We start from the raw sequence: 70200 nt of genomic DNA on the forward strand, positions 1-70200 counted from the left end.
AAAGACCCTAAATAGCCACAGAAAGCTTGAGAAAGAAGAACAAAGTTGGAGAGATCACAATACTGGTAATCAAGCTATACTACAAAGTCACTGTACTCAAAACAGCCTGGTACTGGCATAAGAACAGACATATAGACCAATGGAACAGAACAGAGAACCCAGAAATCAACCCAAGCCATTATGCTCAATTAATATTTGACAAAGGAGGCAAGAGCATATGATGGAGTAAAGATAGTCTCTTCAATAAATAGTGCTGGGAAAATTGGACAGGTACATGCAAAAAAATGAAACTAGACCATCAACTTATACCATACACAAGAATAAACTCAAAATGGGTAAAAGACCTAAATATAAGTAGGGAAATCATAAAAATCCTAGGAGAAACCATAGGCAGCAAAATCTTAGACACCTCTCATAGCAATATGTTTATGGATACATCTCCTAGGGCAAAGGAAACTAAGGAGAAAATAAACAAATGGGACTACATCAAAATAAAAGCTTCTGCACAGCAAAAGAAACCATCAACAAAATGAAAAGGGAGACCTCTGTATGGGAAACATATTTGCCAATGATACATCTGATAAAGGGTTAATTTCCAAAATATATAAAGTACTCATACAACTCAACAAAACGAAGACAAACAATCCAATTAAAAAATGGGTAGAAGACCTGAATAGACACTTCTCCAAAGAGGATATACAGATGGCCAAGAGACATATAAAAAATGCTCAAAGTCACTAATTATCAGAGAGATGCAAATTAAAATGACAATGAGGTACCACCTCACACCTGTCAGAATGGCTACCATCAACAAATGACAAATGCTGGCGAGGATCTGTAGAAAAGAGAACCCTAGTACACTGCTGGTGGGAATGCAGACTGGTGCAGCCACTGTGGAGAACAGTATGGAGTTTCCTCAAACAATTAAATAAGGAGCTGCCATTCGACCCAGTAATCCCACTTCTAGGAATATATACTAAGAAGCCAGAAACACCAATCAGAAAGAATGTATGTACCACTATGTTCATAGCAGCACAATTTACATAGCTAAGCTCTGGAAACAGCTCAACTGCCCATCAGTAGATGAGTGGATAGAAAAGCTGTGGTATATTACACCATGGAATACTATGCAGCTGTAAAAAAGCAGAATCTCTTATCCTTTGAGACAGCATGGAGGGACCTGGAGAGTATCATGCTAAGAGAAATAAGTCAGTCAGAGTAAGACAAGTATCACATGATCGCACTCATATGTGGAATCTAATGAACAAAATAAACTGGGGAACAAAAAAGATCCAGAGACATGAAAGCATGGAACAGACTGATGAATTTCAGAGGAAAGGAGGGGAGGGAAGAGATTACCCAAAAACTTACATGCATATGTACATAGTCCATGGATAGACAATAATGCAGGGAAGACCTGGGGATGCGGTGGGAGTGGGGTGGAGGTGGTAAATGTGGGAGGGGGAAGGGAGGCGGACATCTGTAATATGTTCAACAATAAAGATAAATTTTTTAAAAATGAAGGTTAGCATATCTATCTACCTGAAAAGGTTGGTTTAAGACCAATTAAGAAAATATGTCTAATGCTGTTGGTCTAATTAGCACATAATGTAGAGACATCTCTACCTACATGCTATTACATTAACACATACACGTCTACACTCAATAAAACACATTCTATGGGCAATCTGCAGGAATCAAAATGCCACAAGCCAAGCCCAAGGTCTTTTTTTTAGTCTTTTCCTATTCCTCCTTCTCTTTCTCCTTCTTCAATAAGATTTGTTATGCAACAAGATTCATTATTCAGATTATTGACTTAAGAACCCAAGAACTTTTTCAGTGTTCATTGACATAAAGGAAATGTCTGGCCTATTTATAAATTGGACTCCTCTAGTCTCTGTCAGCGATTTTCAACCTTTTTCATTTCATGGCACACATAAGCTAATTACTAAAATTCTGTGGCACACAAAAAATAGATTATATTGGTGGAGGGAATAATGGCGGCGGAATAGACAGACGTGTTCCGAGCCTTGTCCCGGAGCAGAGAGAAAGAACAGCTGAGGGTCGCACAAGGAGTGTTTGTTGGCTGGTTGGGAGACAGCTGAATTCCAGAAGGAGGTGGGGGACTGCTAAACGGGGTTCCCCTGACCTGGCAGCACCAACTGCGGCTGGGTCCCCTCCCGGAGCTGCGGGCTTGGACGCGGAGTCTGCGCCATCTTGAACCTGAAAGTGGAGCTTATCGGAAGCCTGAGAATCCACAACTGCGGCACCCAAGGAACGACTGTGAGCCCCAGAACAACGCTCCCCAATTGGCGCAAACACACGGGTTCAGAGGAGCTTTACACTCCACCACGGAAAGGTCAGATTTCGCCTGGGATAAGGTGAGGTCTCTGGTCCCGGCAGGAGAGAGGAACGCGCGTTTTGCGGGAGCTGGAGGACCAGGGAAGTCTGTGCCTAGAAAAATCCGTGGCTGTAGGGGCTGGCGTGATCTGTGATTGTGGAAAGGGGTCCTCAGAGCTGCTAAGAGAAGGGCACTCTAAAAAGCAACCCATTTTGATCTGACGTGCAGGGACACCCTAAGAATTTCAGGCAGTCCAGACTTACGTGCAGCCCCTGCGTTCCCTGGGTGCCTGGGCTTACGCGCAGTCCCGGAGTTCGCACAACTGGGCTTTTTCCTCTTGAAATTCTTGCTTCTGATTACTAAGCCCAATACATAGGATCACCCAGTTGGGGACACCCTGGGAGACTGCAGGGGAAAGTTGTTTTTCTGGAACCTGGGGATCGGAGCAGGGAGTGACCATCGGAGAGTCAGCTCTGAGGCAGCCCACTCCCACAAACCGGTAGTGAGTGCCACAGGGAAAGAAGGCTCTAACACTGCCTAGAGAGGCCATAGATAGACCCGGAAGTCAATCCAGAAACACTGCCACCCAGGGGCTGAATCACAAATTGACTCTTGTGTAATCAAAAATAAAGGAATACGAGAAATTAAGACACACCGCCTGCTTAAAATCAGGACTGGCTTACAACACTGAAGAGCAGTGGATCGCAGGGAACTGCAATACTGTCTGGACTGAGAAACAGGCGTGCCAAACAGAAAAACAGAGGAAGTGAATGACCTTCACTACTTCACATCTTATTTTTACCTTTTATTTTTTTATTTTTTTTATTTTTTTTATTTTCATTTTTTGCATCTTTTAATCAAGAAACTTTTTTTCTTTTTTCATCACTTGATTTTACCTTTTTAATTATTACATTTTTCTTTTCTTTTTTTTTTTCTTTAATATGGAACGCTTCACGAATTTGCGTGTCATCCTTGCGCAGGGGCCATGCTAATCTTCTCTGTATCGTTCTAATTTTAGTATATGTGCTGCCGAAGCGAGCACACATTTTTATTTTCAATCCGTATTATTACTACTGCTATTTTATCTTTTTTTTTTTAAGTGTCATTTTATTTTCTCTTCATTTTATTTTGGGATTAGGGTTCTACATTCTATTTTTATCTTTCCTTTAGCATCGTTTTACTCTATCTCAACTCTACCTTTAGGCCATCACTCTCTTCCTAACCTCCCCCTTTTCAGTGTCCTGTTTATTTTACCCTTTTACTGCTTTAGATTTTCCCTATTCTTTCTGTTAACCCCTTGTTAAAATTTCACCCTACTTACATATCTAATCTCCAATCTCCTGCTCCAAGTCCACATACACCTCTCCCTTCGCTGTCTGAGCTATCCATAAACTTGTCCTTCTCTCTGTCCTTTTGTTGTTGTTTGCTTGAATGTAGATTATATCGAATTTTTATGCTTTTTTGCGAGATTGTTCTGCTTATTCTTCTTTTGTTTATTTTTTTGTTTGTTTTGTGCTTCAGCTTTCCCTTGCCTCACTCCATATTAGTTGGTGTTGTAGGTTGTACTAATCCCCAGGCACTTGTTGCTGGCATTTTCTGGGATTAGTGATTGTTCTATTGGAGTTTTATCCCCAATATATATAGTCTGTTCCCCTTTCTCTCTTAGTCACTTTCTTGTCTCTCTTACTTTTTTTTTTCTTTACTTTCCCTTTTACCAATTTCATTTTCACACTCCTTTTTTCTTTCTTTCTTTCTTTCTTTTTTCCTCTTCTTCTTTCTCTCCTATCACCTAATTTGCCTTTCTCTGGTGGTCACCTATATTGGAGGTTATTAATATCGTGAATACATTCCTGTTCAGTGCCTTGTGAGTTGTACCTGGTAGTGCTGTAGTTTGTGCCTTTAAATCAACCCAGGAGAGAGAGAACTACATAACCAGACACCCAGAGAAGAGAGACCATGGGGGAGACAAAGAAGCAGCCCGCATATGAAAGAAAAGCAGGCATCACCAGAAAAGGAAGTAAACGAAATGGAGGCAAGCAACCTTCCAGAAAAAGAATTCAGAGAAATGGTCCTAAGGTGGCTGAAAAGAATGGAAGACAAATTCGACAATATGAGCAAGAACCAAGAGGAAATGAAGAAGAACCAAGAAGAAATGAAAAATGACATCGCTGCTGTAAAGAACTCAACAGAAAGCATCAAGAGTAGACTAGAAGAAGCAGAGGACCGCATCAGTGAGCTAGAAGACAAGATGGAAAAAAATACCCAAGCAGAGCAACTTCTAGAAAAAAAAATTAAAAGGCAGGAGGAGAGTCTAAGGGAACTTTGGGACAACACGAAACAAAACAACATCCGCATAATAGGGGTTCCAGAAGGAAAGGAAGCTGAGCAAGGAATAGAAAACCTCTTTGAAGAAATAATGACAGAAAATTTCCCTGATATAGGGAAGAAAAAACCCACACAAATCCAAGAAGCTCACAGAGTCCCAAGCAAAATGAACCCCAAAAGACTGACGCCAAGGCACATTATAATTAAATTGGCAAACACCAATGACAAAGTAAGAATCTTAAGAGCAGCAAGAGAGAGACAGAAAGTTACATACAAAGGAACCCCCATCAGACTAGCAACTGATTTCTCAAGAGAACAGAGAAGGGAATGGAATGAAATATACAAAGTCATGCAAAGGAAGGGTCTGAATCCAAGAATACTGTACCCAGCAAGGCTGTCAATCAAAACTGAAGGTGAAATCAGGAGCTTCACAGACAAAAAAGGACTAAGGGAATTTATTACCACCAAACCAGCAATGCAAGAAATGCTAAAGGGTCTGCTATAAAAAAAAAAAAGAAAGAAAGAAAGAAAGAAACAGGAAGCGAAGAAGTAACACAGGGGTAAAGAATAGGAATGGTGACAAATAAGTACCTATCAATAATAACTTTAAATGTAAATGGATTAAATGCCCCAATCAAAAGACATAGGGTAACAGATTGGATAAGAAAACACAACCCATATATCTGCTGTCTACAAGAAACCCACCTCAGAAAAAAAGATGCACACAGACTGAGGGTGAAGGGATGGAAAAAGGTTTTCCAGGCAAATGGAACTGAAAAAAAAGCTGGGGTAGCAATACTTATTTCTGACAAATTAGATCTCAAACTGAAGGACATAACAAGAGATAAGGAAGGCCATTTCATAATACTAAAGGGAGCAATCCAACAAGAAGAAATAACTCTGGTAAACATATATGCACCCAATACAGGAGCACCCAAATACATAAAAAAACTCCTGGAGGATATCAAGGGAGAGATTGACAGCAATACAATCATAGTAGGAGACTTTAATACCCCACTATCACCATTGGACAAATCCTCTAAACAAAACATCAGCAAAGAAACATCAATCCTAAATGACTCACTAGACCAGATGGAATTAATTGACATCTTCAGAACATTTCACCCTAAAGCCACAGAATATACATTCTTCTCAAGTGCACATGGGTCATTTTCAAAGATAGACCATATGTTGGATCATAGGCAAAGTCTCTTCAAATTCAAGAAGGTAGAAATCATATTGAGCATCTTCTCAGATCACAGTGGTATAAAACTGGAAATCAACTACAATAAAAACAACCCAAAGAAATCAAACACATGGAGACTAAACAGCATGCTATTAAACCATGACTGGGTTACCAGAGAGATCAAAGAAGAAATAAAAAACATCATGACAACAAATGACAATGAAAACACTACAATCCAAAATCTATGGGACACAGCGAAAGCAGTCTTGAGAGGGAAGTTCATAGCTCTACAAGCCTACTGCAAAAAACAAGAAACAGGGGTAATAAATTACCTAACCCAACAACTCAAAGAATTAGAAAAAGAGCAACAAGAAAAGCCCAGTGTAAGCAGAAGGAAGGAAATAATAAAGATCAGAGCACAGATAAACGACATAGAGACCAAAGAAACAATACAAAAGATCAACAAAACCAAGAGCTGGTTCTTTGAAAGGATAAACAAGATTGATGAACCTCTAGCCAGGCTCACCAAGAAGCAAAGAGAGAGGACCCAAATAAACAAGATCAGAAATGAAAGAGGTGAAATAACAACAGATCCCGCCGAAATACAAAGGATTGTTAAAAAATACTACGAACAACTCTATTCCAACAAACTGGACAACCTGGAGGAAATGGACATATTCCTAGAAAAATATAACCTTCCAAAACTCAATCAGGAAGAATCTAAACAGCTCAACATGCCAGTAACTATGGAAGAAATTGAAGCAGTCATCAAAGATCTTCCGGCAAACAAAAGCCCAGGGCCAGACGGCTTCACAGGAGAGTTTTACCAAACATTCAAGGAAGAACTAAAACCTATCCTCCTCAGACTATTCCAAAAAATTCAAGAGGAAGGAACACTTCCAAGCTCCTTCTATGAAGCCAGCATCACCCTAATACCAAAACCAGATAAAGACAACACAATGAAGGAGAATTACAGGCCAATATCCCTCATGAATGTAGATGCCAAAATCCTCAACAAAATTCTAGCAAATAGGATCCAGCAGTACATCAGAAAGATCATACACCATGACCAAGTAGGGTTTATCCCAGGAACGCAAGGATGGTTCAATATCCGCAAATCAATAAATGTGATACATCACATAAACAAATTGAGAGATAAAAATCCAGGCCACCGGCTGGAGGGCAATCGATGGGGGGGGGGGGATGTCTCTGTGATTACCCCAAAGAGGGAGGCCCAGCCCACCCTCTGTGGGGCAATCAATCAGAGGGCTCTGTGGAACTGGGGGTGTGTGGCAGTGGACGTGGGCAGCGCCAGACCAAGGTGCGTGCGGGTGGGGGACGGGGCTGCGAGACAGCTGGGGCTGTGAAGGCCTACCCTTCCACAGATTTCATGCATCGGGCCTCTAGTATAGTAATAACTATATATGGTGCCAGTTGGGTATTGCAAATAGGGGAACACTTTGTAAAGTATATGAATGTCTAACCACTATGTTGTACACCTGAAATTAATACCAAATAATATTGAATGTAAACTGTAATTGGGAAATAAGTAAAACAAACAAAGAATAAAAACGCAAATGACCAGGCCACACCCAGAAATTTTATTTTATTTATTATTATTTTTGTTGTTAATCCCTCACCAGAGGATATTTTTCCATTGATTTTTAGAGACAGTGGAAGGGAGTGGGAGAGAGAGAAAGAGAGAAACATTAATGTGAGAGATGCATTGATTGGATGCCTCCCGCATGCCTCCCAGCCAGGGCTGGGCATGGAGCCTGCAACCAAGGTATGTCAGACCCGGGACCCTTCAGTCTGTGGGGCGATGCTCTAACTATTGAGTAAACCGGCCAGGGCCACACCAGAAATTATGAACAATCTTCCCCAGAGCAGCCTGCCTCCCTGAGGAGTTGCCCACAGCTGCTGCGCGGTCTCTGGCTTCCTGGACCCGTGCAACATATGAGGCCTACCTTTCCCAGTGCGTCCTGTCCCGTGGGTCGTGATTCTGCCCCCACCTACAATGCATCCTCCCACAGTGCGTCACACACCACAGTGCCCCTCCACCGCACCCAGGACTCGCTTGGTGAGCATGAACTTGAACGAAGGTGAAAACACAGGCCCGATGGCTGATAGCACAACCCAGACTGCCCCCCGGGGCCGTGGCTGCCCAGACTCTGCTCATCACACGCTTCGGGTCTCTGAGCAATAAAGGGATTCCTTCCTTTTCTATACGGTTTTAACATGTAGGTTATTATCATTATTTGTTATTATTCAGGTATGACAAGGGCAAGAGATCAGGAGACAACTGTCATTGAAAAGATCGTTTCTTACACAAAGTTCCCAAGAGAAGGGGGCACTCCATGTCACTGGGGGTCACAGTGGGGAGCCCCAGGGTCAGTCAGGAGGGGAACGTGGGCAAGAGCACTTAGTGTCCCTTCCTGGGAATGAAGGGTTTACGATGGACGCGTTGGAATGACTTCCGCCGGCCTGGGTGTCTGGCAATGGGCTTGGGGTGGTTAGGGCAGGCCGCGGGGAACGCACAGAGGTGCCGGGCTGTGCACGCCTGGGGTTGGTTTGGCATGATAGGTGCAGAGCTGTTTGTATCCCTGGGAGTAGCCAGCTCTGGGCGGGGCAGTCCCTTCAGTGTCAGCAAGGCCCCCAAGATGCAGTGTCAAGGATACAGAACACAAAGGCCAGATGAACCCAGACGACCTCTGTTTATACAGCGAGCATGAGATGTGCATGGCCTGCAGCCTTAGAGGGCTGCTCTCGGCGCCCCCCGGCAGCTGCTGACAGTGTTGGCAGCCTTCTTGCTGAGGACACTGATGCAGGCAGCCTTTGGCCTGGGAGCAGGGAGGCCAGAGCCCGGAGGCCTGGTGAAGAGGCCCGATGAAGGGAGGGCAGTGGGGGGAGGCTGCACATAGGAGGCAGGGTGGCAGCATGAGGGGCGGTGAGCAGAGCTGGCCTGGCTTTCCCCTGGGGGCAGAGCGCTGTCCGGAGAGCTCAGTTGGTTAGAGCGTCGTCCTGATATGCCAAGGTTGTGGGTTTGATCCCGGGAAGTCACATACAAGAAGCAGCCAATGAGTGCATAAATAAGTGGAACAACACGTCCATGTTTCTCTCTCAAATCAATAAAGAAATGTTTGTTTTTTTAAAAAAGCGAGTAAGGATTAGTTTTCTACAAAGTAGAGAGTATTCAGGACAAGTTGGTAGCAGTGGCCAGCCAATAAAAATTCCAGCAAGATGACTGTGGCAGCTTGGGGAGATTGTTCTGGAAACTGGGGTACAGAGAAGGTAAAGAGGTTTCAGCAGGGAAATCGCATGGTCACCAGGAGGATCGCACAGACGTTGCCCATGTCCAGCCCTGGCCATGGTACGTACCGTGTTTCCCTGAAAATAAGACAGTGTCTTATATTAATTTTTGCCCCCAAAGACACGCTAGGTCTTATTTTCAGGGGATGTCTTATTTTTCCATGAAGAAGAATACGGTACACATTTATTGTTAAATGAAAATAAAGGAAATTTATTACCTGTATACGGTACGGTAGTACGGTAGTTGTCAACACAAACCAGACAAACTGTGAATCCTACAGTATCAAGAATTTACTCATTTATTCAATGACAATCATGCCATCATCTCTGGAACATCATCATAACAATCCAATTCCTGAATTTCCTGGTGAATTTCTTGTGACTCCATTTCTTTCAGAATCAGTGGACCAAATCTCTCATGTTTAGCAATAGCACTGTCTTTAAATGAGTACTTCTTGTCAAGGTAGCCTGCTCGCAGTGCATTTGCAATGCAACTGTCAGTGATTTTCTCCCATGAATTCTTCACCCAAGTCACAACTTCTTGCAGTTTAGGTTTCACAAAGTTTCCACGCTGATTTCTCTCCATTCTATTTTCAATGTAGTCATTAATTTCCATGCGCAAATTGTCTTTGAATGGCTTGTTTATTGCAATATCAAGAGTCTGGAGATAGGCCGTCATTCCTGCGAGAATCATTATCTGATCTATTTTTCTTTCATGAAGAAATGTCTTCATGTCTTTAGCGCGGTGAGTGCTGGCTGCATCCCAGACTAGCAGACCTCTTTGGCTCCCTCGCATAACAAGCGGCAGCATTAAATCGACCCACTTCCTTATAACTGCTTGTGTGGCTCAGGCTTTTTCAGTTTCAAGAATAAAAAACGCCCAAAACACGTTCAATCTTTTCCTTCTTGCCCTTAGAAATGATTAAAGGTGGGATTTTAGTGCCATCCAGACGAATTGCCAAAATACAGGAAACACGTGCACTTTCGTAAGCAGTGGAGGGAATGTACGCTAAGGAGGCACCCCACTGTTCAATTGTTGTTTGAGATGATTGGTCCATAAACACTGCAGTTTCATCCACAGCAATCATGTTGGAAAGATTGTATTTAGAGAAGTCAGCATCATCAATAAAGGACTTGAATGCAAGTGCTCGCTTAATAACTTGAGTATCTTCCAACCTAAACAATGTTGTAGATCTTCTTAAAGACAGTTCACTTCGCTGAAGGAAATTATCCAGCCAGTGTTGTGATGCTTTGAAGTCTTCGGGGGCTATGTCAAACTGTGGTGCCATTGCAAGGGCAAATGCTTGAATCTGAGCCCTATTCACAACCAAAGCCTTTGCTCTCCTGTCAACAACCCATTCACAGATCAGGTCTTCCAGCTCGGAAAATAATGGTTGCCGACCTGATCCACACTTGCGCTTTTTAGCATTTCCCTTGTCCACTTGTTCAATGAGGTTACCATACTCTGCTCGCCATTTTCGGACCAATCGGATACTCAACATCTTCTCTTTGCAGAAAGCAGTTAAGATTTTGGCCCCAAGAGCCTTCCACGATTCCTTTCTTGTACTCCACAGAGTAGCTTTTTCTTTTTGCGCTCATTTCTAGGGGTAACAAAAAAGGAATTGGGGTATCAAGGTGGGGGGAGGGGGATCACTCAAAATGACACGGGGGATCAGAGGGGGGAATCAAAATGGCACAGGAGAATCAGAGGGGGGATTACCATTTTAGTAACCCCTTTTGATCCTCCTGTGTCATTTTGATTGCCCCCTCTGATCCTCCTGTGTCATTTTAAGTGATCCCCCTCCCCCCACCCCTGTGCCACTGAACACCTTCACCAGACATCCCCCCTACCCCTTTATCAGACATTTATCCCCTGGGGCCTGCCTGGGGACTGTCACTGGGCTTGCTGGGGCCTGGATCTGGGCTGGAGCAGGGTCTGCCACTGACTGAGAACCTTCAGTCATCATGAAGGCGGCCGCGAGCATCAGGTAGTGTCACCAGAGACAGAGCAGCACTCACCACCTTCACCGCATCCCGTCCGCTCTAATCCTCCTGTTCTTCTACACACATCTGTGAAAGTCTCCTCCTCTCTCCCGCCCCGTGCTCACCGCTCACTCCGACCTCCGCTCCGCCTCCACACAGCAGTGACGTCAGGACTCCGCGTAATGTCACTGGTTGCTAGATGCCAGTCGGGGTGGCCCTAGTGACCAGTTTACGGTAAATTAATTTTCATTCTGAGACAGAGCCTGGGGGCCTTATTTTCGGGGGATGCCTTATATTTCACTCAGAAGGAAACCTGTAAGTAGGTCTTATTTTCGGAGGATGTCTTATTTTCGGGGAAACACGGCAGTAACTGGACGGGTTAACTGAGGCGACTTCCTGGCACAGGCCACTCCCGGGAGGACGGGCTGAACCAGAGAGTGCCACCACGCGGAACACAGGCCCAGCCACACGCCCTCTAGAAGGCCCTTTTGGGTTCAAAGGCTCGAGTCGCTGTTTTCTAACCTCACAGTGTTTTCTGGCGTTAAAACCCAGAAATCAGCAGGCCTGGGGGTGGGGGGTGAGGGGGCTCCAGATTGGTGAAGTGTAACCAAGTATAGGGAGCTAACAGTTAACAAGTAACCGAGTAAACAGAGGCCTGGCTCCAACCGTGCCTGGCAGAACGCGGCAGTCAGCTGCCCCCGCAGGGCCGTTCCAGTGCTGCGGCTGGCCGGTGGCATGAGGAGCTGCCAGGCATGGGTACCAGCTACCCAGCAGGCTCCCTCTTTTGGGTTGGAAGTCTCCTTAACTCCAAGGTGTGTAGGGGGCTTGCAATGACTCCCTGCTCGCCTTGTCCTCCCCATCCCCTCACCAGGACTTTGTAGCTTTGGGTCCTCCTCATGGTGAGTCCTTGCCCCTGCCAGGAGGCAGGAGACTCTCTCTGCCCTTGCTCAGGGCCAAGGCGCGGAGACGGAGGATGGAGTGCGTCTGTGATGGCCCCCGGAGGCCGCAGGAGGTGGGGGCTGGCCGCGTGGAGCTCCGGTCAACAGTCCGAGGCAGAGAGGCCGCTTTTTAGGCTGCGCCACGGATGCAGCTTCCGCGGGCGCCTGCAGTGGCTCCTCTCCGGACCAGGCCCGCTCGGAGGCCCGGGCTGCACAGAGGGTCCTGGGGGTAGACGCACGTCCCCACGTGGCAGTCTCGGAGGCACCACTGCCAGCCTCCGGCCCTCCCGCTGCCCTGCCGCGCGGGGGCAGCGGGTTTCACGTGATAGGGACCCCGAGGCTCAGGTCCCATGGTGATGGCTCAGTCACCCTTCAGATGAAGCCAAACAGCTGAGCGCCTGCCCAGGCCCTGGAGGGGGCGGGGCCTTGGGCCTGGCGCGCAGCTGTTCTCTGCCCCGCCCTTTTGTGTCATATACTAGCAATTACAGTGGCAATGCCGTCTTCTCATTCCTCTTGGTTGGTGGTAAATGCACTATTTAGTGCAAAGGCTGTAGAATATTCCACTAGGAGCTTGGCAGAGTGAGGGAGAATACATCACCCAGGTGCCCAGATGCCAAAACCAGGGAACATTTTGTAGAGGAGGCCCGTGAATGTGGGCGGGGCACGCTGGCGGCAGCCATGGGGAGGGAGTGATGAGCATCTCCTGTTTGTGTCCTGATTCCTCCCTCCATGCAGCTCCGCGGCTGGGCGCTCCGGGGACTGGAGCCTCGCCCCCCCAGGCCAGCTGTCCTGCCTGCAAGTCTTGCAGGCCCTCACTCATTCCTCCTTGGGTCAGCCCACACTTGAAAGCCCCATCCAGGCCCAAGCCCAGCGAGGGGCGGTTATGAGCTCCCCCAGTTTGGGCTGCCTGCTTGTCCTGGGGCGCACCAACCCTGCTTGGACAGGAAGAGACGGTAGACCAGGGGCCAGAAGGAACCTTGTAGGAGGCCCAGAGACAGCTTCACTGAGCAAAATAGGTGCGGAGAGCAGGGGGCTGGCTGCCCAGGCTGGGGCACCTGGCTCTCAGGGCTGCTGCCCAAAGGGGTGGGGGCAGAGGCAGGGCGAGGGGCCTCTGCCCAGGGATCCTCGCCCCAGTCCCCACCCCAGGCTCCCACCTGACCCTTCCCTCCTCAGGGCAGGGTTCTTGAGGCAGCCCACCTGGATGGAGCCTGGGCTCTGCCGCCTGGCTGTCTGTCTCCATTTCTTCATCTGTGAAATGGGAGCCAGCTGGGCACGATCACACCAACGTGTAAGACTCCCAGGGTCCCACCCCCACCAGGCCCAGCACACCCCTTCACTGCCCCAAGCTCCCCTCCGAGGTTTCGCTCCTGACCCTTGGGGAGAGCAGACACAAGGCACCCACAAGCATCAACCCAGGTGACTCCCAGGTGGCCAGGGCTCTGTACTGTCCTTTCTTGGGCCAGGGCCAGGGTCAGTGGGCTGCCCAGGAGGCGAGGCTTATCCCACAGTTGGTCTTCAAGGCAACACTCCACCCTCTTCTTACTCATTAGCCAGCCGCAAGGTGACTTGGCTGCCTGGTCGAGGCTGGGCGAGGGGGTGCTCAGGCGTGCGGGGTGCCCAGCCAGCAGCCAGGGCTCGGAATGGACAGCCTCCAGGACACAGTGCCCCGGGAGCGCGGAATCTGCTGCCCTGTCCCCTGCAAGCTGGTCCCCACCGGCTTTAGGGCTGAGGCATGGAGGCTCTTCGTCCTGTCTGGACCCCTGGTAAGGAGGTGGCAGTGTGGGGCCAGGGAGGCTGGGGCCAGCTGCTCCAGGCATGACCTGGGTGTGCCAGGGGCTACTCACAACCCTTCCCCAGAAACTCCCCAGGTTGGCCATGTTCAGACTGCACCTGGGGCTGCTGCCCAGAGCGGGTGATAGCAGAAGGCTGTCCCTGGACTGTGCCGGGGGTAGAGGTGGGGCCTGGCCACACTCAGCAGGGACCACCTGTCCTCCTTCAGAAACCCACAGGCAGGTGGGGGTGGAAGGTCTCACAGGGACAAGGGAGAGCCACTGATGCAGGAGCCCACAGGCCTCGCCTGAGCGGTGTGTGCAGGGGAAGAGGGAGCCCGCTGCCCTTTTTATGTATGTATGTATTTATTTATATATTTTATTGATTTCAGAGAGAAAGGGAGAGGTAGAGAGAGATAGAAATATCATGATGAGAGAGAATCACTGATTGTCTGCCTCCTGCACGCCCACTACCAGGGATCGAGCCCACAGCCCGGGCATGTGCCCTGACCGGGAATTGAACTGTGACCTCCTGGTTCATGGGTCAACACTCAACCACAGAGCCACACCAGCCGGGCACTGCCCTTTTTATTGACAAAGGAAAATGTCTTCAGATACATTTTTTTCTGATCACAAAAGCTAATTGATATGTGTTCCTTGTAAAAGTTTCAGACAAAACAAAAAGTTATAAAGAAGAAAGAAATTCATCTCCAATCCCACCACCTGGACATAGTCATTGCTAAGATTGTTTTTTTATCCTCACCCAAGGATAATTTTTCCATTGATTTTCAGTGAGAGTGGAAAGGAGGGGGTAAGGGGAGAGAAACATTGATGTGACAAAGACACATCGATTGCTTACCTCCCACACGCACCACGACCAGGATGGGGGTCGAACTTACAACCCAGGTACATGCCCTTGACTGGAATCGAACCCCCAACCCTTTGGTGAGCAAGCAGACTCTCTAAACACTGAGCACACTGGCCAGGGCCATTGCTAAGGTTTTGATGGATTTTATTCCTCCTCCTGTTTGTTTCTATGTAGCCTGGCCAATGGTTCCATGATATGCGTAGCAGCAGTGAATGCTTGCGTTAGTCCTGGGCTCCTGCCTGGTGTCTCATTCCTGCCCGTTTAGGCAATAAAACCGCAGCCGGGGTTCCACACAGCAATGGGAGCCCACTGTCTCTTGGCTTCTGGCCCGAGGTGTGGCGCTGTGCCAGGCTCAGGGACCTCTGTGGGTCCCTGGTGAATGGGGGGCTGTGACGGGCACCCCTGACCCAGGCTGCCTGTCCAGTTCCTGTTCCAGGTGCTGTCCTTCATGATCTATGTCGTGAGCTCGGTGTTCTGTGGGCACCTGGGCAAAGTGGAGCTGGCGTCCGTGACCCTCTCAGTGGCCGTAAGTACAGCCAGGACTGGAGGGAAGCCCCCTGCCCCCCACCCCTGCCCCGGCCCTCTTTCTGGAAAAGACCCAGCACAAGGGCTGACAGCTGCATCCCAGCTGGGACCAGGCCCCTCACCAGATGGCACACAGCCTGTGGGCCGGCCGCCGGGAGGGGGTCTCAGCTGCTGGGCAGGCCCCTCCTTGGGCAGCGCCTGACCAACCTGTTTCCTCCTGTTGGCATCAGTTCGTCAATGTGTGCGGAGTTTCCGTGGGCCTTGGCTTTTCCTCAGCATGTGACACCTTGATGTCCCAGGTAGGCAGGCCTCTTGGAGCCAGGCAGGGCAGAATGGTCCCTCCACTACTTCCCAAAGGGGGGTGGGGACCTCCAAAGGCTCCTTGGTGCTCCCTGGAGTGGGAGCCTGTCAAGCAGACCCGGTGGGGCAGCTGCCTCCCCCTCCCACCTGCTCCCTAAGGACTGAGTGCTGCCAGGCACACAGACTCTTCCGGAAGCTGGGGCAGGGGCCAGCGAGCCTGGAGGAAGGGATGGAGAGGTTTCCTGCCTGGTGTGTCACATTTTGAGGGTGCACAGATAGGACCCCTGCCCCAGGGACCCCCAGCCTCAGGGACCCGAGTTCTGGGCTTCCGGTGGACCTGGGGACCTGGGCTGGGCCCTGGCTGCCATTACTAGAGGTGACTTGGAGAATGTTCTCCAGCCTCCAGCCTAGGCTGTGAGGGGAAATAGCACCTCCCTCCCGGCACTCGGGTGCTAGGGTTCTTGTCCCAGCATTACAAAGGGTTCAGCAATCTGGAGAAGGGAGCTATGCGTAGGTGATTAAGAAGGAGTCCAAGGACAAAAGATAATTTTGAAAGGCATTGGGGGTCAGAGGAGCTTCAGCTAAAGAAACTGAAAGACTACCCCTTGCAATTTGTCCTAAGGCAAGGTGGAGATAATACACTTCAAAGGGTAGGGTTTACAGAAGCATTGTCAGTTTGGGGAATAGCCTACAGCTGTTCAGGTGTTTGGCAAACAGGAGGCAATAACATGCAGATTTAAGATGCCCTGAGCTGTGTGGCAGCAGACAATCCTATTCAGGTTTTGGGGAAGTGCCGTTTAGCCATTCCAACAGGTAATTACATATGTGGCTCAGCCCTTGTTGAGCCCCCCAAGCTTTACCAACCTTTTGATGAAACTCTTGTAATTATTACATGCTGGAATTGGTTCCCGGCACTCGGGAAGGACTGGGGCAAGGAGTGTGTGTGGGGGGGGGGGGGGGCGGGGGGAAGTAGGGGGTGGGGGGCGGGGGCGGTGCTCGGTGAACAGCTCTGAAGATGCTGGGCCGCGGCCCCTGCAGCGGGAGCCCCTGGGCCGGGCGTTGCTGCCTGTGCTGGGCCGCTGCACGAGGCTCTGGGGGTAAGCTCCGGCGGGTCCTCCAGGGCTGAGGCGCGCTGAGCTGGTGGCTGTGTTGCAGAGCTTCGGCAGCCCCAACAAGAAGCACGTGGGGGTCATCCTGCAGCGGGGCACCCTCATCCTGCTGCTCTGCTGCTTCCCCTGCTGGGCACTCTTCCTCAACACCCAGCACATCCTGCTGGTCCTCAGGCAGGACCCAGCCGTGTCCAGGTAAGGCGGGCGTGCAGGGGACCCCTAAAGGAGGCCCCTGGGCACCGCACTTCCTGGGTCAGAAACAGCCACAGGTGCAGCTTGGGGGAGGGGGTCCAGGTTAGGTTTGGGGATTCTTCAGCACAGCATGCTGCTCTGCCTGCGACCAGCAGGGGGCAGACAAAAGGCCAGTTTTAATTCAGGAGGAAATAAACCAATAAGGGATTTGCATGTTATTTGCATTTGTGTCCCAGCACCAGTTGGAACATGACAGATGCTTTTTGAAGAAACAAGTGTAGCCCTAGCCGGTTTGGCTCAGTGGATAGAGCGTTGGCCTGTGGATCCGGGTTCTATTCTACTCAAGGGCCCGTGAGGAGGCAACCAATCAATGTGTTTCTCTCACATCGATTTTTCCCCCTCTCTCTAAAAATCAATGGAGAAATATCCTCCAGGATTAAAAAGAAAAAGAAAGAAAGAAAGAAAAGAAAAGAAGTGAAGTGTGCACTAACCCATATTCCAAAAAGGAGAAAGAGGACTGAACCAATTTCTGATGAATTACACGGTTTATTATTAATTTTAGAAACATCCCCTCATAGGAATGCCTTGTTCACTTTATGTTATGTGCACTCATTTGCTAGTTCTTGATAGGAGAACTTTTTTACCCCCTTACAAGCTACATATTATTCCAAATGCCAGTGCCCTAGTCCTGAGGCCCCTGTGGTTGGTCCTTGGGCTCCTCCTCTGGCACGTGGTGGCAGCACCCCTGCTCATCTTGGCGGATATCTGCAGGGCCTGGGAGAGCCTCTCTGCAAACCCGGGGTTCCCAGGGTGTCCCCGGCTTAGGAGGGCACTGCCTGCCAGCTCTGGAGCCTCTGGTTCTCTTGCAGGCTAACCCACGAATACGTGCTGATTTTCATGCCCGCACTTCCGGTAAGGGCTGAGCCTGGAGGCGGGTGGGCTTCCCCTCTCCCAAATTCGGGCTTTTTGCCTTTCCACCTGATCTGCTGGGAGGCATCAGCCTGCAACGACTTCCCACTGCAGTGAGGATGGTGGCAGGGGTCCGAGAGAAGTTCCCTTTCTGGTCCATGCAGACTGAACTTTTAAAAATAACAGAACATGTTTTTCTGATTAGAAAACCATTTATTGTAGAAAGCCTGGGGAAGAAAAATTTCAAATCACCTATAACCCTTCCATCCAGAGAGAACATAGGTTCTCTTTCCAAGATTATTGCCACTCACGGGTGCGTGGTTTCAAATACACATACATATATGCAGTTTGAAATGAGGCCAATGTGTGTATATCCTATATAATAAAGAGGTTATATGCAAATTGACCATCACTCCAACACACAAGATGGCCACCACAAGATGGCCAGCAGGGGGGGACAGTTGGGGGGGACCCAGGCCTAGAGGGGAGGGCAGTTGGGGGGGGGGAACTAGGCCTGCAGGGGAGAGCAGTTGGGGGGGACCCAGGCCTAGAGGGAAAGGCAGTTGGGGGGGGACCCAGGCCTGCAGGGGAGGGCAGTTGGGGGTGACCATGCCAGCAGGGGAGGGCAGTTGGGGGTGACCAGGCCAACAGGGGAGGGCAGTTAGGGGTGACCAGGCTGGCAAGGGAGGGCAGTTAAGGACAATCGGCCAGCAGAGGTGCAGTTAGGCATCAATTAGGCTGGCAGGGGAGTGGTTAGGGGGTGATCAGGCTGGCAGGCAGAAGTGGTTAGGGGTAATCAGGCAGGCAGGCAGGCGAACAGTTGGGAGCCAGTAGTCCTGGATTGTGAGAGGGATCCCAGATTGGAGAGGGTGCAGGCTGGGCTGAGGGACACACACCCCCATGCACGAATTCTGTGCACCGGGTCTCTAGTTGTATTATAACCTACTCTTTCCCTTTCAAATATGTCTTTAGTCCCTTTATATGATTAAACAGCCTCCTACACACTGATTTCAAAGGCTACATAGTATCTCATTGTGCCACAATTTTTTAACCAATCCCTATATGTTAGGTATTTGGGTTGTTCCCTATATTCATTATTATAAACTAGTAGCCCTGTGCATGAATCCGTGCACCAATAGCTTGCCAGTAGCTCGCTACTGCCCTCCAGTAGCTCTCCGCCCACTGCCTCACCCTCCTGTAGCTCCCCCACCCTGCTCCCCCCTCCCACCTCATAGCTTGCTGCCCTGCCCCCTCCTGTAGCTCTCCGCCACCTGCTTGTAGCTCGCTGCCCCACCCTCCTGTTGATCCGTGATCCGGTCGTTAAGTGGTCGGTAGTTACACTTCACAGTGTAACGATCATTTGCATATTACATCTTTATTATATAGGATAAGATTTGATAAACATTCTTATAGAAAAACTTGGTGAACATTTGTAATGATTTCTTTAAGATGCATTATTAGAATTGGAGTTACTCCGCCAACAGCTTTTGATATCAATTTGTAGCATTTCTACTCCCACTCACAACACTCTCATCAGCAGAGTATTATTTTTTCCCAATTAGAAATAAATTGTTTTAACATGTATTTTACTGCCAATGAAATTAAACATTTTTCATGTACTTATCGATCATTTGTTTTTCTTTTTTAAAAAAAATATTTTTATTGATTTCAAGAAGGAAGGGAGAGGGGGAGAGAGAAACATCAATGATGAGAGAGAATCATTGATCCATTGCCTCCTGTAGGCCTGCACGCAACCCGGGCATGTGCCCTGACTGGGAATTGAACTGTGACCTCCTGGTTCATAGGTCGATGCTCAACCACTGAGGAATGCCAGCCGGGCTGATCCTTTGTTTTTCTTCTGTGAATTGCTTATTATAATGGGTTAATCTTTTTCTAATTATAATTTGTTAAATAAGAGCTTAACCCTTTGACACATATGTTGCACTTTTCAGTTTGTCACTTGCCTTTCAATTTTTTGATATATTTGATTTAAAGAATTTTTAAAAAAATATTTTTATTGATTTCAGAGAGGAAGGAAAATGGAGAGAGAGATAGTAACATCAATGATGAGAGAGAATCATCGATCAGCTGCCTCCTGCACTCTCTGCACTGGGGGATTGAGTCTGAAACCTGAGCATGTGCCCTTGACTGGAATCGAACCCAGGACCCTTCAGTCCGCAGACCACTTTAAGAATTTTTAATGTATACAGAACAGATCGATAAATCCTACTCCTTATAGTATCTGTATTTGATGAGCTTAAAAACACTTAACCTATATCAAGATTATATAAACATTTGTATACATTCTCTTTGAACCCCTTCATGGTTTTCATTTTTACATGTAAGACTTTTATCCATTTAACAAACTTTTCCTAAGACTCATTATTGACTATTCCCTTCTTTCCTCTCCGTGAACTTACTGAGAGCTAAATGAGCAGCGTGTCCACTTGGGCCAATTCCTGTGACTGCTCTGGACTCCACGGCCACGCTCGGGGGATTGAAGCTCAGTGACACATGTCACTCCCTGGCAGGCAGGGTTGGCCTTGCAGCTCCAGTTGCCTTCCTGTCTCTTAAACCCCTTTACCCTCCATGGCACCCGGGGGTGATGTTCTTGAGGAGAAAGCTGGGAAGGAAGGGGCTGCAGGACTTCAGAGTGCTTTACAGCCTCCCAGGTCTGGCAGGGTGGACCCGGCCACCCACGCTGAAAGGCCAGCGCCATGACTTGGTGGGGCCCGGCCAGCTCCGGATTTCTTTTGTATCATGGAAACCATGTGAAAGGGCTGGTTTCTCCTCCAAGTCTTCCCTAGAAACCAGGCTTTGCTCTTCAGACCAAGAGGGTGGTATTTTGTCCAACAGGGCCATGTGCCAGTGCAGGGGAAATAATCCTACAAAGTTATCCAGGGAAACTCCTGTATTAAGTAAAGCAAGTCCCTCCCACGAGATGCAGCTGCAAACTTTAATGGCAATAATAAGACTTACATAATGCTTACCTAACAATTGGAATGCTTAAAGATGCCAAATGCTGTTGTGTAATCACTTTGCTTATGTATGTGTATATATATTAGGTGAACATAATATCCCCAGGACAGATGGGGAAACAGGCAAAGACGTGCGATGCCTAGAACCACACAGCTCCTAAGTGGCAGAGCCAGTCTTTGAACGCAGGCAGTGCAGCTCTACCTCCGCGCTCCTGACACTGCTACATTCAACAAGGAGAGGTTAAAGGAAGGGATGGGGCACATGGCACAGGCCCAGGGCCAGGCATTGACAGAGGACAGAGAGAGCACAGAGAGTGCACAACACACACACACACACACACATACACACACACATGCGCGCGCACACACATACCCCCCAGACCCGTGTGCTCCACAGAGAAAGAAGGCCCTGCCCTTCATGGGGTCTTAAACCTGCTCAGAGAGGCTGCTGGCACAGCCAGCCTTGCTTAACTCCCACCACTCCTTCCTGTCTCCAGTGACCAGAGCCAGGAGCCAGGTGGTCACACCTGTGGATTCAGGATCTGGTGTGTCCTGAACCAGGCCGCTGGGCAGCCTTCCTAAGCGGGTGGGAGGCCTGGGGTGGCTGCCAGCACCCGCCAGCCCTCAGCCTTGGCAGGAGCCTGCTGCCTGCGCTCTCAGAACCACATTCCCTGCCGGCTTGTCACCCCGAGGCGGAGACCGAGCAGGAACAAGGCCTCTCCCATGGGCAGGGCCAGAGCACACGCCCAGGGGAAGCCTACCTGTGGGGTCCCCACGTACTTTGGTGAAGTAATTGCCCAAACTCAGATCCCTAAGAAATCCCTGTTAATGTTCATCTGCTCATGTTTTGGTGGTTGTTTACCTGTGGGTGTGTTTTATTTTATGCAGGTGATTTTTCTTTATAGCCTGCTGGCAAAATATTTGCAAAATCAGGTACCAGTCCCTGGCTGGAGGGTGGCTAGCACATTGCCCAGGCCCCAGGGCGGGAGGCTTTCTCCCTCTCAGTGTCCGAGTCTGAGTCTGCGTGCTCTGATCTCGGGTACAGGGCCCGTGGGGAGCCCGTATCTCCAGCATCTCTGGACCCCCTAGATGTGCCCACACCCCTGGTCCTGCCCAGCCCATAGCAAGGCCAGGCCAGTTTTCGTTTATTTCAGGGGATCGTCTGGCCCCAAGTCCTCAGCGGCCTCGTGGGCAACGGCATCAATGCCTTGGCCAACTACGTCCTGGTTTTGGTGCTGAGCCTGGGGGTCAGGTGAGGCCGCTGGCTTCGGGGCCTGTCGGGGACATGCGCACCCAGTGCCCACCCCGCCTGGGGCGGGTCAGTTGTCATCCTTGCTTCACCCACGACAAAGGCTGTGGAGGCTGCTCGCACCATCCAGAAGTGGGAGGTCATGAGGAATTTGATGGGGACGTCCCACCAAAGAGACAGGGCGAGAGGGGTCCCGGGGGCCTGAGCGAGCCCTGCCTGCCTCTGCCATGCGGGCCTCAGCCCAGCCCCGTGTGTTCCCCCCAGGGGCTCTGCCTACGCCAACACCCTCTCCCAGTTCGTGCAGACCATCTTCCTGCTGCTCTACATCGTGCTGAGGAAGCTGCATCTGGAGACGTGGGCAGGTGGGCGGCCTGCGTCAGCCCCAGCGCGGCCAGGGGCTCCTTTGGCGGGTAGAGGGCCAGCTGGAGCCCCATTGGAGGAGCCCCATCCCCCACCTGCTTCTATTTCCCTTCAGGGCCTTGCTCTACCCCTCAGGACTCCCACCTCGAAGTCCTGGGGTCCCCTCCCCCATGCGCCCCGGTGCAGAGCCTGCAGGAGTCAGGCTCAGGGAGCCTTCCACTGGCCCTGGGTCTCAGGAGTGATAGTCACAACAGGCAAAATCCTAGGTGTCAGCCCGGCGGCCGGCACTGCCGACCCCAGCCAACGGCGCACCTTATTATTCCCATTGCCCCCACTCGGAGGAAATTGAGAGAGGCTAAGCAATTTCCCCAAATGCCAAAGATGGTACACAGTGGGGGCTGCACTCGAACCCATGCCTGTCCACTCCCAGGCTTCTGGTTCCAAGCCTTTCTGCCTCCTGACACCTGACGGCAGCCTGTGGGTTCCGTCTCCAGGCATTTCAGGCACAGCTCAGGCCTGGCCTCATCCAGGCCAGGGTGTCCCCTCCCACGTCTGCACGGCCCTAGGGCTCGTCCTTTGGCCTCAATCGTGCTGCTCTCCTTGATCCTTCCGGGAAGCAGGACAAAGATAAGGACGCAAATCTCCAGATGAGCAGACAGAGCCCAGAAGGGCAGGGCACTTGCCCTAGATCCTGTGGTGTCATGGATGGAGCGGCCCCCGCCCGCACCCGGGGCTCCCCCCCGCAGCTGCTCCGTGGCCCTGGCCAGGTGAAGGGTGCCCTGTCCCCACGTCCTTTTCCAAGCCCCACCAGCACTGGGCCAGCGGCATGCCCTGGGTAAAATGCCACATGGGCAGAGCCCACGGCCGTCGGGCCTGGCAGGGGGCATGCAGGCGGCTGCTGCTCAGCTCAGGCCTCTGCTCCTAGGCTGGTCCGTGCAGTGCCTGCAGGACTGGGGCCCCTTCTTCTCCCTGGCCCTCCCCAGCATGCTCATGATCTGCATCGAGTGGTGGGCCTACGAGATTGGCAGCTTCCTCATGGGTATGTGGAAGGGCAGGGCGGGGGCGGGGGTGGGGAACCCTGTGGGTGGCTCCCCCAGCTCAGAAGCCCCTCCCTGACAGGTAGTTGGCTAGTCGCCCAGGCCAGGCCGGGGGCGCACTGTCTCCCCTCAGTCTGTGAGCTCCCGGGGGCAGGCCTGGGCCTTCCATGGTGAATGCCGGTACTGCCCTGGCACCGAGTGGGCACCCAGTACAGGTGGCAAGTCACCGAGTGAGTGGGAGGTGGAATGGACGGTGCGCGAGTGTGCATGGGCCTGGCCGGCGTGGGCTCTCACCTGAGCACTCAGCACAGAGTCCACACTGCCTGAGAACCAGGCTGAGCTGCACTCGCCCCCAGAGACCTTCTAGTCTGCCCTGCCCCCACGGACAGACAGGAAAGCCAGGCCCCCAGGACAGAGCGGCTGTCCAGGGCCGATTTCGCACAGTGGCCCAACTGGGTTTCCTGGTCCTGGCCCAGTTCTCTTTCCACACCAGGCCACATGCTACTCACGCCCCCTTCCCCAGGCCTGTTCCTCCCTCCCCCCCACAGGCCTGCTCACCCCTCCACCCCCCGTCAGGCCTACTCCCCCCTCCCCCCCCCCACAGGCTTGCTCACCCCCCCACACCCCCTCAGGCCTGCTCACCCCCCCGCCCCCCGCAGGCCTGCTGAGCATGGTGGACCTCTCTGCCCAGGCCGTCATCTACGAGGTGGCCACAGTCACCTACATGGTGAGTGCCCTCTGCCCGACCAGCACCCCCATTGCCCTGGGGCATCACAGGAGGGAACAGGCTGTCACTCTGTCCCAAGGGGCCCTCCTGGGCTCCCCATGCCCGTCAGGTCCAGGCCCTGCTAGACTCACACACAGACAACCCGCAGCCACCCCGGGGGCTAATACCGAACTCACGTGGTGTTAGAAGAATTCTTTTCTAATTAACACCATTTTAAAATTAGGAGGTTTTACACCATAATCTGGATTTCTGCATTTTCTTGAAAAAATGGGACCTTCTATTTAGCATTGGGCCATATTCCTGCCCCTCTTAGAGAGAACTGGGTGAGAGTCCCCTGGGGGGATTCCTCTTCTCCCACACTCCTTTCTCTAGAGACACGGGTGTCCGTGTCACGCATGTGCAAACCCGGCAGGCTCCGGGCATGCAGGCTGTGACCCCAGGCTTAGCAGAGGGTTCATAAAAACCTACACTTACAAAACTAATTTATAAGGTGATTCTTATTTTTACAGATGGTTTTTACTGAAACATTTTTTCCTCCAGGGAGCTTTCCTGGCAACTTAGGGCCATTTAAACATTCACTTTCTCATGAGTTTGGGGAACATAGTGAGTTTGACTGCAAGGCCCCTTTGTCTGTGACGTTTGATGGAGGGGATGGGGCGACGATTGCTGGCTCACTTGGGGTATCCCCACCCCATCGCCCAGCATCAGAGGCCACCACCTGTTTGCAGCAGGCTCTTCTCATGCTGCCTGCCTGGGATCCACCCTGCCTTCCTGCTCCTGCTCGGCCTGGGCTGGGGGCCTGGGGGCTGCTTCACAGCCAGCCCAGCCTCTTTCTGGCTCAGCAACCACCCCATCCCAGGGGCCCAGGCTGGCTCCACTGACAGCACCTTCTTATCTTGATCCCAGATTCCCATGGGGCTCAGCATCTCTGTCTGCGTCCGAGTAGGGACGTCCCTGGGAGCAGCAGACACCGTGCAAGCCCAGCGATCCGCCGTCTCAGGCGTGCTCTGCACAGGTGGGGGACGTCCTCTCCCGGGGGAGGGGACTTGGCAAGCTGGGGGGTCAAGAGCCTGGGCCGGGGAGGGCCTGGGTGCTGGTGGCAGGGCTAGCTGTGGAGCAGCCAGGCGTATTCCACCAGCTACACCTGCATCGGGCCCAGAGCAGCCCCGGCTGATTCGTGGATGGTACCCCAACCCCAACTCTAGCCTGCTGTGCTCCTTCCCCACCGCTCTGCTGGGCTATCAGGCCTTCTGGGGGCAGCTTGCCACCATGCACCTTAGTGTGACTCCCCAGGCGCTTCCCTCCCACTGCCCAGGGAGCTCTGCAGGCTTACTCTCCAGCAACCCCAGGAGCTGGGGCCACCCAGGCCACCCCTCAGAAGGAACCAGCTGGTGTCCTCACCTGGCTCTGCTTTCTGGCCGACAGGTACAGATCAGCTCCTCTGCGGAGCACAGGGTGCTCAGGCTTCAGGTGGCACTGGGTCCCCTCGAGGCAGCCCACGGCACAGGCCCCTGGCCCCCCGCACAGTTTCTGGCTCGTAGGTTAGAGATGGGGTCTGAGAGTCTGCATTTCTAGCACGTGACCAGGCGATCCTGATGCTGCTGGCCCAGGACCCCCACTTGGAGAGCCACGGGAAAGGCACTTTCTATGTTGTCCTTCCCACAGGACGGCAAATAATGTCCTCGTCCAAGTGACTGGCTCTAATGCAGGACGTGAGGCCCTGGTGTGGAGGTCGGGGCTGGCCTGTGCCGACCGTGCTGGACTCTCCATGGGCTGTGTTTAGCCAAGTGCTCTTCCTTTGTCTCTTTCAGTTGGCACCTCGCTAGTTATCGGCGCCCTGCTGAGCCTCCTGAAAAATAACCTGGGCTCCGTCTTTACCAGTGATGAGTAGGCAATCTGTTTCTTCGCTGACTTCTGGGAAACGCCACAGTGGGTTGCCGCCAGTCTTCAGAGATTTGTCACGTGCCTGGCTTAGCCCTGGATCCACAGGGAGCAGGGCTAGGCCTGGCTTTGCCCTCACAGAGAGACGCCAGCACCTGGGCTCGTTCCCCCAGGCCTGGCCCCCCACCACTTGCCTGTCCAGTGACCCACAGACATGGAGACGCGGGGCCAGGGAGCTGGGTTTGCCTAGGTGACAATGTTGGGAGGAGGTGTAATAGAGGGAATACAGCCAGGTCTCTAAGAATACAGTCCTGCTTCAGTGCTCCCAATGAAGGCTCAGGCTCGTTCCTGCTTCCCCTGCAGGGAGGTCATCGCCCTGGTGGACAAGGTCATGCCCGTTTACATCGTCTTCCAGCTGTTTGAGGCCATCTGTGTGAGTACGCTGTGAGGATTAGCATCGACACATGGAGAGGGCTACCTGGACAGTGAGCGCCCAGAGTATTTACTCATAGTAGGTCTATTTTTATTCAAAACAATGGCTCCCTTGCCTCCTGCAATTCCAACAAGCCAAACGGTGAATGCAGATAAGCAAAACTGAAAAATTGCACCAGTGTAAGCTCACAAACCTTTGTCTGTCCTGGTTCCTCTGAGCCGGGGCCACAGGCACTGACCTGGCCCTGCCTGGCCAGGAGCTCGACAGCAGCCACATCCCGTAGTCAGTGCAGAGGGACACCTCTGAGAGGGCGGGAGTCAACCCAGGATGCAGAGGGGCTTGAATTTCCTGCTCCTTTGCCCACTAAAGGGAGGTTCCATTTAGCACAGATTTGAACTTGGGCGGGGGTGTTTAAAACAGCATGGCGTAGAGAAGGAAGCACTGCAGCCTCATTCACAAGCAGGACTTGGCATCCTGTGTCTTCTCCTGCCACCTGAGTTAAGCGAGCCCTTTGGGAGGCATCCCTGTATAACATCCAGCAGCTCTGCGCAGGCGTGTGCTCAACCAGCAGCGCAGAGCCCAGCTCCCGAAACCTGAAACCCGGGGAGAGCTGGTTTGCGGTGGGCTTTCCGTAGGGCCCAGGGCTCCCTGCCCACTCCAGCTGCTGCGTGTCCTGGGACTTCCCTCTGAGCCTGGCTGGGCATTCAGCCACCGTCAGCCCTGGCAGCACGTGTCCTCCGGGCTGTGTTCTGTCGTCACGTCTGTAGCTTTTCTCATGGACCACGAAGGGAAACTACCTGTGGGATCTGGCATTGCCTTCGTCAGAGGATGCTGTTAGGGTTACTAGCCACAGTTTTCCTCCTGACACTGACAGTGGCTGGAGACCTGTGCCTCTCAGGGAGCTAAGCCTGCCTCCCTCCCAGGGCAGCGCTGCTCTGCTCACGCCCACGCTCACACTCATGCTCACGCTCATGCTCACGCTCACGCTCAAGGAACTTGGAAGCAACTTTGTAACTAGCAATTGCAAGGGGCGTTTCCGCCTGGCTATATTGACATTATTCTTCATTTATGTTTTCCATGGACATTATTTTCATTTTTATACTTTCATTGAATTATAATCACATACCATAAAATTCACACATTTTAAGTGAATAATTTAATGATTTTAAGTAAATTTAGAGTTGTCAACCATCATGGCAATCTAATTTCAGAACCTTTCCATCACCCCCCAAATTTCCGGGGGCCTGTTTCACAGTCAGTCCCTACCCCATGGCCAGCCCCAGGCACCCACTGAGGTGCTTTCGATATTGGTGTGAACTTTGCCTTTTATGAACGTGTCATGTAAATGAAACATATGTATTCTTTTGTGGCTGCCTTTTTAACTTAGGATGACGTTTTGAGGTTTATCCATATTGTAGTATTTTTTCAGGACTTCATTCCTTTTTGTGACCAAATAATAGCCCATTGTGTGGGTGTAGCACCTTTTGCTTATCAGTCACCGGTGGGTGGGCTTCTGTTTGTTTCTGGTTTTGGCTATTATGACTAAGGCTGCTGGGAATATTCTCGTACAAGTCTCTGTGTGAATGTATGGTTTCCTTTTTCTTGGTACAGTGCTAGGACTTGAATTGTTCGGTTGAATAATAAGCTTATGTTTAAATTTCCAAGACACTGCCAAACTGTTTCCCGAAGTGGCTGTGGTGCAGGCATCCCGGGGGCTGGGGGCCTGAGGGTCCACCACCCACTGTGGGCTCTTGGCTTCATGTAGGAAAGAATTCAAACTATCGCCAACAGAGAGCTTAAAGTGAAGGGATTTTGTTTATTGATCTTTTCTCCTGTGGCCTGGTTAAATTCATTCTAGTCATTTTTTTGTATGTGGATTCCTTAAGATTTTCTACATATAGGATCGTGTCATCTGTGAATAAAGAGTTTCACTTTTTCCTTTTCATCTGGCTAGAATCTCAATACAACATTGAGTAGAATTTCTTCTATGCCTTGTGCCCAATGCTGCGGGAAGTATCAGTCTTTCAGCATCAACTATGCTACCTGCAGGGTTTTTATAAACACCCTTTTCCAGGTTAAGGAAGAGTCCTTCTACTCCTACTGTGCTGAAACATTTTCTCATGGATTTGAAGAATGTTGTTTCTGTATCTATTGGGATAATCATATGGGTTTTGTTTTATTAATATGGTATAATTACATGATCTGATTTTCAAATGTTATACCTTGCATTCCTAGGATAAACCCCTCCAGATCATGGTGTATATCTTTTCTATATATTGCTGAACTTGGCTTGCTAATATTTTGTTAAAGATTTTGCATCTACATTCATGAGGAATATTCACCTATAATTTAAAATTTTCTATTTATTTATTTGTAATCCTTACCCAAGGATATGTTTTTATTGATTTTTTTTTTAGAGAGAGGAAGAGAGAGATCAATGTGAGAGAAAAACATCAATCAGTTGCATCCCATACGTGCTCCAACTGGGGATCATACCTGCAGCTGAGGCATGTGTCCTGACCGGGAATCAAACCTGCAACCTTTTGTTGTATAGGACGATGCTCCAACCAACTGGGGATCATACCTGCAGCTGAGGCATGTGTCCTGACCGGGAATCAAACCTGCAACCTTTTGTTGTATAGGACGATGCTCCAACCAACTGTGCCACCTGGCCAGTGCTCATCTGTAATCTTTATCTTTTCCCTGTAATATCTTGATCTGGCTTTGGTGTAAGGGTTACATTGGTCTCATAGAATGATTTTGAAAGTGTTCTCTACTCTTATACTTTTTGAGTTTGTTAAGGATTGGCATTGTTTCTTTAAATATTTGATAGAATTCACCAAATGATACCAGCTGGGCCTGAGCTTTTGTCAGAAGATTTTAAAGTAATTCAATTTATTGACTTGTTATAGGTATATTTACCTTCTATTATTGAGTTAGTTTTAGTAATTTGTGTCTTTCTAAGAATGTATTCACTTCAACTAAGCCATCTAATTCTTTGGCATGAAGTTACTCATAATATTCCCTCATAATCTTTTCTTTATAATCAGTAGCAATGTCCCTTCTTTCATTCTTGATTTTGGTAATCTGTGTCTTCACTTTGCTATTTTCTTGGTCTTATTCACCAGTGTCAGCCCCTTGGTGTTTGCCGGTTTTGTGGATCTCATCAAAGAACTAGAATGTTTGGTTCCGATGATAATTCACTCTGATCATTGTTATTCCCTTCTCCTGCTTTCCTTGGGTACAGTTTGCTCTTCTTCACTGGCCTCAGCGGGTGGAATATAGGCTATTGATGGAGCTCTTTCTTCTCTCCTGATCTAGGCATTTATAACCATACGTTTCCCCTTAGTACGTACTGCGAGGTTTTGGCATGTTATTTTTCTTTTCATTCAGTTTAAAATATTTTAAAATTTCTCTTGTGCGTTATTGACTCATGAGTTTAGAAGTGTGTTAATTTCTCAATATTTGGTTGTTCCCAGATTCTTTCTGGTAGGATCTCTAATTTAATTCTGTTATGGCCAGAGAACATATTTTATATGAATTCAATGTTTTAAAATGGACTGCGACCTGTTTTGTGGCCTAGCATAGGTCCATCTTGGAGAATGTCGTGTGTGACTTTTCCCCAAGCACTGTTGTTCTGTTTAGTAACTTGCCTGGACTAATTATATGAATCCTGCCTCCACAACCTGCAGCTGTATCTCTGCTTAGTTGTGTGTGTGTGTGTGTGTGTGTGTGTGTGTGTGTGTGTGTGTGTGTGTTTCTTTTAAAGCTTAACTTCTAGGGGTCACTTCCCTGTCTGCATAGCTGCATAGCTCAGTGGCCAGACTGATTGGAGATTGTGTTCAGATACCTCTGACCATTGGTAAGGCTCCCATTTCCTGCTGGAGGATCCGAGTGTGGGCTGTTTTTTTTAAGTCTGCTCAGTGTTGACTTCCCTCTGGGTCCTCTTGTGTCTCTTCTGTCCATGCCCAGGCTCCACTGTCTGGGAGGTGTGGGTGGCACGGGTCTGCTCATCTCTGCTACACACACGCTCAGCTTCTAGCCAACATGGGGTACATGGAGAACTGAGCAAGCTCCCCACCACGGCCCTGGCCATCTCAGCTCATGGAGCTCACTATTGAGTCCACCGGCCCATTGCTTCTCCTAAGCCAGTGGTCGGTAAATTCATTAGTCAACAAAGCCAAATATCAACAGTACAACAATTGAAATTTCTTTTGAGAGCCAAATTTTTTAAACTTAAACTTCTTCTAATGCCACTTCTTCAAAATAGACTCGCCCAGGCCGTGGTATTTTGTGGAAGAGCCACACTCAAGGGGCCAAAGAGCCGCATGTGGCTCGCGAGCCACAGTTTGCCGACCACGGTCCTAAGCAGACCCGCAGCCGCAGGCCCTCCTGTGCACTGCCCTGCCATGGCATGGTGATTCCTCGTGCTCTAAAGGCCTCTCGAGTTTGGCCCTCCTAGACCATTCCTAGTTGTAGGAGGGCTGCCCTGGGCACTGGAGGATACTCAGCAGCATCCCTGGCCTCAACCCACTAGATGCCAGAAGCACCCTTCCCCCTAGTTGTGACAATCAAAGTGATTGCCAACACTTCCAGGAGGCAAAACCGCCAGGTTGAGACATTCTGGTCCAGAGCATATCAAGCATAATTTTGGAGACGTCTTTTTCTTAATCAGAAGTATCCTCTTCTATATCTTGATACATAACAATGAGCAATGTGTGCACAGATTTCAAAGTTCAAGAGGCAACACCTCCTGTCCCCAGGGTGTGACCTCTCTGCTCAAATGTGTAGAAGCCATAAAATAGTCCATAGCCCTCATCTTAACAAAGTAAAAATAACCAAACACCAGTGACTGAAGTGCTGACGAGCGTGAGCTGTGCCTGCGCTTCTTCAGCTCATTAGCTCCGGGTCACCGGGAGGATGAGGCTAGGAAATAAAGCAAGGAGTCGTACTTCTCTGGCGCGGGCAAAGGCTGCCTGTCTCATATGGCACAGCACAGCACCTTCGCTTGCCAGGTTGTAGGCAGAATGGTGGCCCGCAGGAGTACCACATGCTAATCCCGGGACCTGGGAATTTTGCCGATGCCATTAAGGGTCTTGGGATGGGGAGACGATCCTGGATTATCCAGATCCCAGCGTCATCCCAGAGGCCTCATGCGCGGGGAGGCGGCGAGCCAGAGAAGGAGACGTGTGAGGGAAACGAGGTGGGAGCGATGCCGCTGTTGCCTGGGCTGCGGAGCCCAGGGCGCAGGTGGCTCCAGGAGCTGGGGAAGGCGGAGACACTGTCCCTGGCCCAGAAGGCACCAGCCTTGGCTTCAGTGTGGTGAGACCCATTGGACTTCCAGTTTCCAGAACTATAAAATGACAGTGTCTTGTTTTAAAACTCTAAGTCTGCAGTGATTTGCTATGGCAAGAATAGAAAACAACACCTCACATCTCTGAATGAAGTTAGACCAGTCTCCAAGGCCAGCTGGCAGGTAGTCTCCAATTTTACTGCCCTTTCTAGGGCGGCGAGGATGCGTGGAGGCAAAGGCGGGCCCTGAGCTGTGCTCCAAACCCAGCCACGCTGTGCACCACGGGGCGTGACCTGGGCTCCCGGGCTCCGTCTCCGCACAGAGCAAAGGGGGCTGAGAGCACCATCTGTGAGAGTTCAATAAACTGCCTAGCAAGTGCCTGCTGCCCCCACCATCCCATCCCTGCTAACCGCCCTCTGCTCCCGCCCAGTGTGTCTACGGCGGAGTCCTGAGAGGAACTGGCAGGCAGGCCTTCGGAGCCGTGGTGAATGCGATTGCCTACTACGTCGTCGGCCTCCCACTGGGCATCGTTCTGGCCTTTGTGGTCAGAATGAGAACCATGGGTATGTGGTGGGGAAGTGAGGAGAGGGCTGGGTGGGCGCTGGACACGCGCCCATTGTCACTGTCCCTGACAGGCCTCTGGCTGGGCATGCTGGCCTGCGGCGTGCTGGCAGCGGCTGCCTTGGCTGCCTACGCTGCGCGGATGGACTGGGCGCTGGCTGCGGAGGAGGTGAGTCTGCAGCCCCGGCCTGGGGACACGCTTGCCTGGCCAGTCAGGTGAAGCGACTGTCCACCAGAGAGGCCCAGGGCACAGATTCGTGGGCCTCAGAGGACCCACCTGCTCTGTGCTGGAACGGAGCCCAGACGGTGCCATGGAAGCGGCTCGCTCTCCGATGTGCACACCAGAAACCCCCTCAGCCAGCCCGGCCGCCGAACCCCAGGCAGAGAGCTAGTGCAACTGCCTGAACCCGCCTGCGCTCACGGGGTGAGCCTTGGGGAGCGGTCATAAATCCCTGCCCACCACCGCGCAGGCCAGCCCACGGGCAGAGGGTGTGTCCTCTCCAAGACCCTGGTCCCCAGCGGTACTATTGTGCCCTCGTGTGCGGAGCAAGTCGTCTTGGCATGTAAGACCATGGTAACACGGATTTAAAGCAGCACCACTTTAAGGCCTGCCCCACCCCAAGTGTGTGCAGCCTCAGTGGCCGGTGTCACAGGCTGGCCAGGGAGGCCTGCTGCCCCGCAGGCAGGGAGCCGCCACGGAAGAGGCTGGCACAGCAGCGCGGGTGCAGGCTGACCCAGCAGGACGTGAGGCTCTCTGAGGCGGCAGATAGACCAGCACCACTGCACCCCCGCCAGGACCTTCGCCATTTACATAGAAGCCTGACCGGTCAGCCGCACCTGGTCCATTGCTCCCCCACGGTCCTCCTCTCCCCCACGCTGCTCTGCCGGGCTGCACTCTGGGGCAGCTGGAGCAGGGAGGGAAGTGGAGCGCAGTCCCAGCACGAGGGGTGTGAGGGAGTGGGAGCTCCCGATTTGGGGTCCAGCCCCTGGTGCCGGAGGGCTGGCAGGCTGACCCGCAGGCTCTCTCCTGCAGGCTGAGAAGTACGCGGGGCTGCGGCGGCAGGGCACCGAGCACCCTGCGAGCGGGGCCTCCAGAGCCGGGCCCGAGGAAGGGGCCGTGTCTGCAGGTAACGCTGGAGGCGCTTCTGCTGGGCTCAGACAACAAGGCCAGCGGCGGCCCTGTCGCAGGCAGCTGGAAGCAGGCACGCCCAGTGCTCTCAGCGTGACATGAGGTCTAAGCCCCGGAAGACACACTCACACACACGCCTTCATCGCGTGAGGCAGAGAACCAAAGCGCCGCTCTCAGATGGGAAGCACGGTTGGGAGCTTAGTCTCTTCCCCGCTGTCCCTCCTCTGGCAAAGGCAAGAGCTGAGGCCCGCGGGCGGTCATAGCGCTCCTGCCGCTCAGGGCAGGAGGCCGCTCCCTGGCCCATGGCCGTCCTGTGGGCGGGGGCAGGTCTGCCTGTTCGCTACCTGGAGCAGGCACTGCCCTCCTACCGCCCTGCACCGCACCGGAGGTGGGCACATCTGTGGTGAAATGATGGCCCTGCTCAGGGCACGGGCTCCTGCCCCGGCTGTGCTGAGCGCCAGCCGCCCCAGTTGGCACAGTGGCCGTACCGCAGCCTGGGTGCATGACCCACGAGGCATGTCACATGCACTCGAAACCAGTGAGCGTGCCCTGTCATGACAAAGGCAGGCTCAGACAGGGACACGCGCCTCACCTGACCTTCACAGTAACGTTATCTGTGCGTAAAATTCAGCTGACGGCGCTTTCCCGCACGGACCCCTCCGGTGCCCCCGCTGCAGCACAGAAAGGCGGGGCTCTGTGCCCGCTCACTGTGGGGGCAGAGCTCAGTTAGTGGGTCCTGCGGCAGAAGGGCGCAGCCAGGCTTCCCCACTCCGCCCTCCCTGCCTGGGATCGCTGAGCTGCTCCCGTTTGCTCTGCAGTGGCCACAGGCACCTGCCCTGGCGTCTCCCTGACGATGTTCTCGAGCCCCGGGTGCCACGCGGACCTCTTCAGGACGCCAGACGCAGCCCTGGCCCTCCCAGCTCCTCCCAGCGGGCTGTCGGGGAAGCAGCTGGCCATCCGCCGCGGGGCTGCTCTGGGGGCCGCGTCGGCCACTCTGACCGTGGGGCTCGTGGTCAGCATCCTGGCCTCCAGGCACTAGCCAAGCGGCTTGCTGACGGAGGGAAGCCGAGAGGCTGCCCCATTGCACAGCCAGACCCCGGGTCCACCTACGATGCACCCACGGGATGCGGTGCCAGGCCACACTGGGCAACTCCCCAAAAGGGCCCTAGCCCCGCCCCAACAGGTCTGAATTGCGCGACTCTGTTGTGGTCAATGGCTGTTTCTCCTCTGCCCCTGACTGGAAGGCGAGGCTCCTGGGATCGCCACCTATTCAATAATGCAAATGGCTTCCAATTGGACATTTCAAATCAAAACAGACGCCATCACATTAAAAAGTATGCATTTCCTAGCCCGTCTTCTGCCCAATCTGTCCACAGTCTTCACGAAGCTCTGGAAAAGGGGCCAGTGGGCCGAGACCCCGCCTGTTGCTGGCCCCAGGGCCCCACTGGCAGCCAGCGAGGCTGTCCATAGCCCCGCCCTCACCTTCCCACCACCCCTCATCCCACTGGCATTTTCACGTGTCGGAGACCTTGAGAAACTCGTTCCCACCGTAGTGGTGACACACGAGGGTGCAGAGCCCGGCTCACTTTGCCGCAGGAGGAACGCAGTGTTGACCCGAATGCTGAGCCTGGTGAACATTCTGCGGGCTCTTTGCTGTTTCAGCCACACGCACACTGCCGTCGAGGGCAGAGGGCAGTCCGGCCTCCATGGCCAGTCCCTCAGCATCAGCGGCTATAAACACTCACAAACCAACCAGATGGAGTGATCAAGGATGATAGAGACAAGGATGGAGTCTAGCTCCCTGTTTTGAAGGCCAATGTGCTATGAATTCAGTCTCCTGTTCGCAGCGCCCACAACACCCAGCCTCCAGTCCACAGGAAGGCAAGCCTGCATCCTTGTCTGCCACAAATGCCTTTTGTTCGCGAGCTTTTAGCACCCATGTCACACACCAGGTACAGAGCGTGGCGAGGTAATGCTACTGGTTCTCCCACCGTGTTCCGTGGTGCCCAGGTGAGGAGGGAAAGGGTCCATAGTCAAATGAGCCGTGGAAACACACGGGCACCTGAAAGGGCCCTTTCGGCCGTGGGCACTTGAATACACTGGGGTCTTCCAACAGCCCCTGGAGGCAGGACCGGTGGTGGGACCATTTTTGTGTGAAAGCTTGTGGGATTAGTGTCCTAAGAATGCGCTTACAAAAACACTTTTTAGATCAGCAAATGGGGATTGGAGGTAAGATTCTGACACCAGTTCTGATGTTTCCTTCCCCAGGCCACTGAGCATTTCTGGCACCAGCTGATGTCCCACAACTTAACTCAGTTCTGACTATCCACCTGGACACAGCATCAGATCCCACAGGTCAGGGATTGCGTCCCACTAGATACGCCCGCCCCCGCCCCCCGCCCTCACCGGCAACTTCAGGCTCTGAACACAAGTCCAGGTGTCGCCTGAGCTGCTGACCAACCAGACACAGATGGGAGGTTCCAGGGACCCCTCCTCAGGCCCAAGGGCAGCCAGATGGGAGATGGACAGAGCAGGGAAAGGGGGAGGGCTTCCCTGCCACTGTCTCCCCGTGGTCCCCACTCCTGGCCTTGGGGCTTTATGAAGGCTTCATCAGAGGCTCTGATCGAACCATTGGCACCGGTGACTTAACTCACCCTCCAGCACCCCTCCCCCTATGAGGTCTAGGGGGGAAGTTCCACCCCTCTAATCACACAGCTGGTTTCCTTGGCAACCATCTCCCATCCCTCATCCTTAGGCCCTGTTCTAAAATCCACATCATTAACATTAACAAGACACCTTAGTCACTCTCATCACTTAGGAATTCTGTGGCAGGAACAGGGACAAAGACCATATCCATTTCTTATTATCAATTACAACAGCCCAGAGGATATAGTTGGAAAAAAACTATTTACTACATAGGTATTTAAAAAAAACACACAAAAAAAAAAACTCAAAAAGGTCAGAAAGCAAAGCTTGAGAAATTCTCCTTAGCTAGAATTTAAAATGAGGACGTATGTCTTACAGAAAGTTGAGACACCACCTTTGGTAAAGACAAAATATGTATTTATAGTTGGATCAAAGAATTTTCTCCCAAAGATCACATCTGAGGTTCCACACTAAAAATGTTATGGAAATCATACTACTTTCATAAAATATAATCGTTTATTTTGAAGCAGAATATACTACTAGACAAGCCAATAATTTAGTTTAACTAGAAATTATAATTACAATTTACTAAATGAAAATGCCATATTGAAATTGATTATTTTATTGTTACAGATTAAGCAACTTTTTCCTAAACCAGTGTAGTGATTAATTCTTGACGCCTCATTCTGTGATAAAGATATACTTCAGACAGTCTTGATGGAACAAACTCATTCAACAAATCTGATTATACATTCCATCAAGTAAATTCCATTTTCTCGAGTGGGCCGAGTCTGTTTCAAATGGGGGGAAGGTGGGGCTCTGGCCACCAGTCCCTCAGCAGGCCCCGAGGGGAGCCCGCCCTCCTCTGGGCTCCTCTTTAGCACATCCCCGGCTGAGGCCCCGCAGGTCCTGCCACCCTCAGGAGAGCTGTTGGTCCTCTATCCCCTCAGCCTGGCCAACTGCTATGGCGTCAAGTCCTCCTGCAGATTTCTCCAAATGACCCACCCTGAGGTCCTGAGCATTCAAGGCCTCCTGTCCAAGACAGACAGGAAATGGGTTCCCCAAAAGGGGCCTCTCTAAAGCTTAAAAAAGTGAAATTTACTTGAATTGTGCTACAGAAATAAAAAATTTTAAGATCTATCCTTGGAAAACCACTAACTTGCAATTTCAGGGCCCTGACAGAGGATAAGAATTGTTGTAAGTACAGCACTTCTACTACTACATTTAAACTTGCCAGTTAGGTTTTGTAAGATGTAGATCCTATAACGCCTACACCGTGCGAGTGACAGGTGACACCCGAATGAAACGGGCACTGTCTTCCAGGAGGTCCTAGGATTTACAAGGTGCTTCGGGGTTACCGTCACAAGCCTCTGTGGGCAGGGACCAGAGATGCCACAAACCAAACACAAGGCAGGACGGTGAGTGGACGAGAACTAAGGAGCACCTCTGGTCAGGCGGCACGTCTGACGGGTGGGCCACTTCGTGGAGGTCAGGTCCGCAAGTCCCAAGGGGTGAATGAGGGACAGGGACCCCACTCCCCCGGTTCTAGAGCCTGGGACAATCTATCCTCATCTCTCTGGACTGAACTCTTGAAAGCTTCCAGAGTGATAGAGGCAATAGCAGGGATGGGGTGGGGTGTCCCATGTCCCATGAACTGGGGGGAGGCAGTCCCTGAGCTGGTTCCGAGACTCCTTTAAGCTCCCAGGGAATGCAGGGGTAGCTCCAGACATTCTCCTTCCCTGGCACCAACCGGGCAGCACAGTCTAGAGCAGGTTCTGAGTGTCCTCAGTGGGGAATGCTGGGATTTGGCTGAAATGCAAGCTGCATTAATGGCGCTTGGCAATGACGTCAGGGTTGATTTCAGTGCTGCATATTCTCTTTTCGTTTTTGGTAGGATGCTAAAGCTATGGCTTCATTAACTACTTCACAGAGGAATAATTCAGTGGGGACAGCGAGGAGGCGGAACAGGATCACTCTTCAGTAGTATACAGCCTGGAGAGAGGAGAAAGAGACCCGGTTACTCTGCTGGTTTAAAACCTACCCAACCAGCCTGGAACGTGAGCTGAGTATGCGAACTCCAAACGCGTTACATAAAAGGCCGCGTATCCCTCAGAAGTCTCAGTGCGGTTTGAACTGGGGTGGAGATTATGCTCTTCCCCAAACACCTGTAACCACACGGGTGGTGCGGGCGGCATCCCGCTCCGTGCCAGTGGGACAGCACTGGCAGAGACAGGAGTTGAAATGCTGATTCACTGTCCTCACATTGCAAGCAGGAAGCCACAGCCTATAGGTGAAATCTGAAAACTGCTAAACAGTTGCCGGCCACTAAGACTTCATCAGGGGCGGGAGCTCGGCCCGTTAAAGCGCCATCCTGATACCGTAAGGCTGAGGGCTTGCTTCTGGGCCAGAGCACATACAAGCAATCAACCAATGAACGCATAAGGAAGTGGAATAACAAGTCAATGTTTCTCTCTCTCTCTTGCCCTTTAAAAATTAATTAAAAATACTACTAAAATTTCAAAGTCCTACTAACTCCAATCCATACTACTGAGGCTGAAGAAGCGCTGCCACACACACCTTAGAGTTCAACGGTCATATTTAATTTTCAAAGGCCGAATGACACTTGTCAACGTTAGCCTTCTTTAGCCCTGACCCTTTTCATGCCCTCCGCAATGCTTCCTGCAGCTGATATTGCACTTCACTGGAGCTTTGTGTACTTGTGTGCGTGTGCTCCAATGTCTGTGAAAGCTGCCCCGAGACCTGAAAGGCTCTCTTTGGAGGTAGCACTCACACTTTCTGTTTTCCATTTACTAGTAAGTGTTTCTGACCTACCCTGGCCACATGGCTCAGGTGGTTGGAGCATCGTCCTGACTCCAAATGTTGCGGGTTTGATCCTGGTCGGTGCGTGTGTGAGGCAACCAAATGATGTTTCTTTCTCACATTGATGTTTCTGTCTCTCTCTCCTTCTCCTTTCCTCTCTCTCTAAAATCAGTAAAAACATATCCTTGGGAGAGGATTTTTAAAAAGTGTTTTAAGTCCATCCTAATTCTACAATCACATCCACACATAATTATAATAAAGATTCCTCAAGTAAATGACCAATATAGGCTCCGTCATTTATTTACAATAAAAGGTGATTTTAAAAAAATGGATAAAAGCTCAGAAAGAATAGCAGAGAAGCAGCTAAGAGGAAAAGAAAACCAAATCTTTACATAGTCTCACAGTGAATTCAACCAACCTGAACAACTACCCTCACACACCAGCTCACAGTGCTGAGACCTGAGAGGCGGAGCTGGAAGTGACCTGGGAGCCTGATGCCTCCCCCTCGCGCTACAGGTCAGGGTGCTGAGGCCTAAGGAAAGGCCTTGCCCAACGTCATAATCGAAGGCAAATGAACACTGTTTCTTCCATAGCCCCAAGCCCGCTGCAGAAAGAGAAGGAGAAGTCCCTACCTCACTCCCACTGACAGCTGGTTTCTGACATGTCCGCTCACACGGCTCCCGGGGCGGCCAGGAAGCCCAGCAGGGCCTCCCTCCTCAGTACAGCCCGGTGTTTCTGAGAAAACCCAGATGACCTCAAATGCAGCTGGGATCTCCGATTCCACCAAAGCCATGCTGCTGTAAGATGAGCCAGACCCCGAGTTCAAGTGGAACAAAACACAGATACACACACATGCTATTCCCACTGCATGTTCGAGCTCCGCCTCTCTCAAGCCTGCTCTTCACAGATGGTGTCCCTTCAATGCAGCCTCGGGTGGCGGAGTGACAGCCCCCAGAACCACTGCCTTCCCTTCCACCTCAGCTCACATCGCCCGCACCTCAAGGACACACATGCCTTGGGAGGTGGTGGTCAGGGCCTTAGCTCGTCGCTATGCCGCTAGTCACCAAAGAGAGATGTTCTATGGGAGTCAAACCTGGAGAGAAAGCACTCAGACCTCCCTCACCGAAGTTGCTCACCGCCACCATGGCCACCAGGACTCCTCCTCCCTCTCAGGCAATTCAAGAACGAAACTGAAAGGGAGGCACCAGGAGCAAAGGCAGAGGGTTAGGAAGCTCAGAGCCAGCTAGGCGGTTCTTGTGGCATGAAGTCTGAGACCAGAGGTCGCGACTGTGCCGCGGACCTGGGCTCTGTGGCCACTAGTCTCAGCACAACAGCAGCGAGAGGTCACGCCAGCGAGGGCGTGGCTGTGCCCCAACCTTTTTGCAAAAACAGGAGGCTGACCAGCAGGCCATGCCTGCCCACTGCCTTAATCTGAGCCAGAGTTAATGAAAAGATCCGAGGAGCCCGCCCCCCCAACAGGAATGCAGCTGGCGGCCACCAGGCAAGACCCGACGCCAGCATGCGCTGCGGGACTTACCTTGACCAGCACGGCAGCCACCACACCCAGGATGGCGAGGAGCAGGAGACCGAGTTTTCCTTTGCTGAATCGTTTCAAAAGGAAGAATTTTGCCCAATCCACCTTTGACTGGCTGTTGGGGGGATATCTGAGTTTGTTAGCACTTTCTCTCTTTAAACTTTTCAATAAACAGGGACGTTGATGAGAAAAAGTATCGAAACTATGTTTTCCGTGATAAGCTCCCATCCCACTGGAACCTGAAATACAGGGAACAGACACCATGGCTGCGCTGCAGGCGGCACTGCTGCCTCGGACCGGCTCCACCTCTGAGCCGGTGCCAGGCTCTTCTCAGGACACTCTTCCCAGCGTCCCCACCAGGCGGTTTCCCTATAAAACAGGACGCTCCCCAGCAGGGCTCTCATGATGCCAGGGACAGTGCTGTGCGGCCTCTAACCTCACTCACCACCCCCACGTCCCGAGGGGAAGGGAGCCAGCAGGGGCGGGAACTGCCCGAGGTGAAAATGTAAAGCCAGGATGGAGCCCAGACCGGCCACGTGGCTCCACTCCACAGCCTTACGCACCCACTGGCTTCCTCCAAGCTCCAAGAAAGTACCCAAGACCAGGATGACCGGCGACACCGCTGGGTGGTGACAGGCAAGTGTAAGTCTCTGCCCTCTCAAAAGCCATGCTCTGGGCCAGTTTTCATTTCTCGAATCTTCTGTGTGTGCTGGACAGACACGTGTCTGGCGCCGTGGCGCAGGCCATCACGTGTCTGGCACCGTGGCGCAGCCCGGGCACCCAGGGCGGGAGGCAGTTCACTGGCCCAGCACTTAGATGGCAGCTGAGCTGCAGGGAAATCCGCGATATGGATCCAAAGATAAGCATTTTGAAAAGTACTCTGAAGACACACACCAGAGGTTATCTTTAAACAGTGGGTTATAGGTAATCTGAGTGTTTCTTTGGGCTCTTCCATCTTTCCCAGTTTTCTTACTAAGCCTGAATGCCTTTCGCATTTGGGGGGAAGGTTTGTTTTGTAATAAAGAAGAGGGTCTGGTCAATGGTGCCAACTGTACCCACTCAGACAGGACTGAGCCCGTCCCTGGATCAGCACTTAGCGGCCCTGTGGCCTCGCAGGGCGCAACTGGAGTCTTCGGCTGCCCCTGCCGGGGGGAGCCGGGATCCTGCGGGCACTGAGCAACCAGACACAATGGAGTCTACTCTAATCCTTGAAGGATGTGGGCAGCGAGACCACATAACTACAGCCCAAATCTCACTAACCATCATTTCCTTCCTTCACCACTCTCTCCACACTCAAACACATCCAATCCATCAGCAAATCATGTTGCTCAACCCCCAAAAGATCCCTCCCTTTCCACTAGCTCTCTGCCACCATGCTCGCCCAAACCACCACCCAGCCAGTCTGGATCCTGCAACCCCCGCCCCGCCCCTCACATGTTAGTCACGCACTGGGCACTGGCAGTGCGTGCACATCCTGCGAGGGCCCTGGCATCGTGGAAGGCAGCCGGGCTTCTTGGGAGAGGCTTGCCTTAACCTGGATAGGTGCTACCAGGCCAAGCGGGCCATGTGATGTCCATGCAGTTGTTTATGTCACGGCAGAGGGAGGGAAGAGGCGCTGTGTTAAGAGGGAGGGAAGAGGCGCTGTGTTAAGAGGGAGGGAAGAGGCGCTGTGTTAAGAGGGAGGGAAGAGGCGCTGTGTTAAGAGGGAGGGAAGAGGCGCTGTGTTAAGAGGGAGGGAAGAGGCGCTGTGTTTAAGACAGAGGCTTTTGTTGTGTGTTTTTGCTATCGGGAGGTGTGTGCACTTGTCAGTTTGTACTATCTCTGACAGGTAACAGGGAAGCCACCACCTAGATCCCAAAGGAAAACATAAAAAGTTGAGTCAGTCCTCCCAGGTGTGAAAGAGGCAGGTGGGTCCCAGCCCAAAGGGCGCCACCGAGGTGAGTGCCCGGGGGACAGCTCAGGGCGAGCAGCCCTGGCACTGCGCTCCTGGCATTCTCACTACCTCCCTAACCAAGATGGGGGGACCTGACTGCTGGCTCCAAAAATCCCCTAAATCTGGGAGAAGGACAATCAACACGTAAAGCAACGAAAGGAACAAAATAATTACAGCCTGTGGCAGGTGCTGCTCAGGATGAAAGGTGGGTGGCAGGACAGAGATGAACCCCAGCAGGGGGCCTGCAGGGAGAAGAGGACTTGCCACCGGGGGATGCGAGGCACTGAGGAGAGGACCACCTGCGGAGAGCGCGGCTGGGGTGGGGGGAGCGGCAGCGGGGACACTCACCCACGCCTCCGAAGGGCAGAGAGCTGAGCGTGAAGTGCATGATCACGTCGTTGACCGTGACACCCCCGCTGGACGTGCAGTCAATCATCCGCTGGACGAGCTGAGGGACAGAGCGAGGCTGGGTCAGTGCTTCAGGCTGCACGCGGGCGTGGGGGCACCGCGCTTCACCTCCAATAGAACTCGGGGAGCCCCTGCTCTTCTCAAACCATGAGCCCGAACAAGGAGAGGCGCCCGCACAGGGCAGACAGCAAATGCGATCCCTATTGAACTTCACAGGCACTTCACGGGAGGCAGCCCCGGATCGCCCTCTTAGAGCTGGACTCCCCAAAATGGTAGCAGTCTTTTTAAAAATAAGGGAGAGTTCGGACTGTACTCTGGTTTTTTAAAACTGTCAATACTTCTCTATCTCTGCTTTAAGATATAGAATATGACTTCTAGATGTCATTTAGTTTTTATGAAATGTAACAAATATGTAAGACTTATTTGCCAGTTTCTAAAGAAATGGCTGTCCTAAGATCTGAATGGGTAAAGAGAGACCTGGCGGTACGTGCCACGTCACGTGGGAGCCGACAAGCCCGGAGCTCTTCACAGGAACCGCTGTGGGGACTGTGTACAGGCCACCCACCGAGCGTGCCTGCCGGGGACCTGAGCTTCCAGCCGCATCACCACGCCTACGGCCTCTGAGATGTCAGGCCTGCGCGTGTGGACAGCCCGCTCTCCACGCAGCCCGCACACCATCTCCCCGCACCTGAGCGCGGAGGCCTCTGGACCCCACGCACCCACCTCGAGGCCACCGACCCTCAGCAGCAGCCAGCCCCCTTTAATGCAAGTAGGCAAGCCACTCAGAAAAGGGGTGGGGCTGCGCAGGCTGGGGTCACATGTGCACAGTGCTCACACCCCTGCCAGGACGCTCCCCATCAACGGCAAGCAGCAAACGAGGTGGCCAGCTCTTGCCAGCGCTCAGCAACGAGGACCTGCAGACATTGCACCACCTCCCCGGCAGCACCAGAGACCCCTGCCCCACAGCCCGAGCGGTGGCACGCTGCTTGGTAAGGGGGGCTCTCACACAGAAACGCCCAGTGGATTAATGTCAGAAAAGCTTCTAATGCTGGTCCATGAGGCTCCCAATTACAGGGGAGGTGTCGGACACTCACCCTGGAGACCTATCCCCAAGGTGTACGGCACTGTCACCACAGCCCCACGCCTCCCGAGAAGAGGTGGTGGGTCCTAGTATCACACAAAATAAGCCACTAGCTCTGCTGCAAAGAGGGACACAATTTACAGTAGTGGCTGCGAGAGTGTGCTTTGCTCTGTAACGTTTACCTTGTTGTTACGAGAAAACACATAGAAAGCCAATGGCTTTTCACGGTCATTTATGAATTTTATGGCTTCATCTGCATTCTTCACAGGCAATATTGGAAGAATTGGTCCAAAAATTTCTTCTTGCATCACCTTGGTTTCAGGGTCAACATCAGTAAGTATTGTTGGGGCTGAAAACAAAATAAGCAAATGAAAATGCTATAGGAGACAGAGATGCAAAATCCCGCCTACCTTTCAGCAGGCCACCCCACCATCCCTTCCCTCCCCCAGGGACCCACTGTGGAAAAGCCCTGAGAATGAGACGAGCCAGTACTAACTGAATGTCTCCAAGCACGTGACTCGGGGTCATCATGCAAACCAAGAGAAAGAGCTGTGCCTGAATGTGGCCTACTCATGTTTCACCCTGGCCACAGCACGTGCCTGACAGGAGGTGTGTACATCTCTCTGGGAGCACAGACAGCCCCTCTGTGGGTCACATCAACATTTCTTAACCAGTGCTTTCCTGCAGAGTATCACTGAGCTGCAGTCCATTCCGTTACACATTAAGAAAACATACTTAAGTGGCCAAGGTTCCCTCACCCTCAGTCAGTGCTCCATCCACTGTGGGCAGGGGCACAGGGAGGCACTGTGGATGCGGAAGGAGCTTGGCGAGCACCCCAGCCTCATGCCGTGCCATCCCGGGCAGCACACCCCAGGACCTGTCACACGTTGGGCGGTCAACTAAAGGAAGCACCTGACAGCAGTGACTATGCCCCTCCTTTACTCCCTGTCTCCAACCAGGTCCTGGCAGCACGGTGGACAGTCTTGCCAGCACTCAGGGGTGTACATGTGCACCCCCATGCATGCTTCCCCGGGGCAGAGAACGGGCTCGGTTTGGGTGTCCACCCTCCTGGTATAGCATGAGCTCAGAAAAAGTGACTCTGACTCCAGGTCAGAGGAAACCTCCTGACTAGTCTGAGCTCATCATGAATGCCCTTTCTCCGGCCACTGATTAGCGAGCGGTGGGCAAGCCAACACGCTGAGGATGGGGGGACAGAAATACCAACAACTGGGGCTTCCTGAGGTATGACTGAGCCACTGAATTCACAGGCCGGCACTCGGCTGCTCCTTATCTGAGAACACAGTGTTCCTTATGGTTTGAGCCCTGTAAGTTTTAAGTGGGGTTTTTGTAATGCGCAGCATCCTATCTAATGAGAGAGAGAAGTAAAGCTGGTTAGGGCAGCTTTTTTGCCAACTAAATGTGTCATTCTTCTGTTATATGTTACTTTGGAAAAAGTGCTTAAAATTCAAAACTAATACAGATCTATGGCAGAAAATAAAAGCCACAGAAAGTAAACAAATAATGTCAAGCATGACAGATCAAAAAATAATTTCTGCGAAAGCGTTGCCAATGGCTAGTTGTGGAATGATGGCTAGGCTATTTCTTTGAGCCGTTTTTCCAGGCGTAAACTGGAAGTAATTCCAGAGTTCTGCTTCTCAGGGTAGGTAGGAAGAAAACTATGCGTAAACACAGAAAAGCTAGTGCCACACAAGTGGTTTAATTCAACGTGTGTGTGTGTGTGTGTGTGTGTGTGTGTGTGTGATCATCTTTACAGTTTACCCGAAGTGCATTTAAGTTTATTTTACACTAAATATCTGTTTGCTTAGTGTCAATAAATACTGTCAAGCTGCCTTCTCCCATGAGGAAGGGGGCTCCCCTTACCTATGTAGCGGGTGGCCTCATCAGTCTCCCCACCAAAAGCTATCTTCTGTCCTTCAAGCAAACTCAGGAGCCTCTTAAAGTGACGAAGATTGACGATCCTTTCATAATCAGGAGACTCCTTTATATTTTCTCCATAAAATTCCTATTTAAAACAATAGTGTTTCACTGTCACAAAAGACCCTTATTTCAATTTCTTTACAAGCACAAAATCCACTCATGCTCAAAAATCATCACATTCCACCCCACCAAGTGCTTTAATAGTACTGACTGTTCCCAACTTTGAGGGTTCAACTTCAGATTTTTTGACTTTATGATGGTACAAAAGTGGTACAACTTGAGTAGAAAGTGTATTTCGAACTTTGATCTTCTCCCGGGCCAGTGAGGTGTGGGCAGCAGCAGCAGCAGTGAGGTGACTGCGTCCAAAAGCAGGCCAATGTGAGTGGCTGAGCGCGTTTAAGTTCCGCTGCACTAAGCGAGGATGTTCAGCAGGTTAGGTGCCAAATCAATTTCCACTTATATTTCCAACTTATAATGGCTTATCAGAGGTCACCCACTGCAAGTCACGGAGAATCTGCAATAGTGGTACATCCAGGCCTCTTGGCATGTCAAGGACAGCAGTTCAAGCAGCTGCACACGTTTGTCATTCTCCAGTCTCTGGGCTCAGAGGGATCTCTTGCGTCTCCCTGTGGGCCCGAGCGGGGCCGCGAGAGCAGGTAGAAGGTCTTGCTCCATCTGAGGACCCTGTTTCCCTATGGCTGTGACTGCTCCCTGCACGGAGCTGTGTGGCTGCAGCAGAGACCCCATGACCTGCAAAGCCTAGAATATTTGCCATCTAGCCCTTTTCATGCAGGTCGCTGAGCTTTGCGCTTTTCCATTGTTTTCCATGTTCTCTAGACGGGCATTTCCAACCGTCACAGACGACAGGGCAATCACTCAGAAGATCCAAATACAGCCTGGTCAATTAAACAAGGCAAAAAACCTCAAAGGCCATAAATCAATATTATTATGTAAAACAAACGAAATTACTGAATTGCTGCATCACTTCAAAGCCTTATGAAAGCTCTCAATTTACTCTCCAATCAAAATGAGCACTGCTCACCCACCCTCCACACACAGCTCAAGTCTGGGTAAGAATCTCCAAGCAGGAGCAGCCACGCCTTCCTTCCCTCTCAGGCAGGCACCTCCTAAACTCCAAGGAACCCCAGGAGACTTGCAACCAGGGGAGCAATGGGCAGTGGCAGCCCATCCCGGGCTGACCCCTGAACCTGTCTCCAAGGCCCCTTTTCCCTGACTTCCCAGAGAGCCAGATCAGCCCGGCCCCGGCTCTCCTGCTGCTTCCTTCTCTCCTAAGCCCTCCCTTATTTCACTGCCCCAGCTTTAATAAACATCCTCTCAAATCAGACAAACCAACCCACCCCCCAAACAAACAAGAATCATCCCAGCAGCTTGTTGACATGTATGTTCCTGGCGCCCCCCCCCCCCCCACCACCCAGTGCCACCAACCACGGTTTCCCATGCTGGTGGCACCTTAGAATCACCTGGAGACCCCAGACCAACTGAACCACAGCTGGAGGGTGAGGACCAGAACTGTTCTTACACGGCTCCCTGGTGACCTCAGTTGAGAACTACTGTGTTCAGAGAATAAATGTCTCAAAGGCCACAGGGTCTTACTCCTTTGAAGCTGGGTTTGTCACCATTCTCAACCAGTATGACTTCTCCAATTCTCAAGTACTCGTCTCATAAGGGTTTTAATCCCCTCTTTGCCATCTCACATCCCCCGAGTCTGGCCAATTCTCCTTTCATTTTCTCCTTGTCTGGCTCCATCTTCCATCCCATCACTTCTGTCCAAGCCCCTTGGCATCTGAGGCCAGTGACCCTGCCTGGAGCAGTGCACTTCCCTAAATTCCTGGTTGTGGGGACTGTGGTGTGGTTTCTGTTCTCGGTCATAAACGGTGCTCTCTGGTGTTCTGGATCCTTCTGTTCAGTGCTCAGTTAGCACCTGTCAAGTGAACAATGATGGTTCCAATAATTCCTCCCACCCAGGGGGCTTAGTGACCCCTCCCACCAGGGAACTCGTCACACTGGTTTATCCCTTCCTTTCTTCAATCCAAATCATGTATTTCTTCAAGGCAGTAGGACACTCCCATACAGCCTTCCTTGATTTCCTCCCTAGAGATCTTTACTTTAAACACCTGGAAGACCAATAACCATGTCAAGAACATACTATAAACAGGTGGTTGATTAACTCACTCCTCCAAACACTCTACATACACAAGCACTGACAACTTTAATTGGCATGACCACTATGCCACCTGATTACACTCAAAGAACGGGCAACATTCTCTCAAAACCACACATATAGTCATTTACCCGGTGTGCAGCAAGCATTTTTAAAACGTGCAATACCTGACTACTTAGTCAGGGGCACTGACCTCTTTCCCTTTAGCTTTTCTGATAAAAAAATGACAACAGCGAACACAACAACAGCTGTCCAGTGTGAAGGAATCAAAATATACCTAATTTTTTTTTTGTCAAATTAGGAAAAAAAAATTTTTGGGGTGTGTTGCAGAATTTCAGTAATTAGTTTGTGCGCCAGGAGATGAAAAAGGCTGAAATTGCTGTTTTAAAGCATATACCACAACTAACCAGTTTATCCATCAGCAAATCAACTAGACAAGTGGACTTAACACCAACCTAACCTTACTCCCAGCAGACACTCCACGGAAAGGGTGCGGAGCATTTTTAATTAGCCAGTGGGTTAATGCAGTCACATAAACTACTGAGATTTTCCAGGGGAAGCGAGGGTGTGAGGATGCTGCCTGCAAACAGCTGATCTGACTCATCTTCATGAAACCAACGGCATCAGACATGTTAAACACTAACCTTCACAGTTTCCTTAATCTTTTGCACGATTTGACTCTGGAGAGATGGTTCACAGAGAATATAGTCGGGAGCAATGCAGGTTTGGCCGCAGTTCATGTACTTCCCCCAGGCTATGCGTCTGAAGGGGGAAAAGCCCAGAGAGCCACAGGATTAAGTCTACTCTTCATTTGTTACATACTTTTGTGTTGTTTGAATGTTTTCAACTAACATGTGTTCAAACACTTACTTGGTAATCTTTCGTTGTTGTTGTTAATCCTCACCAGAGGATATTTTCCCATTGATTTTTAGAGAACGTGGAAAGGAAGGAGAGTGGGAGGGGAGGAGGGGAGAAAGGGAGAAAGGGAGAAAGGGAGAAAGGGAGAAAGGGGGAGAGAGAGAGAGAGAGAGAGAGAGAGAGAGAGAGAGAGAGAGAGAGAAAGAAACATCGATGTGAGAGACACCGATTGGTTGTCTCCATGCATGCGCCCCAATCAGGGCCAGGGATCAAAACTGCGACCCAGGTACCTGCCCTTGACTGGGAATCAAACCTGTGACCCTTCCATGCGTAGGCTGATGCTCTAACCACTGAGATCACCAGCCATGGCACTTGGCAATCTTTATAAAAATATTTTAAGAACTCGTCTCTAAATCAGTTGGCTGGAACTTGGAATGCATTTTCCAGCTGTTGTGAAGTACTCTAAGGAGCAGGGAAATTCCCATGCCAACTCACGGGAAACAGCCCTTTGCGCGCAGAGACCTCTGCCTGCTACAGAAAGAGAGAAATAGCCTCTCAACACCCTCTTCCTCCCCCACTCCAGCCAAAAGGACATGAGGGATGGCAGGAATTCCACACAGGCTCTGCCCTCCTGGCTGTGGCTTTAGTCCTGCTGGCAGGATGCTCAGGCATGCAGAATAGCAGCCGCTCCCCTGGAGAGCTGTGCCCATGGATGGGTCAAAGTCTGGGACACGAACATTCACCAACTGAGAGTCCCATATTCTGGCAAGCAGACTTCTACTTACGAAGACAACCTGGACCCCAGCTAACCCTCTATACCTCCTCCTTGCTCCGTGTCTCTGAAGGAGAGAGAGCCACACCTCCCTGAGCACACAGCCCTCTGCGTTTTGGTCCTTCCTGCTAGCGAAACCTGATTTAGCAGAGAGAACCTGACACCTTTTGTTTACTAGTTCCCAGATGCAAGATGCTAATCTAAGTTAAAAGATAAGTAATACTGGTTTTATCAACAAAGGAGCTCAGTTAAGAAATGGACAGAATACCCTTTCTGTTGGGAATGTAAAGATCTTATTAGGCATACACAATACTTTGGATTACCTACTTCCTGGATCACCTACCAGCAGAAAAGTAAAATTTCTTGTCGATCTATAATCTCAAGCACAGAAGACCCTCTCCCATGACTCCTAGGGAGTGAGGACCTACTGCTCATCGCTGCTGGCAGTGACAGAAGAGACAGTTTGTGCAAGAATTCTGTTACCCGTGAGGACATCAACCACCAAAGCTTCATGTCTCTCGGGGTCAAGAGGCGTAGGGTTCCAGTACAAAGAGGATACATCAACCAAAAGTCCCCACTATGCTGGGAAAGCCCCCATGGTCAGGAGGCCAGCCTCACCTGCAGGCGACATCCAGGTCACAATCTTTGTCGATGTAGCACGGACTCTTCCCTCCCAGTTCCAGAGTCACAGGGGTCAGATGCTTGGCAGCAGCTGCCATGACAATTTTTCCAACTGCAGTGTTTCCAGTATAGAGAATGTGGTCAAATCGCTGCTTCAGGAGCTCGGTGGTTTCCTCAACACCACCATTAACGACAACATACAGGTCCTTAAAGAAAGAAAAACAGCCGTGGCTGGTGTGGTTCAGCTGGTTGGGCGTTGTCCTACCCACCTCAAAGTTGCCAGTTCAATTCCCAGTCAGGGCTCGAACCACCCCCCGTCCCAGGGCTGGGGGGGCATGCAGGCAGCAGCTGATCAACGTTTCTCTCCCTCTCCCTCTCCCTTCTTCTCTCTCTCCAAATTCAATTTTTTAAAAATCTTAAAAAAAAAAAAAGATAAACATTTGCATTGCCAAATTAATCAATTGTCTAAAGAGCAGTTTCTTCAACACGGACATATAATATTCAGTAAAACCGTGAAAACATGGAGACCAGCCCTATGAGGATAGAAGAGGAAGCAGATGGAGGACAAGGGTGGAACAGAGGCCAGTGGCATCTGAGAGCCATCATCCCACAGTGGGACGACTGGAGAGTGCAGTGTTTTCTACATGAGCTCAGCAATGAAGACACAAAAGAGAAGAGAGCAAATGGTTGGACTGGACCAGGGAAATGTGTAAGATGGGGACTGTGCAAGCTGAGGATTTAGATGAGAAAAAAGTGGCTGCTATGAATGACCACAGAACAGGCCCCTACTTAATGTCTTAACCTGAACATTCTCTCTCTACAACACAGCGCAGGGCTCAGCCCATGGTGGGAACCAAGTAACTGTCTGCTGAATGACTGGGGTGCAAAGCGCAGCAGGCAGGAACACTGGCTTTGAAGTCAGATCTGACTAACTCTTCACTTTGTGACTTACTAGCTTACGTGTCTTGGGCAGTTTCCTCGTCTGTTACTGGGAGGTCCCACAGCTTTGGGCTGAGCCCTTACAAGACTGTGCTACCATCAGCACTACTATGAAAGAAGGGACATTTTGAAAAACGACATGAAGAGCAGCGACAGAGGACAGATGACGAGGAAGACAGAGGGAGATGTGTTAGAACATTCTGAGGTGCTGGCATGAAGTAAAAGTTGGTTTGTGGACCTCATGTTTCCACTTGGTCTGCTAATTAGGAGGGCTAATTAGTCCTCATTCACTTCAGAGTTCAACTGCCCAACTGTTTCAAGTTTTAACTTGTGTATGGCTCAATCTACAGAGCTTGTGTGACTGATGCCCCAACAGCTAGGTGAGGCAGGGTGGGCATCACTATGCCCATCTGGACAGTCAGATAGTGAAGAATTTACCCCTGTCGAGGGGCAAAGCAGGCCCTTCAACCGCTGTCTCTGGTTTCTAATCCTACTCAATCCATGACATCTCTCTGTTTTCATCATCCTTCTGCGCTAGATAACCACAGCTATTAGAACAAACCTGTTTTGTGGTTAGACAACAAAGAACAATATTATTCCAAGGGCCGAAGATAGATTATTATAAGTTAACACGTACAACTACAAGTATGATATTTTAAAGTTGCCTTTCAATGACAGTGAAGTGAGGACTCCTTCCTGTAGCAATTCCAGGTCGAACTAAACAGCCCCAGCTCCATGATGGTGGCAGGAGGACCTCCGACTCGAACAGAGACGGAACCCTGTGGTTGGAGCGCATCTTCTTTACTCAACACTGATACTCTTACATGCCAGCACTTCAACCTGAGGGACAACTCTGGTTTGGGAGGCCATTTTCTCCCTGTAGCTTCATGCCACAAACAGGCCCATTTAAAGCGAAGTGTTCTTATATAGTCATATGCCATTAAGACAAGAGATGACCAGAACCCAGCACCGAACTAGTCCCTCATTAAGTAATTCACCAAATGAATACACCTAAAATCACCTTAGGATTAACCTAAAAACAAAGGTTAATCCAAATGCCGAAGGGCAGAAGAGGGTCTGTAAGTAGCAGGAGTGCCCAGGAAGCCAATGTATCACATAGCACAGCAGCTGAGCTGTTCTAAGTTCTTGTTGGAGCTAACTTCTTTTATCAAGCCAACTGCTGGAGGCTTAGGACACTGCAAACTGATCCCCAGCCATCAATGACAGGCACTGGAAGAGAGGTCAAATGGGCGTTTCCCACAACAAACAGATGTTTTGCAGACGGTCAAGGCATTCTTACCTGGTCTAAATACTGGGGGAGGAGCTTAGCCAAGATCTTGGCTGTATTTTCACTTAGTTCAGAAGGCTTGATAATCACAGCATTTCCTAAACAAAGCAAAAAGCAGAACAGCATCACCTAATACTTGATTAAATTTTTAATAGCTACCAAAATGGTGTTCATGTAGGGAGTACAGGCTAAGTATGCCAATTATTTTTGCTGCTCTTAATTCTGTTCTTCGGTGTGAGCATAAGAGCTTATCTCAGTTTCTCTTTTTCAAATGCTAACTTCTTAGTTCTCATCATCTTCCGATAACTAACCACCCCCACTCCTCTCTATTTCCATCACCTTTCTCCTACTCCCACGCCTGGACTTTCCTCTCTGCCCTGGAATTATTGGGCAAACAGGCCTTGTCAATATAAAGCTGCCATTCTGGATCCTGCAGAAATGAGACCTTAATCTCTTGGCATAAACCCAGGCCAGCATTGCTCCCATAGCCCTTATCTGAGTGAAGAAATGGTCAGACAGAATCTAATGGTTCATCTACGGCCACAGCTGGCAACTGAAACCACATTAGAATATGGATGCCTGACTCCAATTCCTGAGCCTGTCAGCTACGCCTTTATATTCTTAAATTCTCCATACACTGCTGGTGTAAACCAAGGAATGCCATTAAAGCAAATGTACTTAATTAGCCACCATCCTTAATTTATAATCAATGAGAACAGGATCCTCTGAAAAGGTATTCTATCTAATAAAGAGGAAATATGCTAATTGACCATCACTCTGTCACAAAGATGGCTGCACCCACAGCTGAGGCCAAGTGCCCATAAGGAGCCTTAACGAGCAATCAGCAGGGACCTGAGGCTATGCCCTCCCCCACCCCTATGGGGCATGACAGGGGACCTCAGGCTGTGCCCCCTACCCAGTGGGGCTTGATGGGGGACCTCAAGGTGTACCCCCAGTGCTGGGTTGGGGGAATTCAGGCCGTGCCCCTGCCCAGCAGGGCTTGACGGGGGACCTCAGGCCATGCCTCCCACCCAGTGGGGCTTGACAGGGTATCTCAGGCCATGTGCCCCACCTGGCGGGGCTTGATGGAGGACCTCAAGGCACGCCCCCAACCCTGGTCTGGGCTGGGGGACCTCAGGCCACCTCCATCCCGTCCTGGCACCGGGCCAGGGGACCTGAGGCTATGCCCCCTGCCCGGCAGGGCTTGACAAGGGTGGGACTGGCTGGGTCTGGATCTAGCCCAATGTGGGGGAGGGGACAGCTGGGTCTGGGTCTCACGCAATTTTGAGGTGCATGTGGGTGGGTGGGGACTTGACTCTGGGTCCCGTGGTGAGCCCCAGACTCTGACAGGAGGAAGGGTTTCATATACATTTTACTAATTTTCTTTCATCTCTGACACTTCTATTATAGAGAAAGGGAAAATAGCAATATTAAATTATTTCCTCTAATTAATCCCCTTTTAATGTGCACGAATTTCGTGCACCGGGTCACTAATAAAGACATAAACTGACATCAGACCTGCAGCAATGGCTCCGATCAGTGGCTGCATGGTGAGAACGAAGGGGTAGTTCCAAGCCCCTATAATCAGGACGACCCCCAGGGGCTCTGGCTGGATGTAGGCCTCATCCATCATGGTGAGCAGGTTCTTCTTGGCTGGCTTAGCAGTAATCCACTCAGGAAGCTGCTCCAGCACGAGATCAACTTCCCCAAGAATGGTAATGACTTCCTGGCTGTATGCATTCAGCTCACTCTGTTCGAAGAGTCACAGGAAACCTTGCATAAGTACGACACATTCAAGCCGAGTCTAAAACTTCAGGCCAGGCACACCTGCAGTGAAAACTGGCATTATCAGACCAGTGGGCTTGCCATTCAGATTCCTTTTGCACCTCCAAGCTGTCAGACTTGCTAACTCCCTCTCTAATAGACTCAATCCCTCTAAAACCTCTTTGCTCATCCAAGGCATTTAAAATCAGGCTTAAATACTACCTTCAGGATGACCTCTCTGATTAATAATGGCTTGCCTTGATCACACTTTATAAACCATAGCAACTATGCTTCTGACCTGCATCTTAATATTTCACCCTAATACAGTCGTTTATAACTATTCTCATATTTTATCTGTGTTGTCTCCCAACCAAATTTAAAACTCTCAAGGACAAGGAAGTTACTGTATTTCTTTAGTAATCATACATACACACACACACACACACACACACACACACACACACACACTAACAAGAGGCCCAATGCACGAATTCGTGCACAGGTGCGGTCTGGACAGCCTGCCCCAATGGGGGCTATCAGGGCTGGGCCAGGCCGGCCGGGGGGAGGGGACGCAAGATGTTGACCATCTAGCCCTGCCCCCGATTGGGGTAAGGGGGACAATCAGGGGCCGGGCCGGCCAGGAGAGGGACTGTAGGAGGTTGGGCGGAGGGGGGGGGGGGGGGCAATCAGGGCCCTGATCGGGCCGGGTGGCCGCTGCATGTCATAGCTACTGGTTGTTCTGTCATTCCGGTTGCTTGGCTTTTATACACACACACACACACACACACACACACACACACACACGCCCATGGGGGGGAGGGTCCCTCAGTGTGGCCTGGGACCCCTCCCTCCTAACCACCCGACTGCTCAATGCTCCTTACTGCTCAGCTTGCTACTCCTTAGTGCTGCTGCGGAGGCGGGAGAGGCTCCCACCACCACCTCTGTGCTCGCCAGCCATGAGCCTGGCTTCTGGCTGAGCGGCGGTCCCCCTGTGGGAGTGCAATGACGCACTGACCACCAGGGGCAGCTCCTGCTGAGCATCTGCCCCCTGGTGTTCAGTGCACATCATAGTAACCAGTTGTTCTGGTCGCTTAGGCTTTTATTATACAGACTAGAGGCCGGTGCACAGCATTCATGCATGGGGAAGGGGGGGGGGCCGGTCCCTCAGTTCGGCCTGCGCCCTCTCGCAGTCCAGAACCCCTTGGGGGATGTCTGACTGCTGGTGCAGAGCAGGCCTAAGCTGGCAGTCGGACATCCCATGAGGGGTCCATAGCACTGCTGCGGAGATGGGAGAGGATCCCGCCACCACTGCTGCGCTGCCAGCTGTGAGCCCGGCCACTGACCACCAAGGGGCAGCTCCTGCATTGAGCGTCTGCCCCCTGGTGGTCAGTGCATGTCATAGAGATCAGTCGTTCTGCCGTTCAGTCAATTTGCATATTAGGGTTTTATTATATAGGAGGATAGATAGATTCACACAAACATTTCATGCTTGTAGAATGAATGATTCAGACTTTTAAAAATCTTAATTATTCCATCTTGTTTATTTGATACCACAGCCCCTCTCCACCTAAAGCACACTAAAGGGAATTTTATAGTTCCTGTTGTTACTAATACTAAGATACTACTACCCTTCAAAATAATCTTTTGGGAGAAGTGAGGGAGAGGGGGACTCACAAAGCCAGAGCAAAATGTTGTTCCCTGTGGAATAAACATAAAAAGTAAAAACATAAAGGGGGTGGGGGGTTGGAGATATCTATAATACTAACAACGATTAAAAAAAAAAGTAAAACCAAAACGACAATATTATTAGAAAATACAGGGGAATATATTTATGCCCTAACCCTACCCTCACCCTTGCTACTCAAAGCTTGGTTTCAAAACAGGCGTCATGGTATCACCTGGGAACTGATTAGAAACTCAGACTCTCAGACCCGCCCCTCAGACCTTCTGAACGAGATCCCCAGTGATTGGCCAGTGCGCCAGTTTAAGGAGCACTGACCTAAAACGAAGTCACGGAGGAAAATTTAAGGGCAACAACGGCAACCAATAAACCTTTCTTCAAAAGAACCAGTAAACAAAGTTAAAAGACAAGAAACAGACTCTGAGAAAAATATCTGCAATATATTACGCCGACATATCACCGAAATCCAAGATATAAAAAAATTCCTACGGGAAAAGGACCATAAATGCAACAGAAAAAACAGGCAAAACTATAAAAGGCAATTCACTGACAGAAGCCAGAAAACACACGCACTTCTGTGTCTGCAAACACGCTCCGCGGGGCTGTCTCTGAGCGAGGGGCGGCTCGGGAGAGTGGGGGCACCTTCTGCTCCACCCCTCCCGATGGAGATCATCCCCCCGTCCCCCAGTCCTGGTGTCATCACAACTACGGCCAAGTACCCGCGCGCGCACCTTGCTCAGGTCCGAGGCGATGGCCGCCAGGATGTCCCTCTCGCGCTCCTGCACCATCCTGCGCAGCGCCTCGAGCTGCTGCAGCCGGAACCTCAGGGGGCGCGACCGGCCGCTCCGGAAAGCGTCTCGGACCCGCTGGACCAGACGCTCCATGGCTCCCTGCACTGAGGAGAGAGGGAGGTCGGGGCTCTGCGCGAGACCTGGCGGCCGCCCCCGCTCGCTCCCCTCTGCTGCGGACCCCGGGCCGCACCCCACTCACCCTGCCCGACGCGTTCTCTGCACCCGCCCAGCCGGACTGCCGGCAGCCGCCGGGGGCGGGCTCCACCCCGAGCCGCGCGCCTATTGGTCGGTCGGGACGCGTGACCCCGCCGGAGCCTCGCCCACCGCCCACGCTGGGAGCTGGCCGCGGGCGGGTCCGGGCTGGGGTGCGGCCTCCCAACCAGACGAGTGGTGGAGGGTGGATCCCGGAGCGGCCTAGGTGCCCGTTGGGTGAGGGAGCAAGGCGGAGGCGTCGGAAGGGGAGCGGGGTGGGGGCGCCGGAGGGGAAAAGGGGCGGGGCAGGGGCGCGGGCGCTCGCGGGAGGCCGGAGGCGCTGGCGCGGCCCCTTCGGCGGAGAGTGGGTGCATCGCCCGCGGGGTCAATCCCGCCCCCTCCCAGGCGGCCGCGGGCGGGCCGGGCTCGGTGCCCTGCGGGGTGCAGAGGGCCGCGGGCCAGGCGTGGGGAGAGGTCGCCCTGCCCACGCCACCCTCCGCTCCTTCCCATCTTCCTTTCACAGCGAGCTCCGCGGGGAACCGCGGCCCCCTCTGCTTCCGAGTTGCCGAATCCACGAGGCAGCCTCGGCCCTCGCTGGCTCCAGGCCCAGGTCGCGGCCTCCAGAGACACGGCCTCGTTCTTCCTCCTCTGCCGTCCCTATGATGGCAGTAGAGAAGGCTGTAGTCCCACCTGGAGCCGCACCCTTTCCTCTGAACCCCAAGGGGCGCCGCGTCCACCTGCACCGTATTCGTCTGATTGAACTTACAACAGGCATCTCAAAGTGAACTTAGATACAAGCCCAGTCTCAATCAGGGGACCCTCCTTTACCCATTTACCCAGGCCAAAGTCCTCGGAGCCATCCGTAACTCTCCTCTTTGGCCCTGTCTTCAAAAACATAGATTGAACCAACCACTCCTGCCCTGGCCCAAGTCCTGAGCATCCTCTGCGCTGGGCACGGCACCGGCATCCTCCTGGTTTCCCTGTTCTACTCGACTCGAGGCCCTGCCGTCTCTCAGCTCCGCATCTGCCATCTTGTATGCTGCCCGGCAAGTGTCCCAGCCCCGAGCGGATTAACCGCTGCCCCAGGCTCTCGCGCTCCCTGGCTTCCAACGAAGGAGGCACGAGCGAGCGGGAAATAAGGCAGGCGGGAAGGGGAGAGTTCCTTTTGCTCCCGGAGTCAGTGTGTGGCCACTTCCTTAGAGAGTGAGGCAGGATGACTCCGAACTAGCAGTGCCTGCCGTGGTCACGATGGCACTTCCAGGAAGTGGAGGATGGCGGTGACAGCGTCTCCAAATGGCACGGGAGCAGGCGTGGCGCGTGGGTTCCAGCGGGCATTGTGCAGCTGCTGGTCTATACCACCTGTCTTCCTTGGCCATGCATTGCTCTTAAAATCCCCTCTGCCTGAAAGACTAGAGTGATTCTCTTCATAGCTGGGTCCTGGCTGGAACAACTTGCTCTCAGTAATCCTTCGGAAGGTATCTTGACCATGTTCCTTCCCTGCTCACAACTTTCCAATGGCTTCCTATGTCATTTAGAGAGAATGAAACCCCAAACCACACCGCATGCTGTAAGCCCTGGATGTCATGGCCTCCAGCTCCCCTCCAGCCGCATTTTGTATTATTCTCTCAGCTGGAGTGGTTCCTTGCTGCTCACTGAGCACTGACTGCATCCCCCTCAGGGCTTTTGCACTCTGCTGCTTTCTTTGCCTGAGTGCCTGGCTACCTTTCTCAGTTCAATCTCTGCTTACATGCTGCCTCTTAAAGAAGCCTTCGTGATCACCATGGCTAACGCAGCGGCTTTAAATTCCACCTGTAGCCTGCTACTCAGTCCCTTGCCATGTTTTAGTTTATTTGTTTCTGTCTGTCATCCCCACTGAAAGTCTTAAAAGTCAGGGACTTTTTCGTGTTCACTGTAATATCAGTGTTTATTTTAGAACCTGGCCAATAGTAGGTACTCAATAAATTATTGAAAGAATGGATAGTAAATGACCAAATACTCTAGTCTCAGTGTCTTGGCACTCTCCACTGTTGTGGTTTTCTCAACAGCCTGTAAATTAGAGGCTTAAAGGGATTCTTGATGAAGGAAGGAAGTTGGCATGAACATCAAACTCTGTACCTCTACTTTTACTCTGTGTTCTTTTGGAAAAGAAAAAGAAAAAGGACAGTCCTACGGGGATGCCATGGTTAAATGGGAGACTGCAGGTAAGCAATCTTCTTACATTGTGGGAAGAACTGTAGCCTCCAACACACACCAAGTCTTTAAAGCACCTCCATGCAAGCTGCGAGGCTGCCTGTGCACAGCTGGCTCGCTGTACTGCCGCTATCTGGAACTGTGGAGCACCATTTCAAATTAGCTCAAAGTTCACCACAGAGTTGTCCCAATTATCTCTTTAATCTGATCCGAGGACCATTAACCACCAGCTAATAAACATTATGTAAGGGATTAGGTAACTTGAGGTATGAATCATGCCACAATTTAAAAAAAAATCTTTATTGATTTCAGAGAGGAAGGGAGAGGGGGAGAGAGATAGAAACATCAATAATGAGAGAGAATCATTGATGGCTGACTCCTGAACGATCAGGGATCGAGCCTGCAACCCAGGCATGTGCCCTGACCAGGAATCCAACCATGATCTCCTGGTTTATAGGTCGACAATCACTGAGCCACCGCAGCTGGGCCATGACACAATTTTTTTAAAAAAAAATTTTAATTAATGAACAGAATTTCAATGTGAAAATAGAACAGAAATCAGTATCATATAAGGCAAGTTAATCTCTGAGTAGTGAAGAGCTACTTCTCTGCTAAGGAAAAGATGTGAGCATTTCTTTAAAAGAATCTATTTTTATTCTAATGACACAATCACCAAGAGTTTGACTCCTTACCAACTCTTGAACATTTTCTTTACTGTAGAAATCAATTAATGGCATTTTGTTGGGCATATTTTAAAACCACAAACAAATGTTTTAATAGAACAATGTGATATATTTATGTAACCAAAGAGAGGCCTGGGAATTCTTTTACCTAATTTGCAAGTTGAAACATTCTCCCAACTATTTGAATATGATATACTCACTGATTTAAGTAGCTATGGGCCAAGGAAATCACCTCGGCAGGATGTAGGACTAGGGGCTAAATGCTCACAAGCAACTTCTTTCAGGAAATGCAGACTGTGATCATATTAGTGTGCCCACAGGCCTTTTCCTACTCTCCCTGCTTTTTTATGTTCTTAAGGAGTTTCTTTATTGTGGGTGATCCACTCCATCACCCCTCCCCTCCACAACCGTAGGGTTATCATATGACCCACATGTAGTCCAGAGAATCAAGTCTTCCCAGCACAGCGATTGGTTCAGGAATGTGCAGGCGGCTCGAACTGGACATTCAGCCTCCCTGGGACTTTGTTAGAACGTTGCGGAAGAGACAAGCTTTCCCCGGGGGGCTCTCTGCCTCTGTGGGTGACATAATTATGGAGCCACCCGCAGCTCATTTGTTGGCATGTGGAAGGCAAGAGCTGCTGAGAATAAAGCTAATGCAGAGGAAGGAGCAGCCCAGAGGCAGTCTTGACAAGCTCAGGTGGCCGCGTAAGGCTTGACGCTAAAAGCACGCCTGTGAGGCATACCTTCACAGTCCCATAAGCCAATACTTTTCCAAATGTTAGGGAACCAAAACTTGAATTGAATTTTTGCCACTTGCTACCGAAAGAGACTTATTACAGAGCGACTTGTCACATTTCACTGATTCTGTTGCCAGGCCCTCAGGTTAGCTCCCCTGTGGGGTGAAAGGTCTGAAGGCCTGTGGGAGCAGTGGGTGTGTTCCTTGCAGGGGAGCAGACGTCATGGCAAATCATTCACCTCCCTAGGAGAACACATTAGGGCCAGAAGGAAGATAGACGTCCCGGCTTATGTTATAACCAGAGCACCCGTGGCTGAGAGAATTAAGTGTCTGCTTCACCCTTGCCTTTAAGAAAGCTCTCCCTGATCACAACTGAGGAAATCAAAACGTCTAGACCTTGCAAACACCTTTTTGGGGGCATGAATGTTACATTTTTACTGGACATGAGATAAATGCAAAGCAGTCATAAGCTGTAACTGTGTGCAGTGAGTGATCACCGTTAGCCACTGATGCACCTACCACCCAGAACATCACCAGCGTCCTTATGCTCCTCCCAAGTGCTACCACAGAATTTCTGGGTGAAAGCAAAAAAATGCTTTGCAAGTTTAACTATATCAGTCATCAAATAATTTTCCAACAATTCATATTCCTCACCAGTAATATGACAGTCTAGTAGCTTCACTGCTTCTCTAAGGCTTGATAATGTCATTTTTTAAAACATAACCATTCTGGTGGGTGTGTAATGCTGTCTCATTGTGATTTTAACTTTCATTTCCCTGGTGACTAATGATAAGGTCACATTTTCATATGTTTATGGCTGTTTACATATATGTCCATGGCAGAGAATAACAGAGTTGATGAAAAGTGTTAAGACAGCAAACCTGCATCGCAGCCTCAGATTGCCTTGGATGCCTGTCCTAACTCTTCCCACACCCTTCGCCAGCAGATACATGCCTGATGCAGCTGTTGTGTCCATAGTTCAGTAACAGAAGGAACAAACATAGGACCCCTGCATAGATCCCACACACATGCACACAGATAACTCAAAGGAAGAGGAGGTAAAAATCTTACACAAAAGAAGAACAATCCAGATGTGTGATTCTCACAATCTCTTGAGAGACTGAAACATAATCTTTGAAAACCAGAGAAAAAGCCCCCAAAATGCTGTAAGAGATTAAAGAATCTATACTAATAATAGCCTAGGGCTGTCACGACCAGACGGACGACCAGTCACTAGGAAGTGCATGGAGCACCTCTGAGTCCTGCCCCCGCAGCCCACAGGCTCCTATCACAGCAAGGCTGGTGGCCCGGTGGGTGGGGCAAGGCAGGCACAGAGAGCAGGGCCTGGCTGCCAGGCGCCGGGGCCCACAGACAGACAGCAGGATCTGCCAGTTGCAGCATGCCAGCAGTCCTGCCTCTGCGTGTGAGCTGCACAGGAAACACCTTTTCTGACCGCTCATTGGCTAAGCTCCCTGTATGCTACTCACAGTGTTCTTGGTAACTTGGGTATTAAGAATCCAAGAAGGTGATCTAGAGTTTTTTTACCTCACTCATGGAGGAAGAAATGAAGGTCCGCTGCTGGAGGGGCCAAGAAATGTCATATCCTGCCCTAGCCGGTTTGGCTCAGTGGCTAGAGCCTCAGCCTGCCGACCGCAGGGTCCGGGTTCGATTCTGATCAAGGGTATGTACCTAGGTTACAGGGTCCTCCCTGGCCAGGGCCCAGGTTAGGGCTCATGCAGGAGGCAACCAATCAAAGTGTCCCTCTCACATTGATGTTTCTCTCTGTCTTTCCCTCTCTCTTCCATACTCTCTAAAAATCAATGGAAAAATATCCTCAGGTGAGGAAAGAAAGGAAGAAATAAAGAAAGAAAGAAAGAAAGAAAGAAAGAAAGAAAGAAAGAAAGAAAGAAAGGTCAAATCCTATGAAAGAGACATCTTGAAAATGCCTAAAGAAAGTTGTCATTTTTTTGTGGTGAAGGGACTGGAGTCCATGTTGATGAAAACACCTTGGTGGCTGCAGCAGCCGGCAGTGGCAGCAGCAGCAGGGTGATAGGGGCGGTGCCTTTCCCTGATCAGCCTGGTCACCTCCTGCAGAGGGAGGCTGGACTGCAGCTTAGGCCTGCTCAGGACATCCCCTGAGGGCTCCTGGATTGGAGAGGGTGCAGGTTGGGCTGAGGAACCCCCCTCCCATGCACGAATTTTGTGCACTGGGCACCCTGTTTCTGACTGCTTTTATCTATGCAGAAGATAAAACTATAGGAGATGACAAGTAATTAAAACTCGGGAAAGAAATGGAAAAGAAAACACTTCAACAGAGATGAAAGCCAATCAGAAACAACAAAAGGTAAATGAGATAGAATAAGAGAAATTTGACAAAATTACATAAAATGAAATAGAGACAAGTGTGCTGATCCCACCTCTCTGAGGTACCTAGGGCAGTCAAATTCATAGATACAGAAACAGCATGGTGGTCACGGGGACCAGAGAGCAGTGGGGTGATGGGAGCTCTGTTTAATGCTGCCGTGTGGAGTGTGGAGGAAGTTCAAGAGATGGATGGATGGTGGTGATGGGACCAAATTACCCCTCAAAATTCAGGTTCGTGTGCCCAATGCACTGGTAGGCCAAAACATTGAGGTGTGGTGCTTGAAGACAGTGAGAGGTTTATTTGATTTGGCTGAGGCAAGAGGACTGGGGAACAAGGTCTCTCAAATTCGTCTCTCAAAAGCAGAAGTAGGGAGTTTTTATGCAGCGAGGGAGCAAATAGGGAGGGAGTTCCAGGAACAGAAAGAGAAGGCCGTTTCTTTAGTCACAGACTCCTGGGCATCGGCAGCTGGTTGCAGCTACCTTGAAGATCTCTTTCCTTCTGCAAAACAAACCCATAAATTCTCCTCATGGCCCTGAAGGTACCTCCTTCTGCTTGACCATAAGACGACTTCTGACTACATCTGTGAGGACAAAAGGAGTTGAGCAGGAAGAGGGGTTAACATGTGAACCAAGGCCTAATTAATAATTAAATTATTTAATTCTAGCTGCCAAAATACTCGGAGCATTAAAAACACACGGGGTGGATGTACTTAATGCCACTGAATTGTACACTTTAAAAAGGTAAATGTATGCTATGTACATCTTACATCAATTTTAAAAATGCAACTGGAGAGGAAGAGATGTAAAAGTGATTCAAAAAAGATGAAAGATTCTTCAACATGGTAAAGGCCATATATAAAGTGACAGCTGACATAATACTCAGTATGGAAGACAGAAAGCTTCCCCCCAAGATCAGGAACAAGACAAGGATGCCTACTTTGGTTACTTCTAGTCAACATAGTGCTGAAAGTTGAAGATTGAGCAATTAGGCAAGAAAAATAAAAGGCACCCATAGTGGAAGGGAAGAAGTAAAATTTTCTTTGTTATTATTTTGATCCAAGACCTGGAAGCCATCTGTGTTTTCATAAAATGGGTGCTCCTTTGATACTCTCAACTTTTATGTTCAGATATCTGCTGAGCAGGTTGGCAATACTAGCTTCCGCTCATTTCCTTGTCAAGCTTTTATACATTTCTTGTTAAGTTTATTCCCAGACTTTTTATCCTTTTGTTGCCATTGTAAATGAGGTCTTCCCTTTCGTTGCATAATTCAAGTGGCTATTGTTTGTAGGTGGGAGGGCTGTTAATGGCTGTCGAGAATTTTGTATATTGTTACAATTCTGAATTACTCATAGTTTGCACTAGTTTTCAGTTGATTCTTATGGGGTTTTCAAAGATATAATCATATGTTCTACAAATAATCTTAATTTTATAATCTCCTTTTCCGGATTTTATATCACTGATTTCTTTTTCCTGCCCTAATGCCTCTATTGGTATAATAAATCATTACGCTATTATTGGAATTAGTGTTGTGGTACTAGTGGCGTTAGTGTGCTTGTCTTGTTCAGGACTTCAGAGATAATGCTTCCAAAGTTTCTCTTCTATGTGTTATGCGCACGCACACACATTTGTGTGTGCATGCTTTTTAAAATCCTGTTCAGGACTTGTTTATGGAGTCTATTTTATTAAATGTTTCCAACAAGAATGGTTGAGCATTTTGTCAAATGAGTTCCCTGCTAAGTAGACCTATTACTGCTGATTGCTCCCTTTATGTCCCTCCATCTGTGCTTTGTACACAGGTGCTCCTGGGTTGAGGTCATACTTGTTTACAAGGTGATACCCTTTTGTTGGGTTGACCCCTTTATCATTATGAAATATCCTTTTTGTCTCTTATAATAGCCTTTGTTTTAAAGTCTATTTTTGTGTGATATAAATATTGCTACCCCTGCATTCTTATTGTTTGCATTTGCATGAAGTATCTTTCTCCACCCCTTTACTTTTAGTCTGTGTGTGTCTTTGGATCTGGGGTAGATCTCTAGTAAACAGCATATATATGGTTCTCGTTTTCTTATCCATTTAGCTACCCAATGTCCTTTCATTGGAGCATTTAATCCATTTACATTTAAAGTGATTAGTGATAGCTATGAAGTTATTGTCATATTATTATTTATATATTTTATCTTTTTAAAATTCTTCTTAAAGAAGTCTCTGCTATATTTTTTGTAATACTGGTTTGGTGGTGATGAACTCCTTTAGCTTATCCTGGTCAGGGGAGCTTTTATCTCTTGCTCAATGGTAATGATAGCATTGCTGGGTAGTGCAGTCTTGGTTGTAGGTCCTTGCTTTTCATCTATTATTCTTCCCCTAAGTTCCTTGAGCATCCTTATACCCAGTGTTTTGGACTCTGTATCTGATAGGTTGCTTGTCTTTATTTCATTTACTTCTTTTATGGAGTTTTCTCCTGTTCTTTCATTTGTGACAAGTTTCTTTGTCTCCTCATTTTTGTCTGCCTCCCTCTGTTTGCTTCTATGCTTTAGGTAGATCTGGTGCATCTCCCTGTCTTGGCAGGGTGGCCTTATGTAGTAGGTTACCTGTGGGGCCCATTGGCATTGTCTCCCTTATCACCTGAGCCTGGTGCTCCAGGAGAACACCTTCTGCAGGTGTGTGTGCCCTCCTATTGTAGTGGCCCCTTGATTGCTGTTGGCATGTTGGTGGGTGGGGTTGACCCTCAGGTTTACTGGTTTTGAGAGTTAACTTGGAGCCTGCCAAGACGACGTCATTGAAAGGGGGCAGCTTACAGTATTTCCTAGGGATGACAGAGTCATTTCAAGAAAATGCCAAGTTGGTAACTGCTTCCTTTCACAGCAAGTCCCAGGAGACAACAACTTTAAAGATCACTAACTTCCACCTGGAGATTTTTATTTGGAAGGGTGGGGGTAGGGACAGGGAAGGACATGAAATAAAAGATATTCCAATTCCATTGGAAGAGACTTTACCTTATGGGATGCCTAATTACGAATGAACATATACCCTGTTTCTGACTCCTGCCTTTACCTACAACGGTCATCTAAATCCTCAAGGGTGAGAAGCTGTGGACAGGAGACATATCAGCTTTCCCAATAAATCTATGAGGCCTTCATACCTACGGATTGACAGTGAACTCAAACTCCATCCCATTGGATTGTCTGTCTGCTAATGACATTAGTCATAATAACAGTTATACTTGCTCTTTAGTTTTCTGTATATAGTTCAACATTTATAATCACCAAACATGTATAAGTTAACTGTAAATAATCTTTTTGTAACTTATGTAAATGTTATACTAGATGCCAAATACAGAAAAATGAGACAGAAGGCAGAACATAAATCATGATAGCTCACAAGATAGAAATAAGCCAGTGTTTTTTTCCAATAAAAGTCAGAAAAACTGAGTTTTTCAATTATTTTAATATATATATATATTTTTTAATTACAGTGAACATAAAATATTATATTAGCTTACATAATATTAGGTATACAACATAATAATTAGATATTTATAGAACTTATAAAGTGATCATCCCAAAAATCCAGAACACATCTAATATCATACATAGGTATTACAATATTATTAACTACTAGTGGCCTGGTGCACAACATTCGTTCATGGGGGCAGTGGGGCGGGGTGTCCCTCAGCCCGGCCTGCACCCTCTCTAATCTGGGACCCGTCAGGGGATGTCCGACTGCTGGTTTAGGGGATCAGGCCTAAACTGGCATTGGGACATCCCTCTCCCAATTCGTGACTGCTGGCTCCTAAATGCTCACCTGCCTGCCTGCCTGATTGCCCCTAACCACTCTGCCTGCTGGCCTGCTCACCCCCAACTGCCCCCCCACCAACCTGATCACCCCCGACTGCCCCCCCTGCCAGCCTGCTCACCCCCAACTGCCCCCCTTCTGACCTACTTGCCCCCAACTGCCCCCCCCCGCGGGCCTGCTCACCTCCACCTGCCCTCCCCGCCGAGCTGCTCGCCCCCAACTGCCCCTCCCACTGGCCTGATCGCCCCAATTGACCCCCACTGATGGCCTGATCACCCCCAACGCCCCCCCCACCAGCCTGATCACCCAGAACTGCTGTCCCATCCTGGCCTGATCACCCACAACTGCCCTCCCTCCCCTCTTGGCCCCTAACTGCCTCTACCTCGGCCCCGCCACCATGGCTTTGTCCAGAAGAACATCAGGAAGGTCTCTTGGAAGGTTTCACAGTCTAATTAGCATATTACCCTTTTTTAGTATAGATATTTTGTATGCTACATTTTATATCCCCATCACTGTTTTGTAACTACCAATTTGTACTTCTTAATCCCTTCCCTTTTTCACCCATTCCCCCAACCCCACTCCCATCTGGCACCATTAAAATGTTCTCCTTATCTATGAGTTTGTTTCTGTTTTCTTTGTTCATTTATTTTGTTTTTTAGATTCCACATATAAATGAAATCATATGCCATTTGTCTTTCTCTGACTAAATTATGCCCTCTAGGCTCATCCATGTTGTTGCAGAAGGCAGGATTTCATTCCTTTTTATGGTGCAGTAATATTCCATTTATATATATTACATCTTCTTTATTCATTCATCTATTGATGGGCACTTAGGTTGCTTCCATAATTCGGCTACTTTAAATGCTGCTGCAATGAACATGGAATGCATATGTCATTTCAAATTAGTGTTCTGGATTTTTTTGGATAAAGACTCATTAGTGGAACTGCTGGATCCTTCTTTGTCTCTTGTTATAGTCTTTGTTTTAAAGTCTATTTTGTCTGGTGTAAGTATTACTTCCCCAGCTTCTTTTTGTTTCCATTTTCATGAAATGTATCTTTCCATCCCTTTACTTTAAGACTGTGTGTGTCTAACAGGAGTAAGTCTCTTTTAGGTAGCATATGTGTGGGTCTTGTTTTCTTATCAATTCAGCCATGTCTTTTGGTTATTCATATATTTTTTTAAATCCTCACTTGAGGACATTTTCTCATTGATTTTTAGAGATAGTGGAAGGGAGACAGAAACATTGATGTGAGAGAGAAACATCGACTGGTTGCCTCTTGCATGCACCCTGACTAGGGCCAGGAACCTGCAACCGAGGTACGAGCCCTTGACCAGAATCAAACCCAGGACCCTTCAGTCCACAGGCTGATGCTCTATCCACTAAGCCAAACCAGCTAGGGCTGGTTATTCATATTTTTTATTTTTTTCTCCTCCCCCTCCTCCCCCCCCCCCTTCTCCTCCTCTTCCTTCTTCTTCTTCTCCTCCTCCTTCTTCTCTTTCTTTTTCTCCTTCTGCTTCATCATCAAGAATACCCTTTAACATTTCACGTAATACTGGTTTGGTGGTGATGAACTCCTTTAGATCTTTTTTTGGCCTGGGAAGCTCTTTATCTGTCCTTCAATTCTAAATGATAGCCTTGCTGGGTAGAATAATCTTGGTAGTAAGACCTTGCTTTTTATCTCTATAAATATCCCATGCCAATCCCTTTTGTCCTGCAAAGTTTCTGTTGAGAAATCAGGTGACAGTCTTATGGGAGCTTCCTTGTAGGCAACTAACTTCTTTTTTTCTTTTTTTAAAAAATAAATTTTATTGATTTTTTATAGAAAGGAAGGGAGAGGGATAGAGAGTTAGAAACATTGATGAGAAAGTAACATCAATCAGCTGCCTCCTGCACAACCCCTACTGGGGATGTGCCTGCAACCAAGGTACATGCCCTTGACTGGAATCGGACCTGGGACCCTTCAGTCTGCAGGCCGATGCTCTACCCACTGAGCCAAATTGGTCAGGGCCTAACTTCTTTTTTTTCTTAGTGCTTTTAAAATTCTCACTGTCTTCAACTTTTGGCATTTTATTATTTAAAAAAATTTTTTCTAATTATAGTTTACATTAAATATTATTTTGTACTAGTTTCAGGTGTGCAGCGTAGTGGTTGGACAACAATATAATTTACAAAGCATTTCCCATGATATTCCTAGTACCCAACTGGCAGCATACATAATTATTACAATACTAGGGGCCCAGCGCATGAATTTGTGCACCTTGAAAGGAACTGTGGGTGGCAAGGCTGCAGTAGGCAGAGGGATGGGTCTCGGCCCATCCTCTGAGCCCCTCCCGCCACAGCCCTGGTCCCCTGTCTGCCAGCAGCCCCACTCCCACTGCCGCTCCCACACACTGATGGCACCACCCTGCTCGCACCCGCTGACGGTGCGGAGTGATTGGGGCCAGTGCCAGCAGCAGGTGCAAGTGGGGCTGGCGCTGTCAGTGGGTACGAGCAGCGCTGCTGCCCCGATTGCCCCTCAGGTGCAGGGGGAGGTAGAGAAGCCCTCAGGGGAGATGGGCGCCGGCAGCCCCTTGCACCCGATGATGGTGCCCAGTGATTTGGACCAGCGCCAGGCACTGGCAGTGAGTGTGAACGGTGGCTCCAGCACCAGCTGCGGGTGCAAGCAGTGGGGCAGGTGCTGGGAGTAGGTGCGAGAGGTGGCTCTGGCACCAGCAGCGGGTGCAAGTGGGGCTGACAGCAGGTGCGAGTGCCGGGCGGGACCGCGACGTGCAAGAGCAAAGAATTTTCAGTAACCACCAGAGGCTCGCCCCAATGACAGCGACCGGCGTCCCGCCTTGGTCTGGTGCCCCTCCTCATCTCCTCCACCATCCTGCTGTGGCCAATGCCCTCCATGTTCTGCACATGCCCTCTGGTGGTCAGCACACGTCATAGTAACTGTTCGCTTGTTTGGTTGTTCTGGTTCAGCCGTGGGCAAACTACGGCCCGCAGGCCGGATCCCGCCCGTTTGGCTGTTCTATCCGGCCCACGGAGCCAAAAGAGCAGAGGGTTCTCTTGCTCTCCCCTCCACTCCTTTACTTTGAATTTATATTAGTTCACACAAACACTCCATCCATGCTTTTGTTCCGGCCCTCTGGTCCAGTTTAAGAACCCATTGTGGCCCTCGAGTCAAAAAGTTTGCCCACCCCTGTTCTGGTTGTTCCATCTTTGGTCTATTCGCATATTAGCCTTTTATTACATAGTATTATTGACTGTATTTCCTATTCTATATTTTATATCCCCAATACTATTTTGTAACAACCAATCTGTACTTCTCAATCCCTTCATCTTTTTTACCCAATCACCCAATGCCCATCTCCTCTGGCAACCATCAGTCTATTCTCTGTACCTGTGAGTATTTTTCTGTTTTTTTGTTTGTTTATATTGTTCTTTGGATTCCACATATAAGTGAACTCATATGGTATTTGTCTTTCTCTGACTAACTTATTTCACTGAGCACAATATCCTCTACATCCATCCATGCTTTTGCAAATGGTAAGATTTCATTATTTTTTAAGGCCGAGTAATAGTCCATTGTATATGTGTA

General features: G+C 50.2%; 2 protein-coding genes across 13 annotated transcripts; one reads left to right on the plus strand and one right to left on the minus strand.

The window, feature by feature from the left end:
* Positions 1-12620: 12620 nt before the first annotated feature.
* On the plus strand, positions 12621-34749 carry SLC47A2 (solute carrier family 47 member 2). Of its 4 annotated transcripts, none has more exons than XM_080681117.1 (17): positions 12621-13845; positions 15144-15245; positions 15475-15543; positions 16700-16848; positions 17715-17757; positions 21621-21665; positions 21887-21984; positions 22246-22343; positions 23267-23380; positions 24038-24105; positions 25012-25120; positions 25917-25992; positions 26350-26419; positions 32143-32275; positions 32348-32442; positions 33307-33400; positions 34221-34749. In XM_080681117.1, exons 1-17 carry the CDS (start codon positions 13723-13725, stop codon positions 34439-34441), a joined length of 1707 nt encoding a protein of 568 aa, XP_080537243.1. In that variant the 5' UTR covers positions 12621-13722; the 3' UTR covers positions 34442-34749. The 4 variants fall into 4 exon arrangements, with proteins under 4 accessions (XP_080537243.1, XP_080537245.1, XP_080537244.1 ...); XM_080681118.1 differs by having other exon boundaries at positions 13675-13845; positions 15156-15245; XM_080681119.1 differs by lacking the exons at positions 17715-17757; positions 21621-21665; positions 21887-21984.
* Positions 34750-36443: 1694 nt separating this feature from the next.
* LOC308252471 (aldehyde dehydrogenase family 3 member A2) lies at positions 36444-56975 on the minus strand. 9 transcript variants are annotated; one of them, XR_013961036.1, is made up of 12 exons: positions 56858-56975; positions 56599-56762; positions 53941-54172; positions 52435-52520; positions 50193-50401; positions 48589-48706; positions 45706-45847; positions 44007-44173; positions 42684-42783; positions 40406-40641; positions 39501-39665; positions 36444-38040 (listed from the first exon to the last, which is right to left on the minus strand). XR_013961036.1 is itself a non-coding variant. In XM_080677142.1 (12 exons), the coding sequence occupies exons 2-12, from the start codon at positions 56749-56751 to the stop codon at positions 38019-38021; spliced, it is 1458 nt and encodes a 485-aa protein (XP_080533268.1). In that variant the 5' UTR covers positions 56752-56762; positions 56858-56952; the 3' UTR covers positions 36444-38018. The 9 variants fall into 9 exon arrangements, 7 of the variants coding, with proteins under 7 accessions (XP_080533268.1, XP_080533269.1, XP_080533266.1 ...); XR_013961037.1 differs by having other exon boundaries at positions 56599-56757; positions 56858-56918; XM_080677142.1 differs by having other exon boundaries at positions 40406-40469; positions 56858-56952.
* Positions 56976-70200: the final 13225 nt, after the last annotated feature.

This window comes from Plecotus auritus (genome assembly GCF_963455305.1).
Source record: "Plecotus auritus genome assembly, chromosome: 7".
In the NCBI taxonomy this organism is placed as follows: Eukaryota; Metazoa; Chordata; class Mammalia; order Chiroptera; family Vespertilionidae; genus Plecotus; species Plecotus auritus.

What these genes read in the sequence shown, in the direction of transcription:
- SLC47A2 (XM_080681117.1), top strand. Translation starts at nt 13,723, where the DNA reads ATGGACAGCCTCCAGGACACAGTGCCCCGGGAGCGCGGAATCTGCTGC. An exon ending in CTCAGGCGTGCTCTGCACAG is followed by an intron (nt 25,121 to 25,916) that starts GTGGGGGACGTC and finishes TGTCTCTTTCAG; the next exon opens with TTGGCACCTCGCTAGTTATC. An exon ending in GGGCGCTGGCTGCGGAGGAG is followed by an intron (nt 32,443 to 33,306) that starts GTGAGTCTGCAG and finishes TCTCTCCTGCAG; the next exon opens with GCTGAGAAGTACGCGGGGCT.
- LOC308252471 (XM_080677142.1), bottom strand. Translation starts at nt 56,751, where the DNA reads ATGGAGCGTCTGGTCCAGCGGGTCCGAGACGCTTTCCGGAGCGGCCGG. An exon ending in GACCTGGATGTCGCCTGCAG is followed by an intron (nt 48,707 to 50,192) that starts GTGAGGCTGGCC and finishes TTCCCCCTTCAG; the next exon opens with ACGCATAGCCTGGGGGAAGT. An exon ending in CAGCTGTCAGTGGGAGTGAG is followed by an intron (nt 38,041 to 39,500) that starts GTAGGGACTTCT and finishes TCCTCTCTCCAG; the next exon opens with GCTGTATACTACTGAAGAGT.